Source organism: Beta vulgaris, chromosome 5, assembly GCF_026745355.1.
Source record: "Beta vulgaris subsp. vulgaris cultivar EL10 chromosome 5, EL10.2, whole genome shotgun sequence".
NCBI lineage: Eukaryota > Viridiplantae > Streptophyta > Magnoliopsida > Caryophyllales > Amaranthaceae > Beta > Beta vulgaris.
In genome coordinates this window covers 42,363,368-42,430,223 of record NC_079206.1, presented here as the reverse complement: position 1 = coordinate 42,430,223, position 66,856 = coordinate 42,363,368, and the positions used below count along the sequence as shown (strand labels likewise).

General features: G+C 37.9%; 3 protein-coding genes across 3 annotated transcripts; 2 read left to right on the top strand and 1 right to left on the bottom strand.

Moving 5' to 3' along the window:
- The first annotated feature begins 646 nt into the window (after positions 1 to 646).
- Positions 647 to 1,798, top strand: LOC125497739 (uncharacterized). Its single transcript, XM_048645417.2, has one exon. The coding sequence runs from the start codon at positions 647 to 649 to the stop codon at positions 1,796 to 1,798; it is 1,152 nt and encodes a 383-aa protein (XP_048501374.2).
- Positions 1,799 to 18,244: 16,446 nt separating this feature from the next.
- Positions 18,245 to 24,162, bottom strand: LOC104893587 (LEAF RUST 10 DISEASE-RESISTANCE LOCUS RECEPTOR-LIKE PROTEIN KINASE-like 1.2). Its single transcript, XM_010679716.3, has 3 exons — positions 23,101 to 24,162; positions 20,054 to 20,356; positions 18,245 to 19,346 (listed from the first exon to the last, which is right to left on the bottom strand). Exons 1-3 carry the CDS (start codon positions 23,936 to 23,938, stop codon positions 18,421 to 18,423), a joined length of 2,067 nt encoding a protein of 688 aa, XP_010678018.1. The 5' UTR covers positions 23,939 to 24,162; the 3' UTR covers positions 18,245 to 18,420.
- A 31,703-nt stretch (positions 24,163 to 55,865) lies between these two features.
- LOC104893613 (uncharacterized) lies at positions 55,866 to 56,300 on the top strand. Its single transcript, XM_010679741.1, has one exon. The coding sequence runs from the start codon at positions 55,866 to 55,868 to the stop codon at positions 56,298 to 56,300; it is 435 nt and encodes a 144-aa protein (XP_010678043.1).
- The last annotated feature ends 10,556 nt before the right edge of the window (positions 56,301 to 66,856 follow it).

The following is a 66,856-nucleotide window of genomic DNA, read 5'->3' as shown; positions in this document are numbered from 1 at the left end:
ATATATATATACATATACATACATATATATATAACATATACATACAATATATATACATATACATACATATATATATATATATATATATATATATATATATATATATATATATATACATACATATATATATATATATACATACATATATATATATATATATATATATATGTATGTATATATATATATATATATACATATATATATATATATATATATATACATATATATATATATATATGAAGCATAATGTTGAATAATATAACACAACAAATTATTACGTAATTAAATATATAATATCACAATCTCATTTTAATTAAATATATATATATATATATAGAGGGAGAGAAAAAGAGAGAGAGAGATATATTACTACTTATATGAAGATGGAATTAATTAGTTGGGCATAAAAAAAACATATTGTATTATGCAGTCTATAGATAAAATATAAATATGTACGTTGTTTTAGTTTCACAGAATTACTTGCAAAATGCCACGATTTAAATCTGAAGATAAAGATGTGGGATGGAGATTATGTTTGAAACTCTCTAAAGATGGGAAAACAGTATAATGTAAATTTTGCCAAAAAGTAATCAAAGGGGGGATAACACGTCTTAAAGAGCACTTGGCTCATAAAAAGGGTAATGTCATGACATGTGATAAGGTTCCGGCACAAATCCAAAGAGAAATGCACAATCTACTACAAGAGTATATGAAATCCAAAACAAATAAGCAGAGAAGAGAGTTTGATTCTGAACAAGAAATAATGAGAGATATAAATCGTTGTGATTCTGATGACGAGGATGATCCAAATTTGGTTATGGGTATGCGGCATAGTCGAATGCAACAACAATTCAAAAGAGATCGTGATATGTTGAGGAGGAGAAGTAGTAACTATGAAGGTGGTAGTTGCAGTGGGGTCCCTCGAATGAATAGATCATTTACTGTTAGAGAAGGAGGTCAACAACGAGGTAGGGATAGAATGTATGAACCAGTATCCACTCCTGCATCGAGGTTAAGAGCAGTGGAGATTGATTTAGAAAAAAATGAAAAGGTGAAAAGACAAAGAAAGATCAACACTAGTGGGCTAAATAGGCAAAAAAAGAAAGTTCTGAAAGCATTTGGTAATTGGATCATAGATAACAACCAACCATTTGCCGCTGTTAATTCGGCATTTACTAACCCGTTAATGAATGTCATTCGTGAAACTTCAGTTGATGTCAGAGCTCCATCTGCATACGAGCTTGCAGAAGTATATCTCCCAGAAGAATGTAGATTGATGAATGAATATATAGGCACATTTGCCAAGGTGTGGGATGAGAGAGGTGTGACAATAATGTCTGATGGGTGGACTGGTACAACCAGAATGCACATTTTGAATTACCTTGTGTATTCCCCATGTGGCACGATATTTCACAAATCAGTTGATGTCACCAATGTGTCATCAAGAAATGTTGACTACTATTTTTCTTTGATGAAAAAAGTAGTAGAAGAAGTCGGACCAGATCGAGTGGTCCAAGTAGTGACCGATTATGAGGCTGCCACGAAGGCTGCAAGAAAAAATCTAATGGAAGCTTTTCCGCATATATATTGGACTCCTTGTGCTGCTCATTGTATAGATCTTATATTGGAAGACATAGCGAAGAAGTCTTCAATCAAGGATGTTATATCACAAGCAAAGTCGATATCTAGCTTCATCTACAATTCGACTTGGTGCGTGAAATATATGAAAAGGTTCACCAACAACCGAGGGTCTTGCGGGCTGGCATCACTAGATTTGCGACAAATTTTGTGTCGTTAGAGAGCATTGTCGCGCATAAGAATGCTCTGCGGGATATGTTTGAATCTCCCAAGTGGAAGCAATCTAGATGGGGTAAAATGACCGACGACAATGCAACAAAGGTCTGTGAGCTTTTACTTGCACAAACAGAGAACGCTGTTAAGTTTTGGAACAAGGCAAACGAGGTTCTAAAAATAATGGAGCCACTTTCAAAGGTTTTGAGGCTTGTTGATGGGGATGAAAATCCGACTATGGGTTTCATCTACGAGGCAATGGAAAGAGTCAAATTGGCTATACGAAAGGATTGTAGGTATTTCTGAACCTACTAGAAAATCATTGTAACACCCCCAAAATCCATACACGTCTAATGCTACGTCGCATCGACTTTGGGAGTGTTACCGCCGCGATGAAACGCAAGGCATAATTAGAAATACGGTAACTCAAATTCATTGTCTCAAAACCAAATTGCAGCGGAATAGAAAATGTTAATACAACTCGGGAATCATAGATGACCCCTCTTTATTCAAACTCAAACCATTTAACAATGTTCTATAAAATTCAGTAATACTTAAACCAAAAGTTTAACTTCAAACTACAGACTATCCCCCTTATGCTTGATATCATGCAGCAGCACCAGCTCACCTAGTCTGCTCCCCATTGAAGTGTCAATGGTTCATCACAGGTCAACAAACACATAATAACACAGAGTCAGCTATGCTGAGTACGTAATGAACCATTGAAACTATATGAACATAAATGATGCACACATTACAAACTGCTATATGAAACTACATTATCTCACATCCTTTAATCTTTCATTATTTGGCATCGAACGGGCACCGTCATCTTACTAGAATCATACGGGCTACTGAATCCTTAATAGACAACTTGGTCTATTAGATGAAATGCAAATACGGTTTTGTTCCGTCTCACACCCATCACCTTAGTATGCATACCCCCAAGATCGAACGGAACCTTCCGCCTACTTGAGTTATCAAAATATAAGGACACTACTGTCGTCACAGTAGGCCTCCGTAGGAGTGTAGGACAAGTCCCACACTCCCCCATTGTTCTATACTTGTAGGGAATCCAACTACAAGTTATTGCCATAATCTTCTTTTACTACTAACTATTCTTTTTATAACTTCAAAGAGTCATTTACATGCTCTCTTAATTACAAAACTCAATCTTATCTCTGGTAACACTCTCGTTACTCTATAGATCAGATTAATAATGCTCTGTTACACTACGATAGAACTTCGCATTCAATGCAACATGTTAATGCAACATACTGATTTCACGTTATAAACGTCTAACCAAACAATCACAATCAAATGTTCCCTATCATGGTATAGGTTCCAATAAAAGAACTGCAACCTAATCATGATACTAAACTTGAAAGTAAACTGGTACGCTACGTACCTTGTAGCGGAGAATTTTCGCTGACTTAATAGAACGAGCCGCTTATGAAATTGGGACCTAAACCGTTAATACAAAGCTTTAGTGTTACATCCTTGATAACACTAACAACTACTACGTACTAAGACCATAACGATCTAACGATTCGAATGAAACGATAGTTAAAACCTTATTCCAGAACTTTCGTTATATTCTATTCTAGTGGATTTAACGTCTTTTAGAAGTCAAAGTTAGTGAGTAACTAAACTTAGTTAGTGTTATTAGTCCACTATTTTACCAATCCAAATGGGTCATAAGTCCAACATGTCTTATGTCCAGAAGTTAAGTCATATGTCCAAAAGTAAGTTCCATGTCCAAAAGGTAAGTTCCATGTCCAAAAGGTAAGTTCCATGTCCAAAAGGTAAGTCATATGTCCCAAAAGTCAGGTTCCATGAATAGGTCATCATGAAACGATAATAACTTTAACTAATAATATAGCACACTTTTCCTACTTTCATCTTATTCCAATTACAAACCTAACCAGAATTTTGACTTAAAAACAGCATAATGACATAACTAGTTAAACAATCTAATAAATTAATACACAACTTTACTTACTGATTACTAATTACTATAAATACAACTTACGTAATTATGAAAAACAGTAAATATAAAAATAATTAATAAACTGACATACTAAGTTAAGTACATAAATTATACCGCTGAAACTCGCCTGCGAAAGAATTCCGGAGACCGAACACCACACCACACACGCGCACAAAAATCGGAACCGTCGCGCAACCACTCGAGCCTCCTTCGCTCGTCGTGCACGGACAGCCTCGACGAACGTCTTCGCACCCCCCTTCGTTTCGTCGCCCAACCACACTCGCGCGACTCAGATCTGTCGCGCCTCTTTTCGCACACCACCCTCGACTCTCTTCGCACCAAAATTCTCACACGACCCTCGAACTTCTTCGCACTACACTCGCACAAAAAATCTCGACGAACTCGTAACACTTCTAGAACACCTTCGTCGGATTTCGCACGAACCTCTTCGCATAAAACCACCCTTCGCACGAACCACCCTTCGCACGATTTCCTTGCAGCCTTCGTGGGAACCCTTCGCACCAACACCACCCACGCACAACACAGGCGACGGGAAGGAGAGGAGCCAAGTGAAAGAGGAAGAGCAGCGAGAAAAAACCCGAGAGAGAGAGAAAAAACTGAGAGAGAGAAGTCGGCTGAGGAGAGAGAGAAAAGTCAGCTGGGAGAGGGAAAGAGAAGGGTTTAGGGTTTTGCTGATTTTCCCTCTCCTTTTCTTTTTTATACTCCCCTTTCAACCCAAGGTTAAGTAAAATCAATTTAGCCTTTTTAAAACTCCGAAAATTCCCAAACCTACTCGTATTATCAATAACATACTCCTATTATTTTGTAAATAAACTAAAATACTTTTTTATTAATTTCTTTATATTTTCTTAATTAATACGAAATAACTCCTAAAAATACGGAGTATTACAATTATTGATGAAAGGTAGAATTTTCAACTACATCATGATCTGCATGCAGAGCTCCATCTACCCGTTAATGAATGTCATTCGTGAAACTTCAGTTGATGTCAGAGCTCCATCTGCATACGAGCTTGCAGAAGTATATCTCCCAGAAGAATGTAGATTGATGAATGAATATATAGGCACATTTGCCAAGGTGTGGGATGAGAGAGGTGTGACAATAATGTCTGATGGGTGGACTGGTACAACCAGAATGCACATTTTGAATACCTTGTGTATTCTCCATGTGGCACGATATTTCACAAATCAGTTGATGTCACCAATGTGTCATCAAGAAATGCTGACTACTATTTTTCTTTGATGAAAAAAGTAGTAGAAGAAGTCGGACCAGATCGAGTGGTCCAAGTAGTGACCGATTATGAGGCTGCCACGAAGGCTGCAAGAAAAAATCTAATGGAAGCTTTTCCGCATATATATTGGACTCCTTGTGCTGCTCATTGTATAGATCTTATATTGGAAGACATAGCGAAGAAGTCTTCAATCAAGGATGTTATATCACAAGCAAAGTCGATATCTAGCTTCATCTACAATTCGACTTGGTGCGTGAAATATATGAAAAGGTTCACCAACAACCGAGGGTCTTGCGGGCTGGCATCACTAGATTTGCGACAAATTTTGTGTCGTTAGAGAGCATTGTCGCGCATAAGAATGCTCTGCGGGATATGTTTGAATCTCCCAAGTGGAAGCAATCTAGATGGGGTAAAATGACCGACGACAATGCAACAAAGGTCTGTGAGCTTTTACTTGCACAAACAGAGAACGCTGTTAAGTTTTGGAACAAGGCAAACGAGGTTCTAAAAATAATGGAGCCACTTTCAAAGGTTTTGAGGCTTGTTGATGGGGATGAAAATCCGACTATGGGTTTCATCTACGAGGCAATGGAAAGAGTCAAATTGGCTATACGAAAGGATTGTAGGTATTTCTGAACCTACTAGAAAATCATTGTAACACCCCCAAAATCCATACACGTCTAATGCTACGTCGCATCGACTTTGGGAGTGTTACCGCCGCGATGAAACGCAAGGCATAATTAGAAATACGGTAACTCAAATTCATTGTCTCAAAAATCTAATGGAAGCTTTTCCGCATATATATTGGACTCCTTGTGCTGCTCATTGTATAGATCTTATATTGGAAGACATAGCGAAGAAGTCTTCAATCAAGGATGTTATATCACAAGCAAAGTCGATATCTAGCTTCATCTACAATTCGACTTGGTGCGTGAAATATATGAAAAGGTTCACCAACAACCGAGGGCTCTTGCGGGCTGGCATCACTAGATTTGCGACAAATTTTGTGTCGTTAGAGAGCATTGTCGCGCATAAGAATGCTCTGCGGGATATGTTTGAATCTCCCAAGTGGAAGCAATCTAGATGGGGTAAAATGACCGACGACAATGCAACAAAGGTCTGTGAGCTTTTACTTGCACAAACAGAGAACGCTGTTAAGTTTTGGAACAAGGCAAACGAGGTTCTAAAAATAATGGAGCCACTTTCAAAGGTTTTGAGGCTTGTTGATGGGGTGAAAATCCGACTATGGGTTTCATCTACGAGGCAATGGAAAGAGTCAAATTGGCTATACGAAAGGATTGTAGGTATTTCTGAACCTACTAGAAAATCATTGTAACACCCCCAAAATCCATACACGTCTAATGCTACGTCGCATCGACTTTGGGAGTGTTACCGCCGCGATGAAACGCAAGGCATAATTAGAAATACGGTAACTCAAATTCATTGTCTCAAAACCAAATTGCAGCGGAATAGAAAATGTTAATACAACTCGGGAATCATAGATGACCCCTCTTTATTCAAACTCAAACCATTTAACAATGTTCTATAAAATTCAGTAATACTTAAACCAAAAGTTTAACTTCAAACTACAGACTACCCCCTTATGCTTGATATCATGCAGCAGCACCAGCTCACCTAGTCTGCTCCCCATTGAAGTGTCAATGGTTCATCACAGGTCAACAAACACATAATAACACACAGAGTCAGCTATGCTGAGTACGTAATGAACCATTGAAACTATATGAACATAAATGATGCACACATTACAAACTGCTATATGAAACTACTTATCTCACATCCTTTAATCTTTCATTATTTGGCATCGAACGGGCACCGTCATCTTACTAGAATCATACGGGCTACTGAATCCTTAATAGACAACTTGGTCTATTAGATGAAATGCAAATACGGTTTTGTTCCGTCTCACACCCATCACCTTAGTATGCATACCCCAAGATCGAACGGAACCTTCCGCCTACTTGAGTTATCAAAATATAAGGACACTACTGTCGTCACAGTAGGCCTGCGTAGGAGTGTAGGACAAGTCCCACACCCCCCCATTGTTCTATACTTGTAGGGAATCCAACTACAAGTTATTGCCATAATCTTCTTTTACTACTAACTATTCTTTTTATAACTTCAAAGAGTCATTTACATGCTCTCTTAATTACAAAACTCAATCTTATCTCTGGTAACACTCTCGTTACTCTAGATCAGATTAATAATGCTCATGTTACACTACGATAGAACTTCGCATCTCAATGCAACATGTTTCAATGCAACATACTTGATTTCACGTTATAAACGTCTAACCAAACAATCACAATCAAATGTTCCCTATCATGGTATTAGGTTCCAATAAAAGAACTGCAACCTAATCATGATACTAAAACTTGAAAGTAAACTGGTACGCGTACGTACCTTGTAGCGGAGAATTTTCGCTGACTTAATAGAACGAGCCGCTTATGAAATTGGGACCTAAACCGTTAAAACAAAGCTTTAGTGTTACATCCTTGATAACACTAACAACTACTACGTACTAAGACCATAACGATCTAACGATTCGAATGAAACGATAGTTAAAACCTTATTCCAGAACTTTCGTTATATTCTATTCTAGTGGATTTAACGTCTTTTAGAAGTCAAAGTTAGTGAGTAACTAAACTTAGTTAGTGTTATTAGTCCACTATTTTACCAATCCAAATGGGTCATAAGTCCAACGTCTTATGTCCAGAAGTTAAGTCATATGTCCAAAAGTAAGTTCCATGTCCAAAAGGTAAGTTCCATGTCCAAAAGGTAAGTTCCATGTCCAAAAGGTAAGTCATATGTCCCAAAAGTCAGGTTCCATGAAATAGGTCACTCATGAAACGATAATAACTTTAACTAATAATATAGCACACTTTTCCTACTTTCATCTTATTCCAATTACAAACCTAACCAGAATTTTGACTTAAAAACAGCATAATGACTTAACTAGTTAAACAATCTAATAAATTAATACACAACTTTACTTACTGATTACTAATTACTATAAATACAACTTACGTAATTATGAAAAACAGTAAATATAAAAATAATTAATAAACTGACATACTAAGTTAAGTACATAAATTATACCGCTGAAACTCGCCTGCGAAAGAATTCCGGAGACCGAACACCACACCACACACGCGCACAAAAATCGGAACCGTCGCGCAACCACTCGAGCCTCCTTCGCTCGTCGTGCACGGACAGCCTCGACGAACGTCTTCGCACCCCCCTTCGTTTCGTCGCCCAACCACACTCGCGCGACTCAGATCTGTCGCGCCTCTTTTCGCACACCACCCTCGACTCTCTTCGCACCAAAATTCTCGCACGACCCTCGAACTTCTTCGCACTACACTCGCACAAAAAATCTCGACGAACTCGTAACACTTCTAGAACACCTTCGTCGGATTTCGCACGAACCTCTTCGCATAAAACCACCCTTCGCACGAACCACCCTTCGCACGATTTCCTTGCAGCCTTCGTCGGAACCCTTCGCACCAACACCACCCACGCACAACACAGGCGACGGGAAGGAGAGGAGCGAAGTGAAAGAGGAAGAGCAGCGAGAAAAAACCCGAGAGAGAGAGAGAAAAAACTGAGAGAGAGAAGTCGGCTGAGGAGAGAGTGAGGAGAGAGAGAAAAGTCAGCTGGGAGAGGGAAAGAGAAGGGTTTAGGGTTTTGCTGATTTTCCCTCTCCTTTTCTTTTTTATACTCCCCTTTCAACCCAAGGTTAAGTAAAATCAGTTTAGCCTTTTTAAAACTCCGAAAATTCCCAAACCTACTCGTATTATCAATAACATACTCCTATTATTTTGTAAATAAACTAAAATACTTTTTTATTAATTTCTTTATATTTTCTTAATTAATACGAAATAACTCCTAAAAATACGGAGTATTACAATTATTGATGAAAGGTGGAATTTTCAACTACATCATGATCTGCATGCAGCTGGTGAGTTCAACTAAAAGCAATTTTCTATAAATATTATTACTTAATATTACATTTATTATTACTGACTATTATATCATTTTTACTACTGGATGAAGGTTATTTTCTCAATCCACAATTTTGTTATTCAAATGACAAGATTATTGATGACAATGAGGTCATGTCGGGGGTGAAGAAGGTCATTCAGAAAATAGAACCCAATATGGACAATGCTATTAAAGCACTGAATCAAGTAATACTTAGCTTTTAGCTTTCAGATTTGTATTTATATATTTGGTAAATAGTATAACATATTGTTATAATATTTACAGTTATACGTCTACAAGGAGAAGCTTGATAGTTTCGGAAATAGCATGGCTGAGGGTGCTATTAAACACATTAATCCAGGTACAAATAATAAGTATATGTAATTGACACGAATTATTAATGTTATAATGTGTTCAAAGGAACAATAACTTATAACAAATTAAAATTTTGTAGCTGAATGGTGGATGACTTTTGGTGAAAGTGCTCCCGAACTATGTCGTATAGTCGTTCGAGTGCTGAGTCAAAGTACTTCCTCCTCAAATTGTGAAAGAAATTGGAGCATATTGTAACAACCCCACATTTTCTAGAACGTCATAACTATCTTTACGTGTGTCATGGACACGTACTTAATCCAAGTGGAGCTATCATAAGTTGCAGGTGATACTAGGGTTACAACAACCATACTTAAGATAGAGTACTTTATAGCATTATTATTACAAACCACCGATTTAAATCCTTAAAAGAAAACCATTCAAAATACTTATACAATTATATATATGTATATTTATATCAAATTACTTTCCAGTGAAAGATGGAGATCGACTAAGGAGCAACACAACAAAAGACTCCACAGAATGGTGTCGACCCACACGACCATGGCAAACTTAAAGAAGTAGTCACCCCACCTCCTTTGATCCTCCTGCAACAATTACAACCCTGCCCCCACCAGCACAGGTTCAAGAACAAATATCAACAACAGTTGAGTACAAAAGTCCACCCCTAAATTCTTTTTTGGTGGCTTGCATTTCATGAAATCCAATCATGTTAAAATAAAATCAATGCATTTCACAAGTAATACATTTACCAAATACTGGAATTACTATTCTTGTGCCAAAGCTTTAGAGTAATAAAAATGTGCATCATGAAGATCACCACTCGAGTCATTCAACTCCCTTAAGTCTAAAGCATTAATATACTTGGGTAAAGCGAACACGAATAGAGAGGGACTCCTACACAAGGAGCCGACTATCTCTAAACTATTGGAGGTCGTCACCCCACCGTTTTAAATCTTATGCTTGCAAGTCGTAACTAGGACATGTCCCATTTTATTATTTGCTGGACTTCACCCACCCAGCGAGGGTTCGAAAGGAGATCACCCATCCTCCAAGGGTTGTTGTTCATACCATACCTTACTAGGTACCGGCCTTTACCCATTTTCATTTATAGTTTATTTACATTCATAATTTAAGTACATAATACACCACTACCACACTTAAAAGAACATGTATTCATCCATAAGAGGAGGAGGAGGAATAACACTCATCTTAGTATTATCATTGTTATAATGTCCTAAACTTTGCGTGAAATTTCTCGTTTAATATTTGCAATTGCCCATGTTGATGAGAGATAAAACTTTTAGAAAATAGTCAAACCTTGCTGGTTTTGTAAAAATATGTATATACTTAAGTACCTAGCTTGCTCCTTTAAACCTCTTTTACAAAGTAAACTAGTTTGAACATATAAAACCTTCGTCAGAAATTTCAGCATAAAACAGCGGAATTAAAATGGGTCTAACTTTCTGCTCAGGAGTCCAAATCGAGAAATTCCAGAACCTATCCTCAAGAGTTTTTCGTTACGAACATTTTCTCGTGAAATAGTAAAAGGCTAAAAACCACATTTCGGGGGTCAAAACTTCATTTTACAGTAGTAGGTCATATGAAATCCGAAAACAATACTCATCAATTTACTACAATCTTAAGGATTTTCTTTAAAGAGAACTTCTTTACTAAATTATGAATGAAGAAAAAGGCTTCTAAATCTGTAAAAAAAAGTTATCACTTATAAAATAAAATATATACTCTCATTTATCCACATATTTGCATAATAATACATACTTTTATCAAATCTCAAATTCCACTATATTAGAGTGACTTCCTTAATTCCCCCTTTTGATGGATGAACATCAAGATTATTTATAACTCAAAATCAACCACATGCAAGTATAAACATAACTCAAAATTTAACATGCATGAAATTTTCATCAATTTGATCCATAAACATAATTGAGATACCACACATCAAAATTTCACCAAAACTAAAAAGAGTAAATAAAAAGGGTATTCTTATGTACCTTAATCTTCTTAATTTATCACTTGAATCTTTTTCCTAAGCTCTTTTACCTCCAAAGACTTCAAAACTCAAGTTCCTACATAATTTTATCAATGCATGCCATTAATTTCATTAGCTAAGCTTACATCCCAATTTTAACTATACTCTTTTACTTCCTTTAAATTTTTCTTACCTTTTTATGAGGATGTTTCTTCAAAATCTACTTATATATTCTCCTTCAAAGATCTTCACTCCAAGACTCCTTTTTCTGCAAAATTTTCATTCAAATACTAAATTAGGGTCCCTTGAAGTAATTTTTCCAAAGAAATGACCATAAGGGAAGAAGAGAAGAAAGGAAAAAGGAGGAGATGAACCTCCTAATCTGGCGTGTTGCATGCAAAGAAAGAGGGGGAGTGGGCAATAATATTTCAGTCCAATTTAGGGGCTTTGGAAGTTGGGGTGTCAACCTAGGGTTGTCTCCTACTCATTTGTAATCTCAATTTTCACTTTCCTCATAAGATTAAATGAGATATCCTCTATTCTATGGGTTGCTATCCAGCAGCTCCTAACTCACTTGACCATGTGTTTGGGCCCTAAAAACCCCTTCCTAACCCAACCAAAAGATGTACACTAGTAGCCTACACATGGTAGGGTATATTACAAGTATTTTTAGAATTTTCTTCCTTTATTCATGGGCCTTATAGTGGTAATACTTCAAAGTCTCAAATCTAAGATAGAACTTGGTTCCCTTTTTTTTCTAGAGTTTATTTACTCCTTCCATCCTCCTAGGAAAAATTTACTACCCCTTTACCATAGGTAATTGTACACTTTTATTTGTCTTTCAATGATCATATGATAATTTTAATTATGATAACATTACGAATATGCACATATGATATTATTGGTGCGCACATGTAGAATGGTCGAAATGTTTTTTTTTTCATTTTTTAAGGTGAAAATTTTTCGAGCTGTTACACATGTGGAGTCAAGTTCATACCAAGGCAAGGAATCGATTGCAGTATAAGAGACTTCATATGATAGTTTACCTCCGTTATAATATGAAATTGAAAAGAAGACATGCAAAACGGAGGAGTCGGGAAGAAATCGATTCAAGCTTCAATCCAATCAATTTGGATCATATTTTTGAGGATGATCCACTTAATGCATGGTTGGAAGAAAGAGAGCAACCGGTCTTTGAAGATGATGATTTAGAGTGGATAAACTTTGGTGATGATGAGGATAATACAATTGAGATTGATGATGATGATCCAGAATTAAGAGTTGGTGTAACTCCACCTCTAAACTATGATACCAATCGATAGTCCTCCCCATCGGGTAGATCTGCATTAACACCCCCGAGTGATGATGATGATGGTGGGGGGGGATATGAGGACGAATATGGATATCATCAGAATCCACATAGACAAGCAGGTTCAAGTGCTTTAGATGACCGTGATCCACAAGAGCATGGTCACCAAAATGATGAGAGGACACATCGTTCTCAGCAACTCAATTGTATGAAAGACGACAAAATCGGGGAAAGAGCCATGTGAATGATGAAGGCTCGTACAAAACGCCAAATGATAACACTCCAAATTTCATGGGGAGTAATATGGGTGATTCAAGTTATTCAAGTAATAGCGTTGGGAATAATATATTTCACGAAACATACCCTACACCCAATTGGGGAGACGCGATGGAGGTACAACCACCAGTCCCATATTACCCACCTCAGTCATACCATGAACAACCTCAAGCAAATTGGGAAGAAAATTGGAGATGGAAAATGCCTAATACATATACTAATCATGAAGATGCTGAGGTTGGAGCGCAATATCGTGATCATGTTCAAATCATCAACCACAGGATCATTAATTATGGAAATGTAAATTATGATTACTCCACAAATTCAAGTAATTGGAGTCAAGCAAGTGAACCAACTAACACATATGAGATGGGGAACACGGCAGTGGGCTCATATTTTTTTGGTGAGCCGGCTAGAGATGATACTAACGAAGAACCCCATCGTCGTTCATTTTGGTGGTAATCATATCTATTAGTATGGTCTATAATTTGATATTTTACTTTTAGTGACATGTAATAATTAATAACTTATTTAATTTCTGTACTATACTACTAGTTACTTCCAATAATCTATTTTCGTTACAAAAATAAGTTGCTTAAATTTTATGCTTGCGACTTGCTAACTAATATAGTACCAATTTTCTTAATATGTTAATCTAAAAAAATAAGTAAAAAGAATGGAAATAAATCGAGTGTCTACATGTATTTTACCATAAAGGAGCCTAATTGTCCCTCCATGTTTCCCTCCATTTTTTCCCTCCATTTTTTCCCTCCTAAAATACTAACCCATTACTAATTTACTTCCTACACCAAAAACAAGTCCCACCACCTCACTACTACCCTCCCTAAATATCTCAACCTCAATTCCTAACACTTACCCCAAAAATGAAAACAAAACTATGAGCGTCACTTTGAAGATTCATCTCCAAAACAAGGAGCACTCCACTTTGGAGAATGAATGGAAATTGCCTGCCCATCGACTTGGAAAATCATGGAGCGTGACTTTGATTTTTCTTCTCTCGACATGGTAAGCTGATTCATTCTTCTTCTTTTTTCTAATGAAACTACTTACTTTTTCCTTGAATGTTTGATAGTCCCTGCAAATCTGTATGCATTGCCACATCCAAGATCTTAAGTTGCATTTATCAATGATATATTTAATAAGTTGGATATTTGCATTTGAACTACTTCAAAACAGAAGCACACAAATAAAGTGGGTGAAGGAGGAAAAGGTAAGCTATCTAAAACAGAAGCACACATATTAAGTATTTTATTTTTCCACAATTAGTTGTTATATGAATTGTTGATTATTTTAATTCATTTATTAGTTAAATAATTATTAATGTGTGACAAGTATCCCAAATAGTGTATTTCAATCTAATATGGTACTGTAAACAAAAAAAATGAAAAAACAAGCTTCAAAACCGACTTATGTGAATTTTTCCAATAAATTCACTCCGCGACGGCCGCGAAACGTTCTATTTGGCCGTTACGGACCGTTCCCGCGAAAATGCGACCGTTACCGCGAACGCGACCGCAACTGCGTTTTTTTTCCATGGTGGGGAGTGGCTGTGAGAGGGCAAGGAGGGGGTAGGGATTGGTTGTGGCATTGCATGGAGGGGGTGGGCACTAGCTGTGGCAGGGCATGAAGGGGGGTGGGGAGTGCAGGTAGTTGATGGAGGGTACAGTGCGTGTAGTGGCATGGTAGTGAGGGGGGTGGGGACTGCAGGCAATTGAGGGAGGGGGTAGTGTGTGCAGTGTGTGCACGTGAGTGTGTGGGGAGTGGCAGGTAGTTGAGGCAGTAGGCAATGAGTGCAGTGGGTAGTGTGGCGAGTGGCAGGTGGGTGAGGGAGGTTGGGCAGTGAGTGTGTGCAGTGAGTGTGGGGAGTGCAGGGCAGGGAGGGGGTGTGTGTAGTGAGTGTGGGGAGTACAGGGCAGGGAGGGGTATGTGAAGTGAGTGTGGGGAGTGTAGTGCATGGAGGGGGTGTGTGTAGTGAGTGTGGGGAGTGCAGGGCAGGGAGGGAGTGTGTGTGCAATGAGTGTGGGGAGTCCAGGGCAGTGAGTGTGGGCAATGAGTGTGTGCAGTGAGTGTGAGGGAGTGTAGGGTAGGGAGGACAGGAAGTGTATGTAGTGGCAGGGCAGTAGGGAGTGACAATTGGGTTTGGTGGAAGTGCAGGGTGAGGTTGGGCAGTGCAATGGTGGGAGGCAGCAGGGGGAGTGAAGGCATTTTTTCATATTTTGTGTTTAATATTGCACGTTTCTTATTTCTTTAATTTCATGTTTTAGTTTAATCTTGCGCATTTCTTATGTCTTTTTCTAAATATTTGAAGATTTTCAAACATGGTCCTAGATGATGTGATTGTGGAGGAAGAAAAAGATGATAAATATGATAAATCATTGGATGATGATGAGTATGGTACGGAGAAGGAGGAGGATAAAGGTGAACTGGAAGACATAGCACATGATGAGGAAATGTGCAAGATTGAGCTCCTTGAGGAGCAAGGCGATAATGCTCCCCCCATTGACAACAACGCTCGGGAAGATTATCCACCTGTCTCGTCGCTCATTTTGCCACCCAGTAGGGAAAGAATTAAAAGTCTCAAACAAAACTCCAAGGAGTGTTGCAACAAAGAAGCGGAAAGGAAGGGGTGTGACTAAGGGTTTGAATGTTAAGACCCAAATGACCCTCGAGTATGATGATTTGGGTCAACCTTGTGGTCAGTGGCGCGCAAAGTATGGGCAACATATTGGGTTTTGTATGCGCAAACTCAACATTTTGGTCAAGTGGAAAGATGTGCCCGAGGCAATGAAGAAATCATTATGGGAAGACACTTGTGTAAGTTTACTTGTTAACATAAATACTTTTTTTTGGATTTTACGTGATGTTAGGTCATGAATAGTTGTAATAACAAAATATTTAACCATATACTTAGAAACCCATTTTGGATAAGTAAAGGTCATTTCGGGCCGATTTATGCTTTTCATGTTACATGCACTTAGTTTCACGCATTTAACAACATGGTAGGACATATTTAGCTCTTATAACAACATATACAACCATTAGAGTCAACTAAGAGCCATTCATATACTTAGAAACCCATTTTGGGAATATGAAACCCATTTTGGGTAAGTAAATGTCATTTGGGGCGGATTTTTGCTTTTGATGTTCCATGTACTTTATTTTTTGTATTTAGCCACATGTTAGAACATATATAACTATAACTACAACATATAAAACCATTAGAGTCAATAAAAGTCAGTTCACATGCTTTGAAACCCATTTTGGGTAAATGAAAGCCAATACGGGCCAGTTTATGCTTTTCATGTTCCTTGTACTTAGTTTCACGAATTTAGCAACACATTACGACATATTTAGCTCTTATAAAAACATATACAACCATTAAAGTCAACTAAAATCCATTCATATACTTAGAAACCCATTTTGGGAAGATGAAACCCATTTCGGGTAAGTAAACGTCATTTCGGGCCAATTTTTGTTTTTCATGTTCCATGTACTTTGTTTTTTATATTTAGTCACATGTTAGGACATATATAACTATAATTACAACGTATAAAATCATTAGATTCAAGAAAAATCACTTCACATGCTTTAAAACCCATTTTGGGTAAATGAAAGCCAATTCAGGCCGAGTTTTGCTTTTCATGTTCCATATACTTAGTTTCACGCATTTAGCAACATGTTAGGACATATTTAACTCTTACAAGAACATATACAACCATTAGAGTCAACAAAAATCCATTCATATACTTAGAAACCCATTTTGGGAAGATGAAAACCATTTTGGATAAGTAAAGCTCATTTATGGCCGATTTATACTTTTCATGTTCCTTGTACTTAGTTTCACGCATTTAGCGACATATTACGACATATTTAGCTCTTATAAAAACATATACAACCATTAGAGTCAACTAAAATCCATTCATATACTTAGAAACCCATTTTGTGAAGATGAAACCCATTTCGGGTAAGTAAACGTCATTTCGGGCCGATATTTGCTTTTCATGTTCCATGTACTTTGTTTTTTGTATTTACCTACATGCCACATGTTAGGACATATATAACTATAATTACAACGTATAAAATCATTAGATTCAAGAAAAGTCACTTCACATGCTTTGAAACCCATTTTGGGTAAATGAAAGCCTATACGGGCCAAGTTTTGCTTTTCATGTTCCATGTACTTAGTTTCACGCATTTAACCACATATTAGGACATATTTAGCTCTTATAACAACATATAAAACCATTAGCTTCAACTAAAATCCATTCATATACTTAGAAACCCATTTTGGGAAGATGAAACCCATTTTGGATAAGTAAAGGTCATTTATGGCCGATTTATGCTTTTCATGTTACATGTACTTAGTTTCACGCATTTAGCAACATGTTAGGACATATTTAGCTCTTATAACAACATATACAACCATTAGAGTCAACTGAAAGCCATTCATATACTTAGAAACCCATTTTGGGAAGATGAAACCCGTTTTGGGTAAGTAAACGTCATTTCGGGCCGATTGTTGCTTTTCATGTTCCATGTAATTTGTTTTTTATATTTAGCCACATGTTTTCATTGATGTATATGTATATGAAAATTAACTACTTGTTTATTTCTTGTTTCTATAGAATTTGTTCCATATTACTCCTAATCAAGCTAGAAAGGCGTTGTTCCTATCCGCGGTGGCTGAAAGATTTAGAGCTTTCAAAAGCAAACTTGTTAGTGGATGGATCACAAGGAGAAAGAGGAATGAAAAGAGGAGGAAAATAGAAAAGGACGGTGGAGATGAAGATTCACGAAAACCGGATAGCTTGCCTTTTGAGATTTGGACATATAAAACGAGAAGATTGGGAGGCATTTGTTGCCCAAAATACTTCGCCGGAGATGGGGGTAAGTATTGTGCTTTAAGCTATATTAGAATTTGCATATTTACTTTTACTACAATTAGATGTGTTTTCAAACTAACCATGTTATTCTATAGGCTAAGCGTGAGAAACATGTACAGAGTGCAAGATAGAGGAACCACTACCATCATATGGGTTCCTACACTTATGCGAGGGTGAGACAGATGTGGATTGACATCAAAATTTTACCCTTCTACGACAACATCTTCTACCTCCAACGCCGCATCTATCGAAGTTGATCGTGTCGCTGGTGGTGCTCCATGCGTAGGCGTGATTTGGAAAATAAAATGACCATTTCAGATCCTTGAGCAGGCTAAAGTTGACATAATCAATATAGATGGAACAAGCTTATAGATCCTTGAGCAGGGGGTTAACTAATATATCGATTATTTCAACCAAAAAGTCTTCCAATTAATATACATATAAAAAACCTCTAATATTTATATAATGTGGCAAATAACAAAACTTACGATTACCTAATGTATATAATCACATCTTCTGATTGATACTCATACAAATTATTAGTAATAGTATAAAAGAAAGTAAGAATCAAACACTAGCATTAGGCTTATACCGTGTAGCTAAGTTTTCCTCCCTGAGTGGTGAACTAGGTGAGAAATCTCCCTTTAACATAAGAACATCGTCAGCTGGAATATCTACTACTTCTGCACTGTCAACCTCACTTCGTTGTTGATCTTGTATAATCAATAATCTTTTCAACACATCATTCATCGACGGCCTCATGTCTTTTGTACTCTGCAAGCACTCAAAACACAGCTCAGCTACTGCAGTTACTTCCTTCTTTACGTTAAAATCAGACTCATACCCAAGAGAACTATCAACTAATTCATGCAAAGCATGATTTTGGATCTTATTTATTGCCATAGTAGACAAATTAATCTCATTTCGCCGTCTTGTGATATCGACAGCAGGCAAAGAAGATATAAGCTCAGCCAACAAGACCCCGAAACTATAAACATCACTTTTCTCTGTTAGCTGGTAACACTGATAATATTCAGGGTCTACATAGCCTGGGGTGCCCTGAGGAGCTGTTGAAACGTGAGTAACGTCCAAGGGGAAAAGACGGGAAAGCCCAAAATCGGCTACCTTGACAGAGAAATCATTATCAAGAAGGATATTTTGAGTCTTGACATCACGATGGATAATGTCAGAATCATGGAGGTAAACCAGTGCGCTTGCAGTTTCAGTGGCGATACTTAGCCTTGTTGACCATGGTAATAAGCCGAGTCTACTTTGTTTACCATGCAGATGGTCTGCTACGGTGCCATTTCTAACATACTCGTACACAAGAAGAAGCTCCCTACTCTGACGGGAAGTGCAACCATAAAGGTTCACTAAGTTTCTGTGGCGTAAATTTGCTAGAATCTCAAGCTCATTCAGGAATTGCTCTGCTCGTCTGTTGTTGTTTTCGTATAGGCGTTTGATTGCCACCTCACGTCCATCTTGAAGTTTGCCTATTAGAATTAGAATGAACTTAGTAAATATGGAACTTGGAAGCAATAGAAGGTCCTGTTTTCTGTAGGTGATATTCATTTAAATTATTTTTAGGCTCCGTTTGGTAGGGCGTAAAACGTTTTCCCGGAAAACTGTTTTCCTCTATTTTCAGTTTTACATTGTTTGGTTGGCAAAAGAGTGTAAAACCATTTTCCCTTGGGGTAAAATTACTCTCCCAAGGATGGAAAACCATTTTCCTTTCAAAATGAAGGGAAAACTATTTTCCTTCTCTCTCTTGTACACTCCTCTCACTAACTCCTTACTTTCCCTTTCATTTTCCTTTCATTTCATCATTTTTTTTACATCGAACCAAACAACGGAAAACTAATTTTGGAATTGTGTTTTTCATTGTAAATTGTTTTCCATGAAAATCATTTTTCACTGAAAATATTTTACGCCCTACCAAACGGAGCCTTAGTGTGTGAAACTGATTTACCCATCAAGTGATTCAAGTCTACTAATTCTTTAGTATTTTTCTCTTACGCAATTACTGAATTTGACTGTTAAACTTCTTTTCACTCATTTTAATTGATTTGTGTTGATTGGAGTATTTACAAATTACAGATCCTTCTCTACACTATTACATTGTTAAGTCGAAGTGAATAGAACTTAAATTTCAGTGCAACAAATATATTGTGGTATTTAAGCATGTGTAACCGAAACATACCATAATAAACAGTGCCGAATCCTCCCTCTCCAAGTTCCTTTGCGGGGTTAAAATACTCTGTGGCTACTTCAAGCTCTCTATAAGTGAATACATGGACTCCAAAATATGTACTTCCCGTTAAAATATGAATATCTGATTTTGAGGAAGATGGGCTATATGACTTATTGTGAGAAAGGAATTGTTCAGAAGAATCCCTCTTACGATGACGCCGATATAAAAACAAGCACAAAGTGGTACTCAGAAGCAAGCATACCGCAATTCCTGCACCTAAGGCAACTGCATCCTTCTTAGACCCTGGCTCACCTGTATTTAGAGCAAATACATCAACCATAGTGAACATAGGCATGATGGAAGGCTACTGAGTGTGCATTTTCTAGACTAATTTGTCACATCTTATTCAGGCAACCAAAATTTCATTTTACCCAAAAATCCACAATATTTTCTTAATAAATTCTTGGAGCCAGACAAGCCATACAAAAACTAAACTGCTTGGGGACAAAGAGCATGATACACCCTCTTTTAAATTTTGTCGTTATATCAATTTTAGAGTATAATTTTTTTAAAAAATTATTGTTATTTGTCTCCTTAAATTTTGCAACTATAGATTCCTTTTTCAAATTTAAATTTTAAGAGGTATATATCTATTATATGAGAGAAGAGGAGCAATTGTGTCCTCTTTCGAAATGCCTATTTTGCTCCCCTTTCCTTTCTAAATTACAAAAGGAATGTCAAAATCAAAATCTGCACTCAAAGAAAACTACCGAAAATTAATTTACAACACTCACTCACAAATCACTTAAAAGAAGAAACTTTACAAATCGTTCATACAATTGAAAAAATCACGTTATAAAAATCACGCAAATCACTCAAATAATCAGAAAACTTTATTAAAACTTAAAATTAACATACAAACTAAACTAATAACTTAGAACGTCAATACATACAAAAATATTACAAAAATTCACTTACAAATTACTATTCTCAAGAACCATTCACAATTAATGGTGGGTCATGATTAAAAAAATAGTGTATTTGTATTGAAATCAGAATTTAGAAGTTAGACAAGGAAAAAAAATATTTACTTTTTTATAGTGTTTCCTATATATAATGAAACTTTTACATATATTTGAACCTATCTTTTTCTATTGTTAAATAGCTATTAATTATCAAGGTAAAAAGGTTTATGTAAAATATCATTCAAGAATTAACGTACAACATATCTCTATTATATAAGGGAAGGGGGGAGCTATGGTGTCCCCGGATGAAGAGACTATCTTACCCCCTTCCCATTCTAAATGACAAATTCACATACAAATCAAAGGGGGCTTCAAACTAAAATACCAAAAATATAATTATAACAATCACTCACAAGTCAACTTAAATCATAAAATTACATATTTTACGTTATGCAAATCACTAAAATGAGGAAACTATACAAACACTTAAAAATTCACTTACAAACGACAACCTATGAAAAAATTGATTTGAAATCAAAGTGTCCACTTTCTTTACAATTTATGAAGTACTGTACTTAATTTAAAAATTAACTAAAAAATTATAATATTAGAAATCATAAATAAATTCAATAAAATTTCTATTTTCTTCATAGAAATTAAATTTGAAAAGTAAAAAAAAAAAAACAAAAAGAATGGTGAGAGACTTAAGTGACTGATACTAAACCAATCAAATTTTGCAAGAAAAAACAATTATACTTCGTATGTCTAATATTCAAATTTTGACTCTTATGCCGAAGAAAATCGAGTTTCTGTTTCGAAAAAAATTCAAGCACGCATCGCATGCGAAAAAATCTAGTGTTCTTTTACCGTAAGCGTAAATGTTTATTTATATATGTTAAAAATCTAGTGTTCTTTTACCTTAAGCGTAAATGTTTATTTAATATATGTTGTTTTTATTATAACTTATATTCTTTTATAAAAATAGATTTACATGTTCTTTGATTTTTAGTCGTGTGTTCTATTTCAACCTAAAAACGTTGTTGAAAAAAGTTCATGTTCTTTTATGTAAATCGTATATTCTTTTTGGGTGCATAATGAGCATTATACACCCTAATGCATAATCTAATTGGGGAATAGATTTCAAACACTAAACTATATTTTCATCTTGCACACCCTCCTATTGTGCTCTGCATGCTAATATAATGCAATGTAGACTCATAGCAAAAAACTGTGTGTGTGTCGCTTTGCTAACTAGCTATACATTGACATTGCAAGACATACCAGAACCAGCTGTATATCTCATATGTTAGAGATATGAGATATAATCAGTATCGAAAAATATCATGTTAAATTTCAGATTATATGAAAATGGGTCTGGATAACCCAATAAGGAGGAGGGGAGTTTCCATAATCTAAAATTAACACAATTAGAGACTTCAAATTCTTTGACCATTTCCGTTTTCTACTAACTTCACTAAAATTTCTCGCTGACAATTTATTTATTATTCACCTTTTGTAAATAAATTTAAAAAACATTTATTGACATTTGCTGCTCAATTAGATTTTCCATTTTGGTATTCTCATCATTGACCTTAACCACATAATTCTACACTGAAAAAAGATAACAACAAGATTTGAACCTATACCCGTTCTATCCATGATCCACATGGTAGGATCATCGGATTACCACCCTTTGTCACCTCCATACTCAAAGAAAATGCAATTGGCTACCAAGCTTATCTACCCATGTGTCAAACCAATCGACCAAAACCTTCAATTTCTCTCTTCTTTCAAACCAACACACAATATTCACCTAGCATGTATCCTCTCAACAATAAAGGATCATCATACCATTTGTCATCGAGAAAGACTAAACATCGTAATTGTATAGCGAAACGTGAAACAGAGAAAACAATTGGCTTCACATCTAACACATCTACAAATCTATCTAATACACATACGCATAGATATCTAACAATTAGTTATCTATCCATTCGCTTGCGAATTAACCTAGTCAACCATTATTTGTCCCCAATGAAAAGTCCTTAACAATTGAAAAAAACAATATCAATAATTATATATGGTACTTACTTGTTGGAGCAGGTAAAGCCTTGTGAGATAATCCACCGCAACTTCCATTATTAGCACCATCCTGGCAGAAACAAGTAGTCTGATTCAAAGTTTGATTGTATCCACATCTTCCCCCTGCATTCATACATTCCTCACATAGATCATCATCATCAATCATCCATTTTACCTCAAAACCTTTCCTTAACACCTTATCAATATTAGATTCACCATTAACAAGCTCGTCCCCTGCACTCTTAAGAATAGGAAGGTAGATTTCAAAACTGCAGTATAACCTTAGATCCTTTTCCCATGTTCCATTTAGTGCAAGATACCCAATAACTAGAGAGTTATTGTTCGAAGTCGACTGCCGCCCCAAATAAGCACTCGTGGAGCAAGGAAATCCGTATGGTGGTTCGATACCGAACATCCCACGAAGACAATCATAGTATAGGCTTGCATTTTGAGAATTCGAAGTGAAGTTGAAATGTTTCGAATCTAAGGTGGAATTGACTAGGAGTTTTTGCGAGGGACAGGGGCCGTTTAAGAACTGTAGTTTCACAATAGTGACCACCTTTGTGTCGTAGTTGATGCTGAGAATACGATATTTCTGATTTTTTATGGTGATCGTACGAGATGAACTATCTTCACATTCAAGCTTGAAGGCTGGATGACCACAATATTCTGGTAGTCTACTATCCCAGAAGGGATATTCAATTGTTCGTGGGAAACCACATGGTGATTCTACTGGAGCACATTCGTCGTACTTTTGATCGGCGTTAACGGATGAAATCAGAGAAAGGATAAAAGAGACTGCGATGAAGAAGCTGATAGGAAGTAGTATGCTCTTGTTCTGATACATTAACACAAATTTTTTTGTGGCAAGAAATTTGTTGGGTTAATTAGTTTGTATCATCATGTTGAAGAGACAGAGTTGTGGAGAAAAGAAAATATGACTAATTCTAATGATTTCTATTTGACAACCAAGATAAACTGAATGATAGTGATTATAATAGTTTTTTGTAATGAGATAGCTTGCATCATGTTAAACCATCAGCTTGGTCGTGTAGAAATATATTTTTTTAAATGAAATATTTACAAAAGTTTGATTTCATATCTGTAATAATCATGCATAATATATTACTGATTAAGTTAAAGAAGGCGCGGAATTGGTTAGAGTTATTAAAGAAAAGAAAACAAAAATGAATGAATAATTCACAAGGAGTAGACTTTGGGCGTGATTGTGACAATCAGGAAATATGCTATGCATGTACTCGGTACTCTGGACGAGATTGGATTCTTATATATGACAGCGATTATGTCTTCTTCAAGTACTACATAAAATAAACAAGATGCTTCTATAAGGTACCAAATCTGGATTACAACTTGCTTACGATTTAGGGAGGCATAGTGGAGGGAAAACAAATTTATTCAGCTAAGGGATTGGTGCCTCACTGCCTTGGTCTAAGCCATACCACTTTTTAGTTTTTGAACTGATATGATATATGTTTGTGGAAACATGTGCAATGTACATTGTTGGGGGCTGACTAAGTTCCATACCGGTCCACGTTTATAGATCGATAAGAATCGTCATGGTCAATGCGCTTATCATAGAATCGTTGACTTCGTCATACCGGTCTCGTTAGGATAACTAGACGGTGCTCCTCCTTGGGCCATTCTCACATGGGCCTGGGCTTCATCCATATATTATCTAAATGCGCCTACAGGCCTAAAGATAAACATCAATAGAGGATAAAAGTATATTCCAAAAGGATATACCTACGCCAACCAATAGGAGCAGAGCCCTACTTGAGCAATGATTCTTGCCGGCTCCTATAAATACCCCGTCGATCTGAGTCATGAGGTACGTTCACAATCACAATCATACGCCACTTGAGAGCTACCGATTTAGCCAAAACTGACTTAGGCATCGGAGGGGTGTTCCTCGGATCAGCCCCCGAGGTTAGCTTACGTGTTCTCTTTTGCAGGAAATCAAACCGGCTTACATACGAAGGAAATAACGGTTCATACCCTACCATATATTCCATTACATAACAATTGACGCTAGAAGGAGGGGTGAACTATACTTTTCAGTCTAAGCCATAATTTTACCAGCAAAACCACTCTCATGGATCCTAATCACCATTTTGGGATACCGAAAACTGACGAAAACACCATCCCTATAGGGAAAGCACCACCAGGGTTCTCAACCCCGATACTGGCAGGAGGATTGTCCAAACCACCAACTGATAAGGGGAAGAAAGCTGCTGAGACCCCTCAACAAAATTTCTTCGAGACGCTCCAACACTCCATAACAACTCAGGAGTGCAGCGGAGGTCTTTCAGGCCATGGCTAGCCAGACACCACCGACCGGTCCAACCACCAAGCGTCCTCTGAGCAAAGCCCACAACCCATTGAGAAAGATGCGCTCACTAGGGATGGGCCCTTAGGGTGAACAAGGCTGGAATGACCAGGATCAGGTGGCCGACTCCAGCCAAGACCCCAACTTAGCAGGTTGGGGAGGAGGAAGAAGAGGAGGCGCAAGAGACGGAGATACAACCGTCTTCCCATCCCAGGAGGGAGAGTGAATATCGTTGGAGAGCGCGCTAGTAGAAAAACGATGATTTGCGTCCCCTGATTTGCGTCGCACAGACACGGAAACGACGCACAGGTGGAATTTGCGTCGCATGTGGGAGGAGTGCGACGCACAACATGACCCATTTGCGTCGCACGTGCTTTACATGCGTTGCAAAAGCTAAATGTGCGTCGGATACCCTCACTCATGCGACGCAAATAGTCTCTATATTAAAAAAAAAAATCAAACTATGTGCGTCACACGTCTTTTAGGTGCGTTGCAAAATTTTCATTTTGCAACGCACCTCTCTAATGTGCGACGCATATTAAGGAGAGGCCCACTTCAGACACCCTACCCTCACTTAGTCACACACTCACACCTCACACGCCTCTCAATTCTCAGCCCCTCTCCCTCCCTCTCAATTCTCAGCGCCCCTCTCTCTCTATCTCTTCTCAAACACCAAATCCATTTCATCGAATTCGAGTGCTGAACGAACGCCAAATCCAAATCTCCGTCGAACACCGCGTCGAACACCGCGTCCGTCTCTCTCTCTCTCTTCGTTGCAAAAGCCAAATCCAAATCTCCGTCGAACACCGCGTCGAACACGACCTCCGTCTCTCTCTCTTCGTTGCAAAAGCCAAATCCAAATCTCCGTCGAACATCGCGTCGAACACGACCTCCGTCTCTCTCTCTTTGTTGCAAAAGCCAAATCTCCGTCGAACACCGCCTGCAAACACCACCAACGACATCAGATTCGTTATTTTCTCAGGTATTTTTTAGTTCAAATTTTATTCTGAATTTCTTTGTTTTGTCATATTTATGTTTATTTTTTAAATTTGAAGAACGAGATTTCTTTCTGTTAGATCTGATTTTTAGCGATTTGAAGAAAGAGATTTGAAGAATGAGATTGAAGAACGAGATTTGAGAAGAACGAGATCTGGTTTTTGGCGAATTTGTTCGTTCCATTTCGCGATTTGTAATTTTTTTTAAATATATTTAGTGAAATTTCTGTTTGTTAGATCTGGTTTTTTTTAGGTTCAGTTTTTTAATTTCGTTTTTTTGTTGTATGTTAGATCTGAATTTTTTATTTTTGATATGATTTTTGAGATATTGTATTACAGATTCATCACTATTCGTACAGATTCATCATCAGTATATTGTATACTTTTGATATGATTTTATTTGTTGTATGATTTTTGATATGAATTTTTTATTTCTGTTCGTTTGAATGATTTGAATGATTTTTTAGTTGTATGATTCGTACAAATTCATTATCAGTATTTCTGGATCTCTGTTGTTGTACCATTTCAAGTTTTTGAGTTGTTGGATCTCTGTTTGTTGTACCATTTCAAGTTTTTTTAATTAAAAAAAAAAATTTTTTTAAAAAAAAATTTGCAAGTTGCGTCGCACGTAGCCCAAGGTGCGACGCAAATCACTCATCTGCGTCGCACCTTAGGCAATGTGCGACGCACATTACCCTTTGAGCTTGGTGCTGTTGGGCTGGGTAGTCATTTGCGTCGCACCGTATACAACGTGCGACGCAAATAGTTAACTAATCTGCGTCGTTTTCGCATACGACGCAGATCGTTTTTGAGTCATTTGCGTCGAGGGCTTTGGCGTCGCACCATAGTCCGACGCAAATAGGCGCCTCACATCCGACGCAAATTGCCTTTTCTGTACTAGTGGCGCCGGTATCCCTGAGAAACTCTCCTTTCTCCATTGCCATTCTCTATGAGCCCATGGAAGAGATCAAAATACCGTCATACAAATATGACGGCAAGACAGATCTGGAAGATCACATCTCGGCCTACGAAGGTCATATGTTGTTGTATACTGACACCGACTCGGTATGGTGTAAAGTGTTTCCTTCCACGCTGATGGGACTTGCACAAACTTGGTTCAAAAGCATACCGCCAGCAACTATCTTCGACTTTCGCCAGCTCACCTCCATGTTCGTTACGTATTTCGTCAGTAACAAACGAAGGGAGAAAACTATCGGCGAGCTGATGTCGATCAAGTAAGGGGATTCGGAGAGCTTAAGAGATTATGTAGGGCGCTTCAACGCAAAAGCCGTCACCATCCCTAGCCTGCAGCGGGAAGTAGCGGTCTTAGCCCTAATGACGGGTTTGAAAGAAGGAAATGCCTTTAGAAGTTACCTGGGCCAAAAAAAGCTGACAAACCAGACAGAAGTCTTGGGGAAGGCAAACGACTTCATCTGAGGAGAAGAATTTGACAAGGCGGCAGCTACTAAAAGGCCGGCATGAGACGGGAAAGAAAAAGAGAAAAATCGCAAGGAAGACAAATATCGAAAGGACAGGAAGCCAGACAATTTCGGCAGGAGGGAGGAAAATAACTCTGTGAAAAAAAGGTTATGAAGGGCGATCTGACCGGTACCGTAGTTACACACCTCTCACCCTATCGATGGCCGAAATATATGAGCTCTACAAGAAAGATGATAAGTGGCAGCAACCCAGAAGGATGTACTATAAGGGCCGGGACAAATTAAAGTGGTGTGAGTTTCACATGAATTACGGTCACGTCACTAATAACTGTAAGGACCTGAAAGACAGCATCGAAGATCTGATAACCAGAGGGTACTTTACAAAGTACCTAGCAAAAGTGGACCCGAAGTCCCCTTCCAGGAACGATGAGAACAGCGGTAGAAATTCAGTAAAAGAGAGGATTACTGAAATCCATGTCATCTCCGGAGGACCGACGCGTTCATGGTGCCAAGGCTAGTATGAAGGAAGTTAGGAACCAAGTGAATTATCACAATACCGGACAATGGCCAGCACCCCCAAACATGTCGTCTGTAGCTTTCACATCAGAGGACGCTAAGGGAATCATTTACCCTCATGATGATCCCTTGGTACTATCTCTGCAGATTTCAACGACGATGGTCCATGGCATACTGGTAGATGGCGGAAGTTCCACCAACATATTGTAAAAGGAAACGTTCGAAAAGATGGGCTTCGAAGCATCATGTCTGAAGCCGTTCTCATACACAGTGACCGGATTTACAGGGGCATCTGTTACCAGTAAAGTTGGGTGAAGGATCCCATTCCAGGGATATGATGATAGAGTTTCTCGTCGTCGACGTCCCGACAGCCTACAATGCCATCATTGGACGACCTCTGATCCATGATGCACAGGCGGTGGTCTCTACCTACCATTTGACGATGATTTACACGTCAAATGAAGGAAAGCCGGAGAAAATAAAGGGGAACCAAGAATCCGCCAGGGCTTGTTATCTAACGGCTCTCAAAAATTCTGATCACAAGCGACCGGCAGAAACACCACCCTCGGCAAGTAAACGGTGCAGGACGGAGAACAAAGCTAAGAGAGACCTATCAATGGAAAACTTCGAGGGAAGGCCGGCAGACCTGCCGTGACCTATCCCGAAAGGTGAGACAGAAGAAATAAGCCTTGAGCTGGAAAGGTCGGAAAGAACGGTAAAGATAGGGGCAGACATGGCAGCTGAAGTCAAGATCAACCTGATAAGCCTCTTGCAAGGTCACGCCGACATCTTTGCCTTCTCTACAGATGAGATGCCGGGAATTACCCGGCATTTATAGTCTTCCGACTGAACGTCAACGAGGGTGGCAGACCAGTAAAACGGAAGAAGAGGAACTTCTCCTTAGAAAAGAACGCAACCATCAAGGAAGAGGTTGATAAACTGCTGGCGGCAGATTTCATCGAGCCTTGCGATTATCCGAAATGGATGGCTAATGTGGTAATGGTCAAGAAGGCCAATAGGTCATGGCGGATGTGTGTTTTGACTTCACCGAACTCAACAAGGCCTGTCCTAAAGACTGTTATCCTTTGCACAGGATCAACCAACTGGTAAACTCCACTAGCGGCCACGCCCTGCTGAGTTTTATGGATGCCTTCTCCGGGTACCATCAGATCAGCTTGCTAGAGTTTGATGCAAGTAAAGCGACCTTTATCACAGATGTAGGGGTATACGCTTACAAACCTATGCCACTCGTCCTCAAGAATGCCGCCGCCACTTATCAAAAGCTGGTAGACAAGATCTTCGAGCACCAAAAAGGTCGGAATGTGGAAGTATACGTTAACGACAGCATTATGAAAAGCCTCACAGAAGATAGTCATGTCGTCGATCTAGGGGAGAAATTTGCCACCCTCCATCAACACCAAATGAAGCTGAACCCTAAGAAGTGCGTATTTGGGGTCAGGTCCGGCAAGTTCCTGGGCTTCATGGTAAGCGAGAGGGGAATAGACGCCAACCCCGACAAGATTAAGGCTATCAGCGACCTCCCGAAGCCAAAGAGGATCTGGGACATCCAGAGGCTGACAGGGAGGATGGCGGCACTAACCAGGTTTGTCTCGAAGTCGGCATAAAAATCCCTGCCATTCTTCAAAGTCCTGAGGGGGAATAAGAAGTTCGAATGGGTGGATGAACAAAAGCCAGCCTTCGAGAAGGTCAAGGGGCACTTCAAGAAGTTGCCAACGATAACCCGGCCGGAGCTTGGAGACAAATTGCAACTGTACGTCTCGGTGTCTGAGAAGACGGTAGCGGCAGTACTATTGGTAGAAAAGGAGGGGCAGCAAAGCCCCATATATTTCATAAGCCATGTCCTGGCTGGAGCTGAACAGAGGTATGAGCTATTGGAGAAGATGGCATATGCCGTACTCATCGTGGCAAGAAAACTGAGGCCATATTTCGACCCACACACCATCCAGGTACTCACCAACCAGCCTCTAGAGAAGGCTCTCCACAAGCTCGATACGACCGGTAGACTGCTAAAATGGGCAAAAGAGCTCTTAGAATTCGACATTAAGTACCAGCCTCGCACGGCCATTAAGGCCCAAGAGTTGGCGGACTTCGTCGTCGAGACTACCTATGCAGAAATGTCGGAGCCTGCCGGCATCTAGCAAATCGTAGTTGACAATTCAGCCGCACAAACAGGAGCAGGTGCCGGCGTAGTAATGACGTCCCCAGAAGGCCTCCAATAACGAGGCGGAGTACGAAGCAGCCCTGGCCGCAATAAGTCTGAGCATTGCGGCTAGCGCCAAAAAGATTCTGATGATGAACCGATTCCCAACTGGTCTCGAGTCAGATAGAGGGCCATACAAAGCATGAGAGCCCGTCATGCAAAAATACCTGAGTAAAGTCAAGAGCATGACGGCCGGATTGTAGAGCTTCGAGGTAAAGCTGGTACCGAGAGCAGAGAATATGGTGGCTGACCCCCTGTCCAAGCTGGCTAGCTCAAGTACCAGCAACAAAAAACGGAGCGTCATGGTAGCGACACTGACGAATATGAGCGTTGACACCTCCCCATCCACCATAAATACCGTTAGCCAGGGTACAGAATGGTACGATGATATACTGGCATACAAGTTGACAGATACACTACCGGAAGATAAGATGGCGGCTAACAAGCTTAGAAGAGACTCACCTTGGTACTGCATCTTCCAAGGTTAGTTGTACAAGAAAGGCTTCTCGCTCCCACTACTAAGGTGCGTGACGGCCCACGAGGCCATAAAAGTAATCGAATGAATTCATGAGGGAGTTTGTGGGAACCATATCGGCGGAAATACATTGGCACTAAAAGCACTAAGCGCAGGGTTCTACTGGCCAACCATGCTGACAGACGCGCAGGCCTACGTAAAGAAGTGCGACAAATGCCAAAGGTTTGCACCGGTAATTAACCAACCGGCAAACGATCTGTAGCCAATCCTCAACCCAATCCCTTTCGCTTAGTGGGGGATGGACATTATAGGACCATCCACACCGGCATATGAGGGAAGAAAGTTCCTAATTGTGGGTATTGATTTCTTCACAAAATGGATTGAGGCAGAACCGACCGCAAAGATCACGGCTAACCAAGTGAAGAAGTTCATCTGGCAGAAAATCATCACCAGGTTCAGGATTCCTATGGGGATTGTCATGGACCACGACGTCTAATTCGATTGCGGACCCATCAAGAGCTTCCTAAGCCCGTACGGCATCAAGTTCGCGTACTCGTTAGTATGCCATCCTCAAAGCAATGGCCAAGCAGAAGCCGCCAATAAACAAATCTTGAATGCTTTGAAGAAAAGAATGGACGACCTTAAGGGTACATGGGAAGACATGGTTCCTGCGGTGCTATGGTCCAACAGGACCACCGAAAAGGAAGCTACCGGTGAAACGCCTTTCAGGTTGGCGTTTGGGACAGAAGCGGTATTGCCGGTCGAGGTAGGACTGCCTAACTGGCGGATCCTAAATTACGACCCAAAGCTGAATGAAAATCTGCACAAAGAAGATCTGGACCTCTTGCCGGAGGTTAGGCTCGCCGCTGAACTCAAGTCGGCAACATACAAAGATGGGATCAGCAGGGCCTATAACAAGCGACTGCGAAGCCGGCCAATTGTGAAAGGAAATCTGGTACTCAGGCGCACAACGGCTACTGGCAAGGCACATACTAATGGAAAGCTCACGACCAACTGGGAAGGACCATACCTCGTGAAGGAGGAAATCGTCCCAAGGGCTTACCAGCTAGAAGACATGTCAGGAAAGCTACTGAAGAATAGTTGAAATGCCAGTGTTTTTAAGAAATACTATGTCTATGTAGCAATAAGGCATTGTTGCCAATAGCTTTTATTTACTTAACAATAGGCTTTATAGCCAGTAGTTTTATTTGTTACTGTTATAGGCAATAAATTCGGATAAGCCGGGAAGAGTCGTTTTACTTAATAAAATGAGCATCTTCCAATCTCATGTGTCAACAAGTTCTCTAACGGTAAATGACCTACGCGGATCGGTCGTTACTCGAAATACGGTTTATTTAAAGGCCTTGGCAGTCAACGGCCTAATTGGATATGCTGCTTAAGGATAGGATAAGTCCCCTGACGGTCAATGACCAATCGAGATCTGTCATCAAGTGGGACCCCTAATTAATTACCGGTCAATGACCTTAGTGGATCTGCCGCATTAATTCGTTAAATGAAATATTCATAACCGGTCAATAACCTTAGTGGATCTGCCGGATTAAGTGAATAAGCATTCAAAATTACCGGTCAATGACCTTAGTGGATTTGCCGAATTAATTGGTTAAAGGAAATATTCCTAACTTCGGTCAATTAATGACCTTAGTGGATCTGCCGGGTTAAGTGAATAAGCATTCAAAATTACCAGTCAATGACCTTAGTGGATCTACCGGATTAATTCGTTAAATAAAATATTCTTAACCGGTCAATGACCTTAGTGGGTCTGCCCGAATTAGGGTAATAAGCATCCAAATTAACCGGTCAATGACCTTAGTGGATGTGCTGAGTTAATTGGAATGCATAAACAGGTGGTTAACTGGTCAGGACCTATATGGATATACCGAATTAAGCAAATTACTCAAAATATTATTAAATTGCGATAAAACAGCAAAGACGACATCCAAGTTGAGCAAAAGTTATGATACTTCCATTTAAGTAACAAAAAATATTACAACCCTAAAAGCTAAGTCGGCTTGCCACAGGCGGCAAGACCGTAAAAGAAGATGATAAGAAAGCTGAATCCTATTCTTTAGGCTCTTCACCTTCAGGACCGTCGATGACGACCACATGATCACTAGGATCTTCAGCAACAGTGGCATGGTCGCCGACATCCTGACCTTGATCGTCCTCGAACTCGCAGCGGGGGTCAGCATTGTTTATGTCGGCCTCGGTCACCCCAACGTCCAAAACTTCATCATCGATCGGGATTTCAAAATCCCGGGGACCATGAGCTTCCTCCACTTGGGACCAGACCAGGTTCGGGATGGCATGCTTAGCACACCTCATGGCAGCCGCCAAACCGTCGTTATACCGGTTGGCCAGGCGAGAAACAAAGTCTATGGACTTCCGATATTCGCCCACTACGTTGTCCTGACATACCTTGGCATCAGCGAGTTCCTCCCGGAGGATACGAATCTTGTTATCTTTATTCGTCAAGACTAGGGAATGGTCGAGCACCGCTTTAGTCAAGGCATCATCAGCTTTCTACTCAGCTTCTTTGGCGGCCTTCTGATCATCACGAGCCGCCATCAGCTCTTGCTCCTTCATGGCCATTTGGCCCTTCAACTTCTTATGGTCCTCTACCTCCTAGAAGTAGGAAGTTTGGAAATACCCGTAGAGGTCACACAACTCCTTACCGGACTTAGCTGACTGAAGTAGACATCACAGAAGAGGGTTATAACACAGAAAAAACCGACAATACACTTGTAAGATTAACAAGAAAAATTGCTACTTACCACGGCCAGGTTGTGCGCATGCACAGCAGCAAGCGCCTGGACCTTATCCACCAGTATAGCGTATTTTGCTGCATATCTTTCAAAATACGATATCCCAGGTTCCCTCCCTCCAAAGGACGGTCCAGTAGCAGTGACTCGTCGTCCAAGACATTGAGCTTGCTGGAAAACTTCGTCGTCCCTTACAGGAGACCGGGACCAACACTTCTTCAGTACTTCTGGGACTTCCACCCGGGATCGTTCCAGAAAGCCGACCTTGCGCGGCTTAGCAAAATGCTCCAACCCCGGCACCATGTCGGGCAGGGTGAGCTGCTTGTAGATCTTCGGGCGCAACAAGGAGATGCCAACCTCCTCCACCCGGCCTTTCATGAGGCCTTTAGGGTCCGGCTCTCCCGATCCCGGAGCAACAAGAGCTTTGGCTGGAGCCTTTTTAGGCTCCTTGGCCTCCTTCGACCCCTTCTCGGCCGCATCATCAGCCTTCCTTTTAATAGGAAGGAGAGAGGTCTTGCGTTAAGAAAGGGGGATAGGGTCCTTATCATCCTCCTCGTGGTCACTACTACAAAAATTGCCAAAGAGACTACTTATAGGAGACCGGTTGAGGTTACTAACCCATTTCTTAAATGTAGGAAACCATTGATTATCTAAAACCAGTCTCTTAAGTTTAAGTATTTGACTAATGAAAAAAGTTGTTGTGAAATAAGAGACTGTTTCCAAGTAAAACCGGTTTCCTTGCTATATTTTATTTTTTTAATTCAATTTTTTTTCAACATAATACACTATTATACGTATGTATTGTTATTGTGAAGATTTAGGAGACTACTTCTAACTTCAACCGGTTTCCTAAATATAATAATTTTAAAATTTTCTATTATTTTCTTCTTGCTATTCATAACTTACTGTGTTTTATTTTTCATTTAGGTATATTGTTTATAACTTTGTTGTTATCATGAACATAATTAGGAATTAGAAACATATACATTAATGTTTGTTGGGTTTTTCAATTTGGAAGAAGTCGATATCTTACATATTAACCCAATGTTGATTGTTGGCAATTCCATAGCCCTTGTTATGAATTAAGGGTTGAAATTATTGTTTTCTACTATAACTGTTTAAGATTTGTGGAAAGTTTGAACTCAAGAATTTACTCTGTAATTGATTTGATATCGGTTGGAGTACTTCATAGTTAAGGTTTATGTTTTTTAGAGCTTTCAAGTGAAGCCCTTTTATAATGTTTTGATTACTGATTGCTTAATTAGTTTGGGATGTTGATGATAAAAAAGGACAAATTTTTATCAGATATTGAGGGGAAATTTGGTTGTTTGAAGTTCGATTTTGAGATAGGCTAAAATTCTGGGGAAAAATGTATATATAATTTAGTTAGAAGGAGAAGTTAATTTGATCAATTTTACCAACATTAACCTAAATGTTAGATTGCATTGTGATTGTGCATTTGATTTGTGAAGTGGGTATACTTGAGAAATGCAATGGTAAGAGAATTCTTATGCCAGATAAAGGATGTGTAGGATTCTTCACTGTTACAAGAGATTTTGTTGTTACATACATAATTTGGGCCTTCTTTTGTATAGATTGAGCTGTGTAAATCGCCCTTCTTTCGAGATTGGTTCAGCGAATTGTAACGGGGTCATAAACCAGGGGGATGATAAGATCCATTTCATCACTGTGATTCAAGAGTCGGATTTTTTTTTTTTTTTAAATTATAGCTTAACATATACTTCATCACTATGATTCCAATTTGTTAGAATGAAGACTGAATTTGCCTTTTCTGTAGATAACCCAGAGCAGAAAGAAGAGAAATCTTGAAGACCTAAGATGCTTTTCATTTCAATTTCATACATTACACCCTCTTTAGTCCTTTACATAGCTGATTCCCTCATAATTTCAATGACAGTTAGTGATTACAACGGAATTGAAATACCGACGGAGTGAAGGCGTGGAAAACTGTGTTCGGATCGTTAAGCATTAACGGAGGTAAATTCAATTGTTGTAAATATTGTTTCTTAAGGTTCTGTAATATTTCACTAATACACACTAAAATCTGTCTATAAAGCACTTAGATTTCCAGGTTGAGTTAGTGTTCTCTATCTTGATGCCAGGGGGGAACGTTTTTGAGTTAATAAAAGAAAGCATAGGATTGTCCAAGAATATGTATCACTATGTACAATTCAGGCTTCTTTACTGGCTGCTGGCATAGTTGCCATATATCCTGGCCACTTATTAATGTTGGAGAAAATGTGTAAAGATTTGCTTCTCGGTCCATGAACATAAGGTTTCTGTATCTCCAGTTCATGTAACTTGTGAGCTTTACCCTTATCTTTCAAGTTATGTTGTTCTAGACGCTAATTGTTTCCTTGTACTGAGGTCTCACACTCTTAAGTAGAAAGAATTACTATGGTCTCAGTGGTGTCAGAAATGTAGCAATTATCTTAAAGAGGGAAACCAGGTCCAACCTGAGGTTTCTCTCTGAATCATGATTGCCACATCTCTGGGTGGTAGTTGATAGGCTTTCTCGTGTTCTATGTCTCAGTGACTTCAAGTAATCCAGAAAGGGTGCCAGTTTTAGTATCATTGTGAAAAGTTCTTGCACTTACTTCAGAAGCTAGTCTATAGATGTGGCTACCTTGTTAGTTGAAGGGCAAGGGAGAAGCAATAGGTTTAGACATTTTATTTTCATTCCGGATTGAGTTTGTTGGGTTTGCACAAAGAACTATAAAATAAGACTTTTACCAATTTGCTACAAAATTGTTATCACACAAGGATACCTGTCAAATTCACTTACCTTGATCTAGCCTACATAAATAGCCACAAGTTGTTAGGACACTCACAAGAGTAGTTTTTGACAGTTGTTTCTCAACCTTAACCTGTACATATAACAGCGAGCAATATATGAGTTTTCCTTCCACCCTGCCTGACAATGCTCACCCTTCCCAACCCTAATCGAAAGAAAAATCAGTCACAAAACCTTATTTAGTCCAGGTGCAGCTTGTATTTGCATTTCCTTTGTTCTTTGGTTAGAATTGTAACAAGCATCATTCCCTTCATCATCAGTTAATGTGGAGGAATAGCTCTAAAAGTTCTGAACAGCAGTTTCAGATAGAATACTTCGTAATCAGAATATTAGAATGCCTAAAGAAACTATTACTGCATCACATTGATATAATACTATATTATAGACAGAAGTTCTTGTGAACCAGCTTCTTTAAGCTGGGTAGTTATGTCAAATTTCAACAATTTAAAAAGAAGTTATAGTATTAAGCATCACATGACATAAAGTGCACATACAGAGTAACCATCATATGACTTTAAGAAATCTTTCTGGCTAGAGCACCTCCGCAATCCTTTTTGCTGATTAGAAGATTTTGACTGCATCAAAGGTTTTTGTTTGCTCCAAATGTTTAGTTCTTTGGGCTTGACATGAATTCTGTTTTTCTGAATGTGTTCATTTTGTAAAACCAGGAAATTAGAAGTCTTGTCATATAAAAATTAAGTATTTATATGGTTAACATAGACACTAGCAGAAATCAGCAATATTGGTTTGCATTACATCTAATAATTTTTTGGGATTGAAAATATCTGTGAGGAACGAGGAGAATGTTATTCTTGCTCAAACTAATAAAATACATATTTATACTAATTCTAATTATAATTATCTGAAAATATTTTGTAGTACTTTCCAGGGATTCCTATCACTTATTCCCAAGAGATGATCGGCGCGCGAGTTAAGAGATATGTGGGTGGATTATTTAAACAATCAAACACAAGACGATGGAGATTGAAGACGACGGTCAAGTTTGAATTGTACATATTATTTGATTACTTTAGAATTTTAGTTTTAGTAGCTAGCATTAGATTATAGAAACTTTATTTTATGACATTATTAGAAGAAATTGATGCTTTGAATAAAATTGCTTTTGTATATAAATTGAATGTAGCAAATATTTTTTTGACATGATGAATAAAGCAAGCAAGAATTTATATTTAATAATATTCTTGTGGCTATTTATAAATTGTTATACAAACCTGTCAAGAAAAAAATTTAAAAAAATTGTTTTATTAGAAAAAAAAAAGCGTATGTACAAAGAGCCGCAAATATAGAATAATGTATGTATTGTAACATTTTACTAAAGAAACCGGTTGTGGTCAATAAATGGTTTCAAAGTGTAAGGCAAGGAGACTGGTTTTTAATGTTAAATGGTCTCCTAACCTCTTTACGTATTATATATATACTTATCTAAGAGACTGGTTTTACCTGTCAACTGGTCTCCTACATAAACAAGGAAACCAGACATTATAACCGGTCTCTTAGCCTAGGACACCTGTGAGATGGAGATGTGTTATAGTCCGGTTTCCTAGGCCATTTTCAACCGGTTTCCTAGGCTTTTTTTGTAGTAGTGGGTCCGAGCTTCTGCCAGCCCCACGGCCCTGCTTTCCGCCGCGACCTCCTACACTGTTAGGAATTGAAGTAAACCGGCGTGTTGGCTTAGGAGGCATGTTGCTGATAGGCTCGTAGTTATGATTCAGGTGCAACGCCTCTCGGATAAGGTGCTCTCGGCCTACAAACACAGAGAAATGATGAATTAGAAGCATAATCAACACAGATATTATCTACAAATAAGAATGGAAGTGACCAATAAAAACCCACCATGGGGGTCAGTAGTACAAAAGTAGAGTGCAGAAAGGGCCGGATTGCTCAAAATATACTTGACATGAGGAAGCCAAGTGAGCGGCACCAGAATCTTTTTCTTCTCTTTCAGGGCCGGTATGGTGGTGGCCGGGAAAAAGTTATAGGCCTCTTTCTCCCGTCCGCTCAGCCCTCTATCAGCGATGTGCTCCATCCGATAACGGGGTTTGGTCCATTGACGACGTAGGGGAACGTCGGCAGGTACCTTCACCTAGAAAATGCGCTCTTTCTAATGTTTCAAGGAAGTGAGTTTGGGGTCCGTCAGCTTACCGGCCTTGGTGTACAATGACATCCAACCACCCCGGCCTTGGTCTTCAACGTCCCGAGATCTCTTTCGTTTTCCTTTCCCTTTACCCTTAGATGAACCGTCTTCTTTGATCCAATGAAGTTTACGGAACAGATTCAGGGTCTCCGTAAACCCTTTGTATCGAACTATCCAGGCGTAGTCAATCAAGTTTTGCCATCCTAACGGCGAGAACTGAGCCCAACAGATATTCCATGCCCGAAATATCTTAATGATAAAGGTTCCACGGGAAAACGAAGGCCGAAATCTAACATGTGCGCATAGATCGCTACATGTCCTGGGGGATAGTCTGTTATTTTATCCCCTTCGGCCGGCATCACTAATTTATAGTCATCAAGAAAGGTGAAGTATACCGGCCCCTTAACGAGAAATCTGTTCTCGCGGCATATATTCGCCCAGCATAATCAATCTCCACAAAGGCAGCGCTACCGGCCTCGTTGGGCGGCATGTACCATTCCGCCAAAGCCTCCTCGTCAGAGTCGGTCGGGATTACTTCAGGAAAATCTTCATCTTGCTCAGCCTCCAAGGTGACAGACTCCTCATCCGACAACAGAGAGCGGAAAACGCTCTCGACATCATCCAAATTAACGGGCGACGCCTCACCTTGGGCCCGAGATGGCCAGGGTCTGGCCTCACCTTCCACCGCTATACCGGCTGGCCTCGACGATTGATCTTCGCCTGGGGGAATAGCTGGGGGAACGCTCGGCAAGGCCCAACATGGTCCCATATTGGCCATAGACCGGTACTCCTAAATCATCTCCAAGCACCACTACCAAGCCTAAAGGGGATGCACGCAAGGCCGACTCCTCGTTTGTTCTACCAGAGGTATTACAGTCATGGCGATTTTTGGTCCTACGTTCGTTATCAATATCTACTACTGGTGAATGAATAGAAACTATAGGATTAGAGGAGGTTCTATCAGAGTTAAAATCACTATCAGTCATAGCGGAAGGGCTTCCAGATATATTTTGTGAATCAGAAGAAGAAGAAGAAGAGATATTGATAATTTAAGACGGTATGAAAGATAAGGAAAGATTTTGTGGAAATACCTGCAAGAAAGAAAAGGGAGAAAATATGAACCGATATCTGAATGCACGTGAAAGCCGGAAGACAAGACCCAGTCAAGTTCTTTAAGACGCAGAAGATCAGTTTAAAGATATAAAGTCCGTTAGGAGAATTAGAGCAAATGAAGGTTGATGACAAGTGAGGAGCGGAGGTCACCCAAAGCGTATTTATAGAAAAACTCACGGCTTGGATTACGCGACTCTTCTTCTTCCCGTCCTTGATCACGCCACGTGTTATGAAGCACGGAAACATCTGTGAAGCAACTTCTCATAATGAGTTCTGACAGCAGTCACGCACATCGAGGTGACGATTGGGATTCCCCAGCAATGGTTAACCTTCCCGCGCTATTTCATGTCAGTTATCCCATGACGGTTTAACATTTACTAAGCAGGATACGTCTCTACCAGACATACCGGCTTGGGGGCTAGTTGTATGGGGGCTGACTAAGTTCCATACTGGTCCACGTAGATCAATAAGAATCGTCATGGTCAATGCTCTTATCATAGAACCGTTGACTTCGTCATACCGGTCTCGTCAGGATAACTAGACGGTACTCCTCCATGGGCCATTCTCACATGGGCCTGGGCTTGATCCAGATATTATCTAAATGCGCCTACATGCCTAAAGATAAACATCAATAGAGGATAAAATATTCCAAAAGGATGTACCTATGTCCAACCAATAGGAGCAGAGTCCTACTTGATCAATGACTCTTGCCGGCTCCTATAAATACCCCGCTGATCTGAGTCATGAGGTACATTCACAATCACAATCATACTCCACTTGAGAGCTACCGGTTTACCCATTTCTGACTTAGACATCGGAGGGGCATTCCTCTGATCAACCCCCGAGGTTAGCTTACGTGTTCTCTTTTGTAGGAAATCAAACCGGCTTACATACAAAGGAGACAGCGGTTCATACCCTACCATTTATTCCATACTTGTACATACATGATCATTTTTAATATGGGAAAATTATGTTTATATGTTATTATGAGTGATGATCGAATCTAATCTACATCTAAATCTAAATCTACTCTAATTTAATTATTCTAAATCGAATCTAATCTAAATCGAAAAATATATCTAAATACAAGAAAAATTCGCACATATGTCACAAAGTCATTCATTTTTCTATGTGTCAGCCTCCAAAAACATTGTCATGTTTAAGACATTTAAGAAATGTGTTTATGTATCGCTTGGTTATGAAGGCAATACTAATCAACTGCTCAAATCATGCTTCAAATGAATGACTTCCAACTTTTGTCGAATCCAAAAGATTCATTTCAACGTTTTGTTGCTACATAAAGGACTAAATAGTACTACCCAATATATACCACCTGTTGCTCGATCAATAAAATATATAACAAAAAAAGGTCAATAGATAACTTAAGATGGCACAAAATGTGAAGTTTTCTACACTATTACATAAGAAGAACATGGTGCTATTCATCTTTTGTTCGAGTTGTTTGCTGGTTGATCAAGTTTGCAAAGAATTTAATTTAGAGTTAATTTTCATGATATAATTGATGTTAATTTTCCAGAAATTGGTCATAATTATTTTACCAGTTCTAATGCAATTTTTAAACGTTATTTTATGGGAAAATTTAAATTTATATTGTCATTAGTGTAATTTTGAAATTCCAATCACATTAATATAAATACCGAAATTTCGCTTATGTTGTTTAATGGCTTTACTGTTGTATTTAATTTTATTTTGGTTATGGAATAGTATAATATCTTACTCTGAACAAATTCACAATTAATTTATCACTAAGGATTCAAAAAATTAACCTACATAATATAAACAAATCATGACTTTTAACGAACTATCATTATGATTGTTAATGTCTTCGGATTTAAGTTAGCACAATATGATTGATTTAATAATTAAGGATATACAATCCGTAGTGGATTATAAGTGGGCTGGGGTAGAGCAGAGCTTGGCCCTTTTTAGTTTACTAAATAAATTCAACCAAGTGCAAAGTAATAAATGAAATCAATGTTTGCATAGTGGTAAGGGAAATCAATAGTAGTGGTGAGGACATACAACTAAGTCATGTGGATTGTTTTTTGTTATCCAAATTATCTTCTTTCTTTTCAAACTCCTATTTTTTTAGCTCAATCTTTTGTTCTCTCAATCCTCTGTCTTGTTCGAGTGGCCTTTTTATGTTATAAGTCCTTTTTTGTGAAAAAATTTATGCTCTATATATAGTTGTTGCTATGGGGCACAAATAATATAACACTGGCCTTATATACACACTATGTATGTGAAGTTATTATCTAAGTTAAATTAGTTGGTTATTCTATATTCTTTAAAAGAAATTTGTTTAAGTAAGGAGTTAGTTTCCTGTATTTTCTTTTTTTGGATTGATTTTTAAACAATTAAAGGAGTTAGTTTCTTATTTTTTTCTATTTTTTTTTCTTTTCCCTACTTGTTGGTGTCTCCTACCTCTTCCAACTTTAAGTAAAGAGAATTTCCCTCGTACATTAAAAAAAAAAAATCCCACAAGTGTTAGGTTTATTATGTCCTTTGCCTAATTTTGATTTTTTTTTTCCATTTATTGTTACTATCTTATATTCATCTTAAAACAATTCTTTCTTTTCCCTATGTAATCAATCATTTTTTTTCCTCAATCATTCCTAAAAATCATACAAAACAAGTGTACCTATTATTTTTTATTATGACTTTAAAAACAATTTGGTAATTGATTTAGTCAAATAAATTATTCCTCCTTTTGTCTGAAAAAAGAAATTTATTCCTCCAATTTCTTAGAAATCTATATACTTACTTATGAGATGTTCTTCATATCCTTGTGTTATACCCATATTTTTTAGTATTTATTTAAATAATTAAATATTTATTTTCTAAAATAAATATTTTAAGCAAAGGGTATTTTAGTAATTTTACTCATTTTAAATTATTTTGGCGGGAATATGTCACCAAATTTGGATTTGTTAAACCTTTTGATTTAAATTCCAGTTAAAAATTTTATTGAAAAGTTTTAAACATTTAAGTATTTATTATTTTTCTTTACGGTAGAGATTTTTTAAAAAAAAGAAAACATTTTAATCCTTGATGGCCGACCACCATGTTTAAAGAGAGGGGGTTTTTGATTTTCTAAAACTCCCATTTTAATAATGGAGGTTACAAATCTTGGTTTAATGTCCTAATTTATGGTGAAGGTTATAAACTATTTAATTTTTGAAATTAAGTACTACCTATTATACTTTTATAAATAACTTATACCTTAAGCCATATTTTCCAGACAAAAACTTTGAAGAATTCAAACTCTTACGTCAAGCTTTTTCCTCCTTTTAATAAGTCTATTTTAGTCTTGTATTTCTTATTCAAGTTCCAATTTTATTTGGTTTAAGAAAAAGGTTTTCATGTTTCTTACTCAAAAATATAATTCTCATGATAGGTTATGTAAAGATTCATGATTAGGTTCATGTTAAGTTCATGTGATAAGCTACTTATTAGATTTTTATATTATTGGTTGGTTAGGAGAATGCTCAAGCATAAGACTAAGTGTGAAGATACTAGTATACTCTTTGTGCAAGATCAAGGCACATTATATAGCTTGATCTTTTGAAATGTGATTTTATGGGTTAAAGTTGTTTATTGATCTGGTGGTTGGATTGATTTAAAAAGCTAGTTTAATTGTTTACAACAATTTTATTGTTCACTTATGGAAATAAATAGAATAAATGATTTTATTAATCATATTATATAATGTTTTGTTATCCTTTTTGGAAATTTAATTTATTGTTACAAGAAATGGTTTGATTGGTTTTTATGAATTTTGAATGTTCGTTCTTCATTCGGTTTGTTCGTTCTTCATTTTCGATCTTCGCTTATCTCGTTTCTTCGCTTTCATTCATCTTCACGCCATTTTCGTTCTTCGTTCTCGGTTTGTGATGGAGGAGTAGAGAGGAGATAAAGGTGAGGGCGATTGATTTGCGGTTGTCGGTTTGTGAGGATGGAGTAGAGAGTAGAGAGGAGAGAGAGAGAGGAGAGATTATTAGGGTTTGATTTTTTAATGAGGGAGGAGAGAGATTAGGATGTTGGGTCGTTTTTTAATGAGCGTGCAGGCCTTTCATCAAACGCGGTAAATGAGGGCCTTCATCAACACATTGGGCCTTTCATGAACGTGTTATTTTGGGCTTGTAGAAAAAAGCTCGTTTTTGTTTTTTTTGAAAATTAATAAAATCTGATGCGGTTCTAGGAACCCTATCAGATTTTAAAAAACCGCATCAATTTTTTAATCTGATGCGGTCCTCTTGTAGATCGCATTAGATTTTCCTCCGAGCTTTCCTTCCCATTTTTTTAATTGATTTTCTGATACGGTTTTGTAAAAATCGCATCTGTTACCAAGTGACAGATAAGGTTTTTTCCACTAGTGTCAATTGAAGATTAAACCCCAAAAAAAACTCTAAAACCGAGACATCCATCCCGTGAAACCCCAAATCCCCTGTTTTTCTCTTCTTTTCTTCTCCCCTGCTTCCGTTGTTCACGGTGCTTCACCGCTGCTCGGAATTGCTGCTCGATGAACGTTGCCGCATCACCTCCTTCTTCGCCGGACCCGTGACACGTTGCAGCGTTCTTTCCCCTCATTCACTCTTTGTCCATTTCGTCTGATGTGTTGATGTGTCTGTTCGGTGCCAATCATCGGAGTCGTGACGAACCACCAGGCTGCTCGCGTGCCGCCGCTGTTATGTTGTTGTTGTGTCGTTGCTGTTGGGTTGTTGTTGTTGTTGCCCTGCTCTTTCTCTCCCGAAGCTCTGTTAGTGTGTTGGTGGTTTGCTAAATACCGAGGTATCTCCCCTTTTTCTTGTGTTTTGAGATGTTATTGTTGTGTTGATGCATGGTGTCGGTGTTGTGTTGTTGGTCGTTGCCGCTCGTTTTTCCCCTCTTCTCTGTTTGTTATTGTTGATGTGTTGTCGCCTTATTGTCGGAGTGTGTATTGGTGTTGGTGTTATTATTGGTGGTGGAGGTGATGTTGTTGTTACTGTTATATTATTGTTGGTGGTGATGATGTGTTGTTGTTGGTCTGTGGTAGTGGTCGTTGTTGGGTTGTTGTTCTGTTGTTGTTGATGTGGTATCGTCGTGGTGATGTGTTGTTGCTAGTTGTGGTTAGTAATCAGTAGGAATAGTTTGTAGTTGATTGGCAAGTTTAGTTAGTTTAGTTATATAATTTAGTTATATGATTATGAATTTGGATGCTAGTCGATGGAGCTAATATCATTGAAGTTATAGTTATTAATTAAGGATTAAGAAAATCAGAATGCTAAAGTGGAGGTAATTTCTAGATTGGGAATTAGTTATGGTTTCACTTTGTAGTTTAGATTAGTTTAAGGATAGTTATTAATTATCGTTATTGTTGTGAGGTGATTGTGACTATGGAGTTCAAGTGAGAGCTGGTGATCAAATTGTCGATGGACTTGGAGCTTCATTAGTAGAGAATTGGATTGCGCTTCAGGTAATTTTTATGTTCAGTAAAATATATTACTTATGCCCATGTGTGTGTGGAGTGTTCTATTTTCATATATAAGTCCGTACTATGGCCACAGATATGAATGTGATGATGAAATGTCATTGATTGATTATTAATACACAACTGTTTTGTTGGCTTAGTTCATGAATTAAAAATAGAAAGTGGGAAAGGTATGGGTGGAGGATCGTTTCTATTTTGACCTTATATGGTCGGCTACGCTCCATAACGAACCTTGGGGGTAGTATTGTTGGGCTCCATAACGAACCTTGGAGGCAACGTCTGTCCAAAGCTCGTACTTGCCACTGATTTGTTTAAGAGAATGAGTTATGCTAGTGTTGTAACAGAAAAAAATGATTTGACAAATAAAATGTTTATAACGGGCTGAAGTAAAGGTTACGAGTTTTCCACTCATTTTGGAATTTCGTTTGTTTTATATTTCTTCCCTCAATTTGCAGGTTTGGTGTTGTGAGCTCGAAATTGGAAGTGGAGCAGGAATAGGATTCTGTTTTAATTTGCTAAGGATTATGTTTGTATTTTAGATAGTTGATTTAGGAACTAATAATTTTTTGTATGTACTATTTGGGAATTTAGTTGAGTTATTTGTGTATTGAGAATATTTTTCCGCTGTGAAGTAATTTAATTAAGAGTTAATTGTATTTTATGGATGTTGAGTGTGTTTTATTAGCAGTTCGGAAGAGCAGGCTGTTACAGTAATAGAGAAGTGTTGAAGCGGAAATTAATGGAAGAAGCTCATAGCTCAGCTTATTCGGTAAACCCACGTGGTGATAAGTTGTATAAGGATATAAATCAGGCCATAAAAATTACTCCCTCCGTTTCCTTAAGATTTTCCTTGTTACTGTTCCTACTGATACCAAGGATGATCCATTTGTGGGGGGTGTGGGATGGGTAAAGTAGGAGAGAGAAAGGGGTTAAGATAAATAAACAAATGAAAAAGGGTTAAAGTAGGAGAGAGAAAGGGAGTAAAATTGAATTAATAATGTAATGGTGGACCACATGATATGGACATCAGAGGGTAAAAAGGGGAAAAAAGTTCCAAATAAGGAATAAAGTAAAAGAGGGAAGATCTTTTGGAAACGCACTCAAACGAAAAGAGGAAAGATCTTTAGCAAATGGAGGGAGTATGTTGTATGTGTGCCTACTTTTTTAGATCCATCTCTTCCTGAAAACCAGCCATACCCTAAACAATTTCTTCACTAGGAAAAATCCATGTTTATCTTCTTTGCTGCATCAATATCTTCTGGAGATGCCACGACAATCATGATTCCTCTTTGACTACATCAACTCTCCGTGCATATTCTCCATAAAATTAAATGTGCATTCATTCTAATTTCAATCTCAATTCTAAATTCCTAATTGACAATTATACTACTAACACATCAAATAAATACTCACTAACTGTTAAAAGTTAGAATCTTGATCTTTTCAATAGATTTCTCTCTCACTAATTGTAATAAATTAGAATATTTTCAATAGATTGGCATATCCACTCCAACCTCATGTTATTGTTAAAAATAATTCGAATCTTGATTCTTCTCACTCACTGTTATAAATTTTAAGAATTATAGGACTCATTTTAGTATTTATAATTATATGATATCTAATTGCTAAATTCTACATGCAAACATAAAATAATACAAAACGTCATCATAATTAGTGAAAAAAAAATTTTTTTTCAAATAAACTTACCAAATAATTCTGATCTATATTGACCCATTTAGAAAATTTCTTCGAACTCCATTTCAATCCAACTCTATTTTGTATATGGTCTTAAATCTTCGTCACTTTGTAAATAGAATGATTTGCACCTTGGTTGCATCGAGGGATTATAGTAACCATGCTTCAAATGCAAAGAACATGAAGATCAAAGGCGTAATTTCTTCATTCAATCCACATGCATGAGTTTTATAATTGTTGTTGTTGCAAAATCGATGATTTGAGAAAATAACAATTCGAGATTTTGGAGTATAATTTTGATGGATAATTTGTGGCTTTAAAGTTAAAAAAAACGTGGATACTTATATATGAGAGAAGGTAATTTGATTTGCTTGCAATCTCTAAATTTTAGAAGATGAGTAGGCATTTTTTCTTTACTTAATTTTTGGAGGTTTTTGATGAGGAATTGGAGAGGAAGAAGAATGGTTATTGTTAAATTACCGACCGCCACACAACTGGTAGGTAAATACCAACATATTGCTTGTAGGTGATTACCTACCGCTTTTACCAACCGCCCAGCGGTAGGTAATTACCTACTACCACAGAACGGTCGGTAAAATCCAAAAAGCGATAGGTGAAATTTTACCGTCCATCTTTCAGTTGGTGATCTGAAATTACCAACCAACACTATACCAACCGCTAGTCAGTGACCGTTGAGCGGTCGGTAATTCTTTTACCCTCCGTTTTTCGTGTTTTACCGACCGGTTGAGGCGGTCGGTAAAAACATGAATTCTTGTAGTGATATTGTTCTAAAAGAAGTTTAATATATGGCACCTCAATATAAGGAAGAGGAAGAAATAATCTGTAATACTCCGTATTTTGGAGTTGATTCGTTATAATTAAGAAAATATAAAGAAGTTAATAAAAAGGTATTTTAGTATTATTTACATAATAATAAGAATAGAATAATAATAATATGACTCGGTTTAGTTAGTTTCGGATTTTATAAAAGATTAAACCGAGTTCACTTGACCTAGGGTTGCCACTTTATAACTAGGAGAGTATAAAAGAAAAAAAAAAGGGGGGGGGAAATCAGAAAAACCCTAGTTCTCCCTCTCTCTTCCCTCTCAGCCGTCATTCATTCTCTCCTTCTCTCTCAATTTCTCTCTCCTCTCCATTCCTCAGTCGTTTTCTCCTCTCTCAAACTCTGATCTCTCTCGTTGTTCTCCCTCTCCTCTGTTCGTCTCTCTCGTCGCCTTCGACGAAGTAAAGTGCGAGGGTTGGGCGAGCGGTTCGAGCTACGAGGCGGTTCGAACTGTGAGTTGTGCGAGTGTTTTCTGTGAAGGCTGAGTGTGTGTGCGTTCGAGGGTATAAACGTGCAAAGGGTGGTGCGACGTGCTGTGCGAAGTCGCGAGGGAGGTTCGTCGAGTCGTGTGTGGTCTGTTACGAGGGTCGAGGGCAAGCGACAAGTATGAAGTCGTGGAGCGAAGGCTTGTGCGAGAGTTGTGTGGGTGTTGTGAAGTGCGGTACGTTGTGCGTGCGCTGCTGTGTGTGGGGTTTGTGCGACAGATCTGGACTTGTGCAAGTGCTTTGTGCGAGCAATTTGGTGAGCGAGGATCTGCACGATGAGCGGACGAGTGTGCGACGAAGTCGTCGAGTGGTGCGCGACGAGTGACGCGTGTTGCGGCTCGGGTGTGTTGTGTGTCGAGGTGGCTGTGTGGCGAGCGAGGGCCGCCGGAGTTTCATTGCCGGAGTTTTGACGCCAGCGAGTTTAGCGGTATAAAACCTAATATGTATATATTATATTAGTTTAATTATATATTCTGTTTTCATAATTATGTTAAGATGTAATTAGTTAATTAGTAATTCAAGTTAATTAGTAATTAATTAGACTGTATAATTAGTTTAATTTATTATTCTGATTTTAGTTGAGAATCTGGTTTAGGTTTGTAATTAAGTAAGATGGGAAGCAGAACAAATTATATTATTGTTATTAGTTGGAGGTACAATTTTAATATGCGAACCTAACTTTTGGACATAAGACTTTTGGACATAAGACTGGATTGGACCTAAGATTTTTGGACATAAGACGTGGTTGGACACTTGGCTTGATTTGTTTGGTAAAAGTAGTGGACTAATTACACTAACTAAGATTAGTTTGCTCACTAACCATGACTCCTAAAAGACACTAAACTCATTAGAATAGAAAAGTAACGGAAGTTCATGAACAATGAGTCTAGTTATTGTTTATATTTCGAATTACTAAGTCGTCAAGGACATAACACTAAAGTATTTACTTAATCGTTTAGGTCCCAATTTCATAAGCGGCACGTTCGGTTAATACAGCGAAAATTCTTCATTACAAGGTACTTACGCGTACCAGTTTAATCCCAAGTATTAGTATCATGATAAGGTTGCAATTCATTCTATTGGAACCTAGAAGCATAATAGAGAACGTTTGATTGTTGAGATTGTTTGGTAATATGTTTGTAATTTGAAGTTGATATGTTGCATTGGAATGCGTAATTCGATCGTATTATGAACATGAGCATTGTATTCATATTAATCTGATCCATAATGTAACAAGAGTGTTACAAGAGATACGATTTGAGTACTATGACTAAGAGAACATGTAAATGACTCTATGTGGTTCTGAAAAGAATGGACATTATTAAAAAGTGAATTATGGCAATAACTTGTAGCTGGACTCCCTACAAGTGATGAACAATGGGGGAGTGTGGGACTTGTCCTACACTCCTACGCAGGCCTACTGTGACGATAGTTGTGTCCTTATATTTTTGATAACTCAAGTAGGCGGAAGGTTCCGTACGATCTTAGGGGTATGCATACTAAGGTGATGGGTGTGAGACGGAAGGAAACCGTATTTGCATTTCATCTAATGGACCAAGTTGTCTATTAAGGATTCAGCAGCCCGTATGATTCTAGTAAGATGATGGTGCCCGTTCGATGCCAAATAAACAAAGATTAAAGGATGTAACATAACGTAGTATCATGCTTAGGATTGTTCATGCGTGCATTGTTTATGCTTAGATGTATTCAATGGTTCATCACGTACTCAGCATAGCTGATTATGTGTTATTATGTGTTTGTTGACCTGTGATGAACCATTAATGCTACAATGGGGAGTAGACTAGGTGTGCTGGTGCTGGTGCATGATATCAAGCATACGGGGGCTAGTCTTTAGTTTTCTAATTTAAAGCATTTTGAATTAAGTACTATTGGGTTTTCTAGGATTTACGTAAGTGGTTTGTGGTTTGAATAAAAAGGGATCGTTGATGATTCCCGAGTTGTAGTTACACTTTTATTTCCGCTGCATTTCAGTTTTCGAGACAATATTTTAAGTAACGTTCTTTCTTATATATTATGCCTTGCGTTTCATCGCGGCGTAACACTCCCAAAGTCGATGCGACGTAGTTGTAGACGTGTATGGGTTTTGGGGGTGTTACAAAATTGGTATCAGAGCTAGAAGCTCCTATTTTCAAAGACGTTTTAAAACGATTTCAAAATGGGTAGTATGGGATAGGAGCATATAGATCATGTTATGTGCATTAAGTCATAGGAATGATTTCAGTTGCAAATTCATTTCGTGCATTGAACTCGTATGTGTTGATTGTTTGTTTAATTGAAATTGTGAAAGATTCTTGAAATCTTCGAACATGACTAGATTAAGAGAATGTACAAGGATACGTCAAAAATGATGTTGGACTAAAAACTTATTTTAGTATAAAATTACTTCATTGATCAAAACGATCTTAATCCTACATGTGAATTTCGACGTTAAAATGAGCATGTTAGCTCCTAAACATGTATATATATATATATATATATATATATATATATATATATATATATATATATATATATATATATATGTTTTTAAAACCTATATATACAAAAGCTTAGACTATTTTATTTTCTTTATTCACTACTACATTAAAGGGCAAAGGCAACACATGAAAACCGTTGCAATAGGCCCAAAAGTAGTTGCAGTAGACCTATTGCAACGGTTTTGAACCGTCGCATTTGGTGGCGTTGCAATAGGCCTAATGCAACGACTTTTAGGACCTATTGCAATGGCTTGATGAACCGTTGCTCTAGCCCAATATTTTATGCAACGGCTATGTGAGTCATTTGTTTCATGTACATTATTATGGAACAATTAGGCTATTGCAACGCCCATTAGCAAAAGCTATTGCAACACCCATTAGCAAAAGCTATTACAACACCTATTGTTCCAAGCTATTGTACGACCTATAATAATATATATATTTGTGACAAAGATTAAAAGTTGCTTCAAAAGCTCAAAATAGTTGTCATTTTTATTTTGAATTTAGTAATGAATTTATAAGAGTACTATAATCATGACTAAATTCTTATTAATACAAAGTAAATGTTTTAAAACAAACCAAATTAAATAATTTTCTACAATACCACAAGAAATTTCTAGCATACACATTACTAAATTACTTTTTAAATAGTGCCTAAAAGCACCATATTGCAATATATTGCTAGCTAGATCCGGCCACCAATAGCGTATATAGCTAGTGAGACATCTATGTTTGATCTCCTCCATCGGCTCATTGTTGACCTAGTAATTCAAACAGTGTAATTAAATAGTTAGAAAATACTAAATTTAGCAATTAAAATTGAAAATAGTGTGGACATAATAATAAAAAGTAACGGAGTAAGAGTGTAGATATATAGAAGAAACTAGATGAAAATAGATTAAGGTGAGTCAAAATTGAGTCCATTATGATGGTAATTATATTATAAAGATAGCAAGACGGACAACTTTATTACAAAGTAAAATATCAAAAAGCATGAATCCAGAGATAAGCTTCAAAGTATCACGGTTTAGCTAAAGTTGATTTAGGAAACTCAACATGGATCCTGCAGCCCAAACAAAATAGAACACTATGCACGATTACTTGTCCCACTAATATTTGTTCCAAATTAGATGCAAACCACCTCATATCTGTTAACTTGCCATCATTAGTAGGGGGTATTTTTAGACCCAAACACAAACCTCATGGGTATTTGAGGAATTTTCCAAATGTGGGGGATAATTTGGGAATTACGCCAAACCTCAAGGGGTGGAAATTTCCCAAAAATAATTGGAGAACATACAAAATTGGAGTCCAAAATATGGCTTTGATTATATACCTACCAAAAGATAATGCACCCTACTGAAGTACTAACCTGGGTAAATTACTAGAAGAACATATGGCTGCTAAGAGACAGACCCTAGCCTAGTTAAAAAAGACGCAAGAGACACAATAGTAAAGCAAAAATGGTGGACCAACAGCTGGAGTACACATTCGAGTGACAAGGAGATGCAACACACGCTCATTATAGATGGAAAATGGAAAGGTAGCAGAGGAAAATGAGGTATAATGAAGGCTGCATATGGGCTATGGATGGTTTTTGATGGAGAAGAACGACAAGAAAAAACAAGGTCAAAGTAGAATCCATTCAATATCAGCGATATAGGATGAATCCTATGCTTTACTTCATGGTATCAAAGGGAAATCCACAACAATGCCACCGAACTTGAAGTATGGATAGATTTAAGGGGGTTACTAGAAAGCTACCAAAAGCCCACCGCTTATACTTAAATTTCTCAAGATACCTTCACTTACAATTAGATATGTTAACGTGAAGGGTATATCCCAACCGCTTCTGGGTACTATGATGAAGGTCTTGTAAATTTTGAGGGGTTGGGATAGTATTTGAATGTATTTCTACTTCTATCTTGGAGAAGTTCATATTTGATTTTGAAAGTTCATCCATGTTTAGATTCATATGTATATATACAACTGATTATAATATGAATATTTCTTGATAGATGAGGGTGTCAAATTTTTGGACGTGATTTATTAGCACCCTTGTTTGCTACTCTCTTACAATAACTAACATTGTTTGGACACCAAGAGTGGAGAATAAGGTGATGAAGACATTCTTAGAAGGTGAGGGCATATAATAAAATCTCAGAGACAACACATAATTCCATACAGAAGGTTACCAACACAACTCTTTTATAATGCAGAGTACACAAAGCAGATAAACAGTGTAAAGAAATTACATTAATCAATCCATGGACAATGATTTCATTAATTGTTGTAATCTTGGAGAAAAGCACAAGATTAATGTGCTATCTTCTTATTCTACGTATCAACTACTTTCTTTCAATTGAAAATTGTATCTTTTTCAAACAATGAAACAATGGGGGGATTAAAATATATAGGTGCAACTAGCACTCTATACCCTTGGCTAAACTAACTGAATAAATATACCAACTTGGTATATGATTGTATCTACAAGCCTACAAGGATATAGGATATTGACTGGTATAGAGATACAGGCCAGGTTGCATGGATTTGTAGGAGAGTGGAGACACATGAGTTTAAGGAACAATGAAATAACTGAAGTCCCCCTTTAAAGTTGTTGTTTTGAAACAAATTACTATTCTAGATTGCTTATATTTTGATGAAATGTCTTATTTTTATGTCCTGTAGACGCCACCAATCTTCATAATCTGTTATGATCTCTTCTGGTTGGAGTGCTTTCAGATTTCAATCATTGTTGAATAATACAATATGTCATAAAGACACAATATACACACGCAACTGAGACATATAAGTGAAGACTAGATACAGAAAGAACTTAACATTACAGATTTACAATGAGTAGGAACTTATGGCTCTACACTAATCTGAACCACTATCTTAAAACTATCATGTAAACTTGACACCACTAACAAGAGGAGCAAACCCTTTTGGGTCCCCCCTTGTCCACCTAAATACTTTAGAAGGTTGCCATGATCTAGGAGCATTCATTCGTCGTATAATCCTATGTTAATTGCACTCAAGTACTCATGTAGGACACGATCGTTGTGTAAGTGTCAAACTCGGTTATGTTATGAAAAAACTTACAAGGTTACGACCTGAAATGAAGGGTCCAAGTGTCATATTTATGTTGGAGTGTAAGTGAAGAGTTTGAGTAACTTAAGTATTATTTATAGCAAAGGGTTCAAAAGTGAACCTAAAATCTCTACTTGGATCTGAATAACATATACATAGTCATGTTAAATGATCTGAAACATTTGTGACCATTGGTAATGCCTATGACTAATACATAGAATGGTTTTGTTGTTCATACTTCATAAATCCTGATTGATCATTAACTCAAAGTAACAACAGTTGCTAGTTCTAATCTACTACTACTACTATTAAGTAACAAGTTCTATTATGATTTTCAAGCATTTTTGCAAACCATAATGTCCAGGAACTTCTTAAATAAAGTTCCATAAGACCACTACCCAATTTTAACATGCACTAATGGTTCAATTATGCCTAGACACGAATTGGGATAATAGACTACTCGATCACCATATCAGAATTTTGAAATTAAAGATTCTGAAATTGTTTTCTTGAAACTGAATTGAAATTCAAGAGTTCATATAATACATGGTGAAACTAAAGAAACTTATTAAAAATAATGGCAACTCAAGTTAAATTCACATATTTGAACAATTTACCTTGTTAATTTTGCTGCTAATAATCACAATCTAGCCTTCTTCATTGCTGCTAATCATAATTCACTCTTCTCAGTCGCTGCTAATCACGAAAATTCGCTCCTATCACAACAATGCGCTGCTAATCATTCAGGATTTCATGAGGTTGAATTTGCAGCTTGTGTAGGGAATTTCAATAGTATCTTAGGGATTCGAACTTTGATTTTGTGGGTTACACTTTAATGGGGAAAAAGATGACAAGGTGATCGATTGAAGGGAGGTTAGGGCACGACTAGGAGGAGCAAATGAGCAATAGAGCTGCTGCGTAAAAAACTGACATAAGGGTTTGAAATTTAGTGAAAAAATACGAGGGAAACACTAATGCTTTGTTGGCCTTAGAGGCACGCACAATTCATTAAATCAAGATATCGTTGCCATAGGTTTTCCTTATGTGATGAAGAATAGAGATTGAGGTAGCTATTGCAACGACAATATATTGTCGTTGCCATAAATTATTCTAACAGGACAAGGAGTATAATTTGAGGTAGTTATTGCAACGACATATTCATTACCGTTGCCATAGATCAAACTAGCGCAATGATCTTACATCAGTCATTGCCATAGCCCGTCATATTAATCTAAATTCTTACGAGTCGTTGCGCTAGACCCATCTATTGCAATGACATCTATTAGATCGTCGCATTAGCTATTTTAATGTTGTTGCCTTTGTTAGAAAATGTAGTAGTGATTTTCGCAGATGGTTCACGACATAGGTTCTAAGGATTATCTGATGAAACAACCAATAGGGGAGGATTGGGATGTTTGGGCTCATAAGATGAGGGCTGCCATGGATTATAGAATCATGCAAGGGGAGCAGTGGTTAAAGTCTGAGTGTTCTAGGATACACTTTATGCTTCGGTATGTCCCAGACATAGAGCCTTATCGATTCGTTCATCGTAGGTATGGAGATATGTGGACCGAAGAGGGAAATTTTAACAGAGAGAAGCATACCTACTGGCACCCAAACCTTCCTACTGAAAAACATTTCCTAGTTGACCTCAAATACTGCGAGAATGAGTGGAGGATTCGTGAGACGAGAGGTCTAAACCCTTCTACTTCATCAGCATCAGCCCGAAGAACCTATTATGTGGGGGAAAGTTCGGGAGCTAGGGTTGTTGATGGGAGTTCTGAGAACCCAAGGGTCAAACCTAAACCATAAATGCCACCTAGAGTTGCAAAGAGGCCAAGATACCAAGCGTTTGAGGACGAGATAGTACCTGAGAGCTACCAAAACCTTAAAACCATCACCTACGTCTCTGATGATGAGAGGAACAATAGGACCTTTATCGTAGTAGTTGACAGGGATCATGCTGCACCGGTATTAGATGGGGAAAATGAGGATGAGGAACCACCCCCATTAGAAGACATACCCATTGAGGAAGAGGAACCTGTTGAGGAAGAGGAACTTGTTGAGGAAGAGGATCCCATTGAGGAAGAGGATCCCATTGAGGAAGAAGAACCCATGGAAGACCGAGAACCCCTACTGGAACATATACCCATTGAGGACGACGAGCCTAATGCGGATGAAATTGACGTGGAAGAAGTGATAGAGGATCCTGAATCAGAGGATGAAGCTCCCCGCCATAGTCCATAGTTCCTCTAGTCACATATTTAGGATTAGAACTTTTGTATTATTTTTGTCGTATTTATACATCAGTGTTAATAAGGCTTGCATGCCGAATAGTGAGTAACGTTACTTAGTTATTTATATATATATATGGTATTTCTTTACAAACATTAAATTTTCATTTTCAATAATAGTACATGGTGTTATTCTTTATTATTGATTCTGGCATCTTATTTAAGATGATTGTAGTGCAAGTCAGTAAAGACTTAATATTTGTTCGCAATAACTGGTTATATGCACAATGTGTAATCGTTAAATGAATTAAAGATTATGTGTAAGTCACTGAAATAGCTATTATGTTATTTTCAGCGCAGAATGGTTCGGCGAGAGGCACACCTGAAACCTCTCTGAATATCGAGCAATCGATACGTGACTTGGTGCAAATCACTGCCAACCTAGCCCAAGGTCACAACCGTGATGGGGATCTATCTGAGAAGGTTGCCCGTAGAAACCCACTTATACTAAAGGAGAAAAGGGGACCCGAGGAATTAAAAAACTAGGTTGGGGAATTCGATAAACTTTTCTTCACCCTATCCTACCCTGATGAGAAAACTGTACCCTTAGCTAGCTACTACCTTTAGGGAGATGCCCATTTCTGGTGAACCCAAGCTAAGGACAACCTACTGAATCAGCCTGGTTTTGGGTGGGAAACCTTCAAAAAGGCCTTAAGGGACAAATATTACCCTCCATACCTTAAGAAGCAGAAAGCCCAGGAATTTATGATGTTTGAACAAGGGACTCTGTCTGTTGAGGAGTACTACTGGAAATTCATTGAGCTGATGAGATTTGCCCTTGAGATAACACCTACTGAGGAAGCTAAAGCCTCACATTTCGAACTAGGGCTTACCCTTGACCTGCAAGGAAGACTGGGGGGAGATACGTTCACCTCCTTAGATTATGCCATCAGGAAGAGAGAGGAAGGGGGTAAGCATGGTGAGAAACGGAAAGATAACCCAAACCCAGAGGTCCAAAAGTTTGAGAAGAAGCATAATGGGAACCAAAACCATCAAAACCCTCAAAGGAATTTCGGTAAGGGACCCAATTCCAACAACTCAAATCCCAACAACACTAACCGCAATAACAACACCAATAACCGCATACCTGAGCGTGTGTATAGGTGTAGAAAGTGCCCTAACAACCATCCTGGTAAAGATTGTGAGGGTAACAAGGTCGAATGTGGAGAATGCGGGAAAATGGGACATAGAGCATATGAGTGCTACTCGAAAAATAAACTGAACCCCAATGGCCAAAAGAAGGGGAATTATGGGGACAAGCCCTGAAATGGAAACGGAAATGGGAATGGAAATGGGGGAAGTGCTTACAATGGGAATTCTAACTACTCCAAGCCTTCAACCAATACCAACAATCAGATCTCTAATGGGAACAATGCAACCAATTCCCAAGATAAAGGCAAGGGGAAGCTGTATATGATGACGACTAGAGAAGAAGAGGCTCATAGAGATGTTGTCACGGGTACATTATCTATCAACTCCACTCCTGTTAAAGTATTGTTTTATTCTGGAGCATCATTGTCATTTATTGCCCATTCAACTGTTAGAACTTTAGCATTTATCGAGTCTGAGTCGATTTATATGCCTATAGTTATTCCGTCTGGGGAGACTGTTAATTGCTCTAAAAGATTTCTAAAGGTGCCACTAAAAATAGGGGAGGGTTTCTTTCCTTCTGATCTGATAGAGTTTAACTTATCGAACCTAGACGTCATTTTGGGGATGGATTGGCTTGGGAAGTACATGGCTAAGATAGATTGCGATGCGCAAAAAGTGGAACTGAGGGATCCTTTGGGAAAAAGAGTGTCATATAGGAGAATACCTCGAGAACTCCGGGATTCAGGTGATCAATGCTTTACAACTTAAGAACTACGTAGACAAGGGATGACCCATATTTATGTGTTCGGTGAGAAGAATTGAGGATGATCCGTTGAGGCCTAAAGATGTGCCAATAATCCGAGAGTTCTAGGATGTTTTTCTTGAAGAAATACCTGGTATGCCTCCGATGAGAGATGTAGAGTTCACCGTTGACCTAGTACCTGGGACTGGGCCAATTTCAAAAGGCCCATATCGAATGGCTCCAGCAGAAATGAACGAGTTGAAAAACCAGTTAGAGGAACTACTAGACAAAGGGTATATTAGACCTAGCATGTCACCATGGGGAGCACCCGTCTTATTTGTGAAAAAGAAGGATGGTAGTTTGAGGTTGTGTATAGACTATCGGAGTTGAACAATGTCACTGTGAAAAACAAGTACCTTACCTAGGATTGATGACTTGTTGTGACCAACTTCAGGGTGCGGGATGTTCTCCAAAATAGACTTAAGGTCAGGTTACCATCATTGAGGATTGTTGATCATGATATACCTAAGACTGCCTTTCAGAATAGATATGGCCACTATGAGTTTACGGCATGCCTTTTGGGTTAACTAATGCACCTGCAGTTTTCATGGACCTTATGAATAGGATTTTTCGACCCTACCTCGATAAATTTGTCGTTGTGTTCATAGACGATATACTGATCTATTCTAGGAGCAAGGAGGAACATGAGGGTCATCTGAGGGTTATTTTACAAGCACTTAGGGACAACCAACTGTATGCGAAGTTTTCGAAAGTGTGAATTTTGGTTGGTAAGAGTGTCATTTTTGGGTCACTTTGTCTCCAAGGAGGGTGTGTCAGTAGATCCTGCAAAGATCAAAGCCGTGAGTGAATGGCCTACCCCAAAGAATGTCACAGATATAAGAAGTTTCTTGGGTTTAGCCGGTTACTATAGGAGTTTGTGAAAGACTTCTCCAAAATAGCAAAGCCCATGACCAACTTGATGAAGAAGGATTGTAGGTTTAACTGGAATGAGGACAGTGAGAAAGCCTTTCAAACGCTCAAGGAGGGTTTAACATCAGCCCCTGTCCTAACCTTGCCTAACGGGAATGAGGGATATGATTGTATAGTGATGCGTCCAAGAATGGGTTGGGTTGTGTTCTTATGCAAAATGGGAAGGTCATAGCTTATGCATTCCGGCAGTTGAAGCCATATGAAGTCAATTACCCAACACACGACCTAGAATTGGCCGCAATAGTATTTGCCCTAAAAATCTGGAGACACTACCTTTACGGGGTGACTTGTCGAATCTTCACTGATCACAAAAGCCTCAAATACATCTTCACCCAAAAGACCTTAAATGAGACAGCGCAGATGGTTAGAGCTCATCAAGGACTATGACTTAGACATCCATACCATGAGGGTAAAGCCAACGTCGTTGCTGATGCGTTAAGTCGCAAGTCTAGCCATAGCCTGAATACATTAGTCGTTGCCGACAAACTTTGTGAGGAGTTTTCTAGACTCCAGATAGAAGTTGTTCATGAAGGGGAGGTAGAAAGATTGTTGAGTGCCCTAACCATCGAGCCCAACTTTCTAGACGAAATAAGAGAGAGTCAACCTGGGGATGTGAAGCTTGAGCGAGTCAAAGCAAAGCTTAAGGAGGGCAAAGCAGAGGGGTTTGCGATCCATGAGGATGGAAGCATACGATATAAGGGTAGGTGGTGTCGTGAAAAATGTGAAGAGTTGAAACAAAGATAATGAGTGAGGGTCATAACACGACTTATTCCGTCCACCCAGGGAGATAAGTTGTATAAGGACCTCAAGAAGATGTTCTGGTGGCCTGGGATGAAGAGAGCAGTAGCTGAGTTTGTTTCCAAATGTCTAACGTGCCAGAAAGTCAAAAGTGAACACAAGAGACCTCAAGGAAAGATTCAACCTTTAGACATTCCGACATGGAAATGGGATTCGATATCCATGGACTTCGTTGTAGCCTTACCTAGGAGTCGGGGAGGCAATAATACCATATGGGTGATAGTAGACAGACTAACCAAGACAGCAAGGTTCATACCTATGAAAGATACGTGGAGTATGGAAGCCTTAGCCAAGGCTTATGTGAAAAATGTCATTCGATTGCATGGAGTACCCACGAGTATAGTATCAGATAGAGATTCGCGATTCCTTTCGAATTTCTGGAAAAAGGTCCAGGAAGCATTTGGTAGTGAGCTATTGATGAGTACAGCCTTTCACCCAGCTACAAACGGTCAAACCGAAAGAACTATTCAGACCTTAGAGGACATGTTGCGAGCATGTGCCTTAGAATACCAAGGATCATGGGAAGACCATTTGGACCTCATAGAATTCTCATACCACAACAGTTTCCATGCTAGTATTAAGATGACACCATTCGAAGCACTGTATGGGAGAAAGTGGCGTAGCCCTTTGTGTTGGAACGACATCAGTGAAACTGTGGTGTTAGGACCTGAGATGATTCAGGAAACAGTGGATCAGGTGCGAGTCATTCAAGAAAAGATTAAGGCTGCACAGGATAGGCAAAAATCCTATGCGGATCAGAAGCGAAGGGATGAGAATTACGAAGTCGGGGAAAAAGTATTGCTTAAGGTGTCTCCAATGAAAGGAGTGATGCGATTCGGGAAAAAGGGGAAGTTAAGCCCTATATTCATATGACCATATGAGATTCTGGCAAAAGTTGGCAACGTCGCTTACCGCCTAGATTTGCCCAACGACTTAGAAAGGGTTCATAACGTATTTCACGTGTCCCAACTCCGGAGATACGTACCTGATGAGTCACATGTCCTTGAACCTGAAAACGTCGAGTTAGATGAAACCTTGTCCTATGAGGAGAAACCTGTCCAGATCCTAGACCACAAGGTACGGAGTACGAGGAATAAGGACGTCAAATTGTCAAAGTGTTGTGGAGAAATCAACATACCGAGGAAGCCACCTGGGAAGCCGAAGATGCGATGCGTCTGAAGTACCCTGAGCTTTTTCAAGAGGTACGTGAGTTACGGGGACGTAACTTTTCTTTTAAGGGGGAAGAATGCGATAGAATTTCGCGCTTTCACCCTAAAGTATGTTAATTATGTTATTTATGTGTAGTTATTGCTTATATGTTGTGCGAACGTTAGAAAACACTTGTGAAATTTTGGGACTTAAAAGTGCAAAAAGATTGTCGTTAAGACTGGCTACCTCAAAGTTTCGGGACGAAACTTCTTTAAGGGGGGAAGCCTGTAATACTTCGTATTTTGGAGTTAATTCGTTATAATTAAGAAAATATAAAGAAGTTAATAAAAAGGTATTTTAGTATTATTTACAGAATAATAAGAATAGAATAATAATAATAATATGAGTCGGTTTAGTTAATTTCGGATTTTACAAAAGATTAAACCGAGTTCATTTGACCTAGGGTTGCCACTTTATAACTAGGAGAGTATAAAAGGAAAAGAAGAAGAGAAAAATCAGAAAAACCCTATCTCTCCCTCTCTCTTCCCTCTCAGTCGTCATTCATTCTCTCCTTCTCTCTCAATTTCTCTCTCCTCCCCATTCCTCAGTCGTTTTCTTCTCTCTCAAACTCTGATCTCTCGCGTTGTTCTCCCTCTCCTCTGTTCGTCTCTCTCGTCGCCTTCGACGAAGTAAAGTGCGAGGGTTGGGCGAGCGGTTCGAGCTACGAGGCGGTTCGAGCGACGAGGCGGTTCGAACTGTGGGTTGTGCGAGTGTATTCTGTGAAGGCTGAGTGTGTGTGCGTTCGAGGGTACGAATGTGCGAAGGGTGGTGCGACGTGTTGTGCGAAGTCGCGAGGGAGGTTCATCGAGTCGTGGGTGGTCTGTTGCGAGGGTCGAGGGTTAGCGACAAGTACGAAGTGGTGGTGCGAAGGCTTGTGCGAGAGTTGTGCGGGTGTTGTGCAGTGTGGTACGTTTTGCGTGCGCTACTGTGTGTGGGGTTTGTGCGACAGATCTGGACTTGTGCAAGTGCTTTGTGCGAGCAATTTGGTGAGCGAGGATCTGCACGACGAGCGGACGAGTGTGCGACGAAGTCGTCGAGTGGTGCGCGACGAGTGACGCGTGTTGCGGCTCGGGTGTGTTGTGTGTCGAGGGTGGCTGTGTGGCGAGCGAGGGCCGCCGGAGTTTCATTGCCTGAGTTTGACGCCAGCGAGTTTAGCGGTATAAAACCTAATATGTATATATTATATTAGTTTAATTATATATTCTGTTTTCATAATTATGTTAAGATGTAATTAGTTAATTAGTAATTCAAGTTAATTAGTAATTAATTAGACTGTATAATTAGTTTAATTTATTATTCTGATTTTAGTTGAGAATCTGGTTTAGGTTTGTAATTAAGTAAGATGGGAAGCAGAACAAATTATATTATTGTTATTAGTTGGAGGTACAATTTTAATATGCGAACCTGACTTTTGGACATAAGACTTTTGGACATAAGACTGGATTGGACCTAAGATTTTTGGACATAAGACGTGGTTGGACACTTGACTTGATTGGTTTGGTAAAAGTAGTGGACTAATTACACTAACTAAGATTAGTTTGCTCACTAACCATGACTCCTAAAAGACACTAAACTCATTAGAATAGAAAAGTAACGGAAGTTCATGAACAATGAGTCTAGTTATTGTTTATATTTCGAATTACTAAGTCGTCAAGGACATAACACTAAAGTATTTACTTAATCGTTTAGGTCCCAATTTCATAAGCGGCACGTTCGGTTAATACATCGAAAATTCTCCATTACAAGGTACTTATGCGTACCAGTTTAATCCCAAGTATTAGTATCATGATAAGGTTGCAATTCATTCTATTGGAACCTAGAAGCATGATAGAGAACGTTTGATTGTTGAGATTGTTTGGTAATATGTTTGTAATTTGAAGTTGATATGTTGCATTGGAATGCGTAATTCTATCGTATTATGAACATGAGCATTGACTCATATTAATCTGATCCATAATGTAACAAGAGTGTTACAAGAGATACGATTTGAGTACTATGACTAAGAGAACATGTAAATGACTCTATGTGGTTATGAAAAGAATGGACAGTATTAAAAAGTGAATTATGGCAATAACTTGTAGCTGGACTCCCTACAAGTGATGAACAATGGGGGGAGTGTGGGACTTGTCCTACACTCCTACGCAGGCCTACTGTGACGACAGTAGTGTCCTTATATTTTTGATAACTCAAGTAGGCGGAAGGTTCCGTACGATCTTAGGGGTATGCATACTAAGGTGATGGGTGTGAGACGGAACGAAACCGTATTTGCATTTCATCTAATAGACCAAGTTGTCTATTAAGGATTCAGTAGCCCGTATGATTCTAGTAAGATGACGGTGCCCGTTCGATGTCAAATAAACAAAGATTAAAGGATGTAACATAACGTAGTATCATGCTTAGGATTGTTCATGCGTGCATTGTTTATGCTTATATGTATTCAATGGTTCATTACGTACTCAGCATAGCTGATTATGTGTTATTATGTGTTTGTTGACCTGTGATGAACCATTAATGCTACAATGGGGAGCAGACTAGGTGTAATGGTGCTGCTGCATGATATCAAGCATACAGGGGCTAGTCTTTAGTTTTTGAATATAAAGCATTTTGAATTAAGTACTATTGGGTTTTCTAGGATTTACGTAAGTGGCTTGTGGTTTGAATGAAAAGGGGTCGTTGATGATTTTCGCTGCATTTCAGTTTTCTAGACAATATTTTAAGCAACGTTCTTTCTTATTCTGCCTTGCGTTTCATCGCGGTGGTAACACTCCCAAAGTCGATGCGACGTAGCTGTAGACGTGTATGGGTTTGGGGGTGTTACAAAATCTCATTTAAGTCCCCTGAATAATCTGAATATAAACAATTGTATAAGTTTGCTATAAAATATAACAACTATAAAGCACTGTATATAAAGCTTGATATAAAGAATTGAGTATAAAGTCTGTTGTCTAATTGTATAATTTTATATTGAGGTTACATAAAAACAATACAATTTTTAAACACATTTATGCATGTGGTTTTTATTTTTTGATGTATACATAACTAATTGTTAGATTAACATTGGTTTTTAATTTTTTTTTATGCATAATGTACTTGATATATGATGTATGCTTTTTGATATAGTCGAAGAAGATTTTGTGGGGTGTGCTACATTACGATAAGAAAACAACTCTATACTGTTAACTCATAAGAGCCCTTTATTGGATATATCTAACGGTACGACGATTATAATTTCAGTACTAAATCATACAAGAGTTACTGACTTAAGTTCTGTTCTATTCAAGTTATTTTAACTTATTTCAGAAAAATTAAGATAAGATCTGATAAGATCATATCGGATAAGATAATATAAGTAAAATAAGATGTTAGACACACACAATAAAATATCTTATAAGATAAGATAAGTAAAATAAAATGTTAGACACACATAATAAACTATCTTATAAGATAAGATAAGATAAGATATGCTAAGACAAAATAAGTTCAATTAAATGAATCGTCCTTAGTGTTCAAAATCTTGATCTAAATTGTATAAAGAGTAGCTTAATGAAAGATATATAAATGAAATATATTGTCGATTTAATAAGTTAAATCACATATTTTTTTTAAATGATGGAAAACGTATTTTCTGTTTACTTTGATTAAATTATATTTAGTACATATGCTTAATTATACTAATATCTCTACTTCTATGACTTTAATATTTTGTTAAATATTTATGAACTTTAAAACATGATTTTGGGGAAACTATCATGAAATCTTAAATTTATTAACCTAAAAATTTCCCGTGCATTTTGCACGGGACTAAAACCAATAAATTCAGATAAGATTAGATAAAATAAGATGAGATAAGTTCAGATAAAATTAATTAGATAAGATAAGAAAAGATGAGATAAGTTCAACTAAGATAAGATAAGACAAAATAAGTTGAATCAAACAGACCTTAATTATAGATAATTCATAAGTCATAATCTTGCTGGTCAAAAGTCATAAGTCAGTTTTAAACTATTCTCATTTCAAGATTATGAAATTTTAAAATCAGAAGGCCATACACTTCTTTTGTTTTGAGGTCATAATATTAATCTACCTGACTATTTAATTTATTTTGTTACATTGTCCTTCATACTCTAATTTATTTACTTATTTATGTTGTTTATTAAATGTGATTAGTTTCACTCTCATTATAGATGAATGAATTGATCTTTTATATCTGTGTATTGCACCATTATTTCAACGTTTTAAATTCTATATTATTTGATTTGATTAAGAAATCTGTTATGAATTGCTCTTTAATACAATTTGGCTAATCATATCGACGTTCCTGTTGTAATTTTAATATAATATTGTGTTTTCATATAAAAAATTGAATTAATATTTTAATAGATATTTAATCTAATTATCTCCCATAATGCCAAACAAACTATATTATGGAAAAAATAACTCTAAGATTAGAAAAGAATAGGTCATATGGTGATTAGAAATATATAGCAAATCATGACAGAACATCACAATATTGATTTTTTTTATGAGTGATTGGCTATATAAATAAATATTTCAACCTAAAACTCTGAGATACACTTCATTCACGAGTATGATGCAATGTAATTATAGAAGTTTAATTTGAATAGACAATTACTCAAGAAAATCATATAAATATGACATGTTTTTGTCTTGATTTGCCTTCTATTTCTTAATCACCATATGACCTATTATTTTCCATATTCTTTTTTATTTTCATGCACTTCCATACAATTCTAAAAATAGAAAAGAATATGGAAATAATATGTCATATGGTGATTAAGCAATAGAAAGCAAATCAAGAAAACCACATGTCACATTTATATGATTTTCTTGAGTGTTTGTCTATTCAAAATTTTTTTTTACTTAGAAATTTAGAGATACACCTCATTCACGTTTGTGACGAAATCATGCTATATAAAACATTGAGATTGCTCTTTAATACAATTCGGCTAATCATATCATACTAAAAGTAAAAATCTATAATAAAATAGTTTAGTAAGATAGAGGGGCTGAAAGAGACCGCATAAAGGAGGAGTGAAACTGGTTGCATTGACTGCCAGCAGTGGTGCGAATTGTGATTTTATATGAGCCTTTGAATGAAGCAATGGGTAGAGTGAAAGCTTCTTCAGTCAACTTTTTTTGTTTACAAAAGTTGGTTGGTCACATCTTTTATCATAACAATAGCTACATCAGTCACTGAATGTACGAGTTATAAGTCGATTTTAAAATATATTTTTAATACACGATATGATTATAAAAACTTTAAATCATGAACTATTATTCAGACCATGATTGTAGGGAAAACATCCTAAAACCTTAACTTTATAAACAAAATATTCCCCCGCATTTTAATGTGTTTTTTTTTTGTTTCATTTACGTATTTACAGATGTATATTAGATTATAAGATTTTTAAAGCTTAAAATGTTGTAACAAAGGATTTTTATATATCATGAAATACAATTTTACATTTTATACTGTTACAACCTTAGATGCATGGATTCTAATAATCATGGATCAATAAATTTGGAATAAAACAACTACTTAATAAATAAAACAATTTCGTATACACGGATCCAAATCAATTTTACATAAAAACTTCTGTACATTTTTGCACGGGTGAAATGCTAGTTATTTTCTTTTTTTTTTTTGAAAGAGAAAT

Excerpts from the sequence above, each read along its gene's own strand:
- LOC104893587 (XM_010679716.3), bottom strand. The coding sequence starts at position 23,938 with ATGTATCAGAACAAGAGCATACTACTTCCTATCAGCTTCTTCATCGCA. Across the intron at positions 20,357-23,100 it reads GGCTTTACCTGCTCCAACAA|GTGAGCCAGGGTCTAAGAAG; the intron begins GTAAGTACCATA and ends CTCTAAATACAG. Across the intron at positions 19,347-20,053 it reads ATTCGGCACTGTTTATTATG|GCAAACTTCAAGATGGACGT; the intron begins GTATGTTTCGGT and ends TAATTCTAATAG.
- LOC104893613 (XM_010679741.1), top strand. The coding sequence starts at position 55,866 with ATGCCACCTAGAGTTGCAAAGAGGCCAAGATACCAAGCGTTTGAGGAC.
- LOC125497739 (XM_048645417.2), top strand. The coding sequence starts at position 647 with ATGACATGTGATAAGGTTCCGGCACAAATCCAAAGAGAAATGCACAAT.